Source organism: Rhipicephalus microplus, chromosome 10 (assembly GCF_043290135.1).
Source record: "Rhipicephalus microplus isolate Deutch F79 chromosome 10, USDA_Rmic, whole genome shotgun sequence".
Classification (NCBI taxonomy): domain Eukaryota; kingdom Metazoa; phylum Arthropoda; class Arachnida; order Ixodida; family Ixodidae; genus Rhipicephalus; species Rhipicephalus microplus.
In genome coordinates this window covers 97,815,453-97,887,541 of record NC_134709.1, presented here as the reverse complement: position 1 = coordinate 97,887,541, position 72,089 = coordinate 97,815,453, and the positions used below count along the sequence as shown (strand labels likewise).

The 72,089-nt window shown below is 47.7% G+C and overlaps 1 protein-coding gene across 1 annotated transcript; it reads left to right on the top strand.

The window, feature by feature from the left end:
• The first annotated feature begins 28,232 nt into the window (after nt 1–28,232).
• Nucleotides 28,233–61,060, top strand: LOC142774335 (MIF4G domain-containing protein-like). The gene is made up of 5 exons (XM_075874729.1): nt 28,233–28,332; nt 31,522–31,710; nt 57,480–57,598; nt 58,365–58,673; nt 60,776–61,060. Exons 1-5 carry the CDS (start codon nt 28,233–28,235, stop codon nt 61,058–61,060), a joined length of 1,002 nt encoding a protein of 333 aa, XP_075730844.1.
• Nucleotides 61,061–72,089: the final 11,029 nt, after the last annotated feature.

Below are 72,089 nucleotides of genomic sequence, written 5' to 3'. Positions count from 1 at the left end.
CCAAACCCAGGTCTTCAAGGCAGTTCTTCGCTTCCTTCAGGACTCTGCACTAGACAACCGGCTGTAGAAGCCGCCCGCCACGTCCTCGGCCATGGACGCCATTTCTTTTCTTCTCTCTTCATCACATCTTTAATGTGCTCTTTACCTCCCCCCCTATAGGCGCTGAGCCGTGCTCCAAATTAGGGCTGCAGAAGTTGCGGCTTTTCCTTTCCTGAACCTCTCTCTCTCTCATCGGCAGTATTTTTGCGTGTTCGGCAAGCTCCTAGGCCACGCAAAGTGGCATCGCCAAGTGACAATGAGTGAGCAGCATTGATGCCGACAATTTTAGTGCTGTCATCACGGATTCTAATTGTGGTACCGTCTGTTGGAAACACCTGGCTGCCTGGCAACGGCTTCGCTTGCTTTGCTTGGTTTGTGCAGCGCGTTCATGTTATTTCTGCGTTTTCGTTTTGCCGCTTCGATAGATTTGTCGGGAATTAGTGTGTGCGAATGCGATTAGTTGAAGCTATAGGCTCATCGCAAACAGGCAACACGCACGCAGCGTTCATGTGTTTTACCAGCCAGCGTTGCGCAAGCATGCGTCTCCACCTTCCTCGTCACTGCTCGGTCCAGCGTCGATTTTAGAATAAACGCTCTGAAGAGCATCGAACCGACATTGCTACGCCGCGGCAAGAATCGTTGCGATTCCATATTAGCCAGTGTTTTGATCATCGCTTGTGGACGCTGATGACGGCGTCGACGACGATAGCTGTGGCAGAGGCATGCCTATACACATGCTCACCGAACAGAACGAACTTCAAGTGAAAATTGAGTCACTATTTCTTGTGGCTGAGTGATCAGATGGGGCAGAAAAGTGCCAGGGGACCACTTGGCAGTGCTGACAGCGCAGAAAATTGGTGGGCATTGCACCCATTTTTAATCGGGTTCGATGCGAGTCATAACATATATTAATTCGTCCCTATGTTGCGTGATCAGTGCCGAACCGTCACCAGGGGATTGACCAATACGCGTTGACGCCACAAACGTGACATGCATAAAGTAGATATCACTGTTCCTTTAACAAATTAGCCACCACGCGCCTGTATAAGACACTCTGTGCACCTACATATACGTATATGCAAATGCAGTAAAAGCTTCATAGGTCGTACCTTAAGAATCCGGAAAGTATATAGCATCATTCGCACTGGTAATTTGGCTCTGGCCAGCCTACGCGTTGCTCAACGGCAGAAAACTCTCTTTAATTCGGTCACATTAGGCCACAGCCTGATTCGTTCGGATAATCCTCGGAGCTCGCTGAACACGAAACACCGCTATTGTTTTTCACGAAAGAGCAAAAACAGCATTCGCAGCCAACAGAAACAAGGCAAGGCGTCCTCGCTATTTTCATCAGTTAGTGACTGAATTCTTGCGGTGGTTGCCCCGTTATGGCGGCAGTACGCTAGAGGGAGGCCTGCCTAGAACATCTCGTTTTAATTAAACGTGGTAGTCTGGCGCCTGGGTCAACAGGTTCTGCTTTTACACTGGTCTTAAGCGGAATAATTGCAGCATTTACGTATTCATAAAGAAAATGTAGGTATATATATATATATATATATATGTCAGACATTTGTTTTATTGTTTTATTGGTACATTCGATAGCTCGGCATTCGATGAGTTCTGATACATTTACTGGTTTCGTGAAATACGAATTAACAAGATTGTACTGTATTGTTTACATTGTGCACAACAGTGACTAGTTATTCTCATCACCATCAGCCTGACTACGGCCAGTGCAAAGCACAGGCCTCTTACGTGTTCCGCCAACCAATCTGGGCTTGTGCATTTAGTTTCACGGTGTGCTTCAACTTCTTTCTTAATCTCATCTGCCGACATATCTTTCTGTCTCCCTCTCACACGTCTACTTTCTCTTATAATCCAGTCAGTTACCTTTAATGGCAAGCAGTTATCCTGCCTACGCACTACGTGTTCTGCCCATCACCAGTTATTCTTCTTGATTTTGACTATGATAGCGTTAACTCCGGATTGTTCGCTGACCCACTATGCTCTGTTATTGTCTCTTGAGGTTACACATACCATTTTCCTTTATACCGCTCGCTACATCATCCACAGTTTTTGTTGATTTCTAGCTCTTTGTAAGCTTCCAGGTTCCTGCTTTGAAGGTATGTGTTTGTAAGATGAAGCTGTTACATACACTCTTTACGTGGGATAGTTGTATACTTCCAATAATGATTTTAGAATGTGTGTCAAATATGCTTCACCCCATCCTTCATATTCTAGCTAATTGACTCTCGTGGTTCGGCTACGTGGTTACTAGCTATCTTTTCTAAGTAGATATATTGCTTTAGAACGTTAGTTATGGCTGTGTCCATTAAAACATCAGTGAAGCTCTCCGAATCCCCGCTTGTTACTGGTTGACATAGTGCTACTGGCAGTTCAATTTTGTGCTTAGGCCACGAGTTCCCACCTCTCCCCTGATTTCACACATCTCACCTTACATTATGCATGTATAGGGTGTTTTCCCCAAGAAATTTCGCGCACTGGTGTGGCTTTGTTGTAGAATAGTTGACTCGTGTCTGTTATATACATGTTCCATGAAGCCCTCCTAACACAGGAACTGTTTAAAAGTGAGTATCTGCTGTGCGCAATTTTTAGCCCACGCGTGAGAGCGAAGCCTGACAAGAGGGAGAACAGGTTTAAAGCTACGAGGAGCACTGGGAAACCTATAGAGCAGCTACTTGAACCAGGTAGAGAAAGCATAGCATTGTGGAGAAGGCCACGCAAGGTAGAAAGAACCAGAATGAAGGGGAAGCTGCGGCACGATTAGAACAGGTGGTGTATGGAGGAGAGATAGTAGTAGTGGGATTGGCTGGGCCGGGAAAAGATGTCGACCAATGCTAGCGCATTTTCAATCATCGGTGATGCAAGAGCAAGAGCAGGAACAGTGCGCCGAGCTTTTGCGACTTGAATCCATCACTTGGACTCTTTGACGAGCCTTCATACATTCTTAAAAAAAAAGCCAGGGCTTCTTAATAACTTTCAGGTAGTAAATTGTTGTCACAACATTCACTACCTAAGTAGTAACTGCAGGTAGTAGACCATAGACGCTTACTACCAGAAAAAACGAGACGTAGTGAATGTCTGTGATCTACCACCTGCAGTTACTACTTAGGTAGTAAATGTTGCGACAACAATTTACTACCTGAAAGTTAGTAAGTAGCACTGCCTTTTTTCTAAGAGTGTAGGTCAAGGCAATTGAAGCCGTATAGAGATGCGCATTGTTTTTCTTCAGTCGGACAACACATCTTAACAGACTGCTAAGCATATAATAATATATTAATGTTTTAAAACTGAAACCGCAGGTCGAGTGCCTCTGCAGAGCCCTAACTACAGCTGGCGAAGCTGCTGAACGAGGTGCCCCTGCCCGCATGGCGGCGCTGGTGGCCTGCTTGCGGGACGCTTTCTTGTCGCCAGATGTTCCGGAGGATTATCGCCTGACGCTGCTTGAACTTATAGAGCTGCGCGCTTCTGGATGGAAACTATCTCGGGAGCAGCAACTCTCATACGCTAGCCTCGGCGACGCCGTCGGAGACGAATGCGACAATGTTCAGAACTTGTCACCTCTCCCATGGCGCATCGCCGAATGAGACTTCCTTACATTTCCATCCAGGGATGAAAGCCTACCGTCAAAACGCTTTCAGCGGCACTCAAGAGCTTCATTTTTTCTCTTTTGTGTGAAATAAACGAATTCCCATTTGATAGATACACCTATGGGTTTCACGCGCTGTCTTTAACCTTTTCTTTTTGAACAAATACAGTGATTTTTTTAAGTATAGTGATGGAGTGCCTCAGCTTAAACGAGGTAACAGCATGGCCCAGAACGGAAAGCTGCGACAAGATAAATCTTGTTTCGAGCGGACGGCAAGTGGGTTCCCCCGCCTCACACCCTCAAATTTTTTTTTTCGAGTTTGCACGTGCATGCATACACGCACGAACATTCGATAAGAATATCAGAACCGCATCCACAAGATCATTTCGGTTACGCCCTTTCAAGTGCACCCTTTGCTGCTTCAGTCCGAATCGGCCACTATGGAACGCGCGTTTTGTCCCTTTGTAGATTTATATTCACGCAGGTCGGCTGTGCCACCAGCGTCGGCCGCCATTTTGTTTCGGCTTAGGCTGTCAATTACTCTGTACTGCGGAGTGCCTTACTCAATGCGACAGAAGGAAGGAAAACTGAAAGGAACAAACGACCGATAAGCATGGCGTTGTCTCTACAAATACCAGAAGAAAGTCGTTGTGGAATTTACCGAAGAAAATTCACTCTGTGTAATGAATAACTTCTTCCGAAAAAACTCAGATGAGAAGCGAATATCGAAATTCCTGAAGTAGAAACATTGAAACGATACCAATTAGGGCAATATATTTCATGATATATATACAGTGAATATTTACTTCTTTATTTATTTATTTATTTATTTATTTATTTATTCACATAATTACAAATACTACAGAGCGCTTTCGGGCTGCAGCAGGAGTGGGTAAATGAATTTCAATGGTAATTTCGGAAACTGAACACGCTGAAAACAATACAGCACAAATGACAAAAAAACCCCCTCCAGGCCTGAGCGGAACGCGCAGCACAGACACTGCGACAGCTGGAAGAGCAGCATTTCGGTGCCTTTTCAAACAATTTGGGTAAAGGCTACAAGGCCTACCTGTGGTGTAGCCACTACGCCATAATTTTGGTGCGGGAATTTGTTTGTTTGTTTGTAGCCTGGAATCTATGATACATACCCACTCTGGGGCCGAGAAAACATAATATCTAGTATGCCATCCTTCGTCAATATTCGGTGCAGCGTAATCCGCTTCACGCTTGCAGGAAAGTTTGTGCAATGGTTTGTTGCCATGGTCGACGACAAGGAAGGATTATGTCTAACGCTATTATGATATGGTAGTACCATTCGACGGCCCACTCAATATGAAATTCGCATGGTGTGGTTGCTGACTGCTCTGTTGCTGTTCTGAACGCCTTATTTACACACATTAATGGCAATTTCTTTCCTGGCATAAAGCCTGCCTAGGGTCAGCCTGCCACGGAGTTCCAAGCACCGGCGTAGCTGAGTGTAGAATGCTCGGTCGGCACGCAGCGGACTCGGGTTCGAATCCAATTGTGGTCTTACTCTTTTTCTTTAGTTTTTTCTCGCTTTGCGCGATTACAGACACCGTTGGCAGCAGAGAACTACGGTGCACGTAACCCGTGTTGTTATCCCATAACAGCTTTCACTGCAAAAAGAAAAAGAAACAAAATACGGCACTTGAATAAGGAACACAAGTACAGAGCAGAATTTCAAAAGTCAGCAGAAAGGCTACAGGATAAATGAACGATTGTGCCGAGTCCGCATTAACCATTTCTTCTGGTAACTTGCTCAGAGCGGTGAAATTACATGAGGAAATTATGAACTTGTATATGTACCTTGAGTTGGCTGAATAGTTTACCTATGTAATAATTAACACAATGAAACTGCATGTGAGGGTCCATTATGCAACGTTCACTGTGCATAAGCTAGCGTGGCTGCTATTGTTTGCACCAAGCGGAAACACGCTCAGAAGTGTGCGATGGCGCTTAGCGTCAGAAAAGAAAAGCTATGCCATGCTGGAAAAAATTCTTGATAGAAGAGATATTGACTTGAGCATAACGTCGAGTTGGCCGATAATTGTAGTAGAATCATCGTTGACAAGCACGTGCCGAGAACAAAAGAGACGAAGAAGAGCAACAAATGGGCGAGTGCTTTATAAGAACTGCTTTTTTTTAAACGTTCGCTAAGAACCAGAGGAACTGCAATAGCTACGACGCTGCTTCTGCGTGAAGCCGGAAATCGGGGAGCAAGCTAGCCTTCGTGTACCTGTGAATAATGCGCGAAGAACCCAAAATCACAAGAGAAACAGTGAACGACACTCAACAGTGCACAATGTGCCACTTTTGATAGCTTGCCTTAAATACACAATAGAAGTTGTGATACCCATTCATCAAGTAATGCGACAGATGTTTTTTTTTGAAGCCTGCCGAAGCACCTAATGAGGAGAAACAATGAGGCATCAATAAATTTGTCGAAATACATGTAAGGTGTGACGTTCAAGACATGTGGATGCACTTAAAATATTACTTTAGAGCGGAATAATGGCGTAATATTTTTCACGACATTCAACTAGAGCACTGTCGTCAATGGTTTTCATATTGTGCTTGTTTTAATAGGATGCATGATTCTTGCTGTCGTGGCTACGACTGGTTTTTGTGAGAATGTGAAAGTATGGCGAATGTGATATTGTGCTGGCCATCAACAAAATTCAACCAAAGCATTCCCTTGCTTGCGGGAGATTAGTTTGCTTTGTTACCAACGTCTGGTCTTCAATCCACACCTCGGAAGTCGCATTTCTGTGAGGCGAAATGCTAGGTTTAGTGCACACGTTAAGGAACACCAGATAACAGAAATTTTCGGAGTCCTGCACTGCAGCGTCTCTCATAGCTTTTTCAAGGTTTTGCCACATAAAACACCAAATATAATTATTAATGTGCGTTCGTTATACTTCGTTGTAACACCTATTCCAGCCTCGCTTTGTACATGAAGACCTTACTATAATTTTGTAAATGTGTGGCAGTTCGTGAAAATGGTAGCGTGAAGGACAATAAAATTTTGCTCACATGGGCCAGTTATCTCCTTTCTCCAATAAAAATAGAGTAGATGTGTTCATGCATCCTTCATTTTTTTAAGAAGAATAGCATGACCTTCTTCACGAAAATATGCAAAAATAAACTTGATTTTTTTAGTATGCGGGCCCTGCTGGTGATCACTGGAGCTAGTTGGTCGTAGCAGGTCCAGGCTTCTGAGAGGTTTTTGTCGTCACTTTTCACAGGATTTTTACGCGTAAGCTGTTGATAAGTGCGGCGACACGTCTCGAATGTGCAAGCCTATTTCTCATTTTGGGTGAATTACGCTCGTGTTAGTAATAGTGCTTTTCCCCTTGATAATCAAGCCGCGGTTTTCCCGCGAGTCTATATCCTAAACCCTCCGTTTTGTTACATATGTATGGACAGTATTGAAAAATGAGTTTTTGTAGCTAGGTCTCTTTCACTACGACGTTATCGAACATTCCTGTAATGTTCTTGAAGACCATGCGTATACAGGATTACAGAAAAACGTAAACTATGTCGTAAAATAATGGCTTTGAAAAATTGATCGTGATACGCGCCTGAGTTCTTTTTTTTTTTTTTGAAGTGAAATGCCAACCATATTGTACGAGTTCTCATTTAAAAGCTTAGCTTTGAATAGAGTTCACTGCACGCGTGAAGTGCAAGCATTGAATGACTCCCTACACAAACATTAAAAGAACATACTGCCCCATTCGCTTCGTTTTTCTTTATCCAGCTTAACCAGTCCGTTACACGTGTAACCATAGAGTTTCTTATATATACACGAGAGGGAAATCCGGCGCTAGTGTCTATGGGAGCTGCAATGCATGGCATGTCAGCGAGCATGGGAATTATGGTAGCATGGGTGGTACATGAGGTTGCCCACATAGCCTGCGAATACTTTACGCTCCTTTAGCCTTCAGGTGTCTCGAAGCTGCTTTGGCACGAAACGACAATCGGCAAATGTGCAGCAGTTGCGCTTCACGACCTTTATATTGTAGGCTTACCAATGCAAATCGGGTAACGAAGCTTAAAATTGTTCGCTTTTTCTTTCGAAAGAAAACCGAAAGACAGCAATAAACGAAGCCACAAGATGGATCCACCACCCGCAATTGCGACGACTACAGGCAAATCCGTGTACATACCCATCACTCCCAATGTCGCTGAACGATCGCAGCGCGAGGGTTCCCTAAAGTTAATCTTTAGCAAAATAATTATTTTGGCCACTGCATTTTGTATATTGATGCGGTATATCTCGTAAATTTCCTGGTTATCTGATTATGTTCCAGTACGATTTCGCGCTCAACGTGAACAGCCAAGTTTATTTTGGAACTAACGCGGCCAGCATAGTGGCTATTTGAGCTCCCGAGCTTTCGTGTTTCATTACAGTTTATGATTACGCTGATAGTAATTTGTCGTCTCGATCCACATGCCTCTCAAAGCTGCCGGAAACATACAGCCGTTCTTATCCCCTTTTCTGAAAGCTCCTCGGACAAAACAACTGAAGCGCTCACCGCAGGCGTTTTCAGAAGGGGCTTTTCGGCAGCATGAGCATTTTCATGATGCCAATAAGCACTCAGTACCTGGACATGGAATGTTCAATCAAAAGAAGTTCATAAGTATACTGCTGTGCAAAGATGTTAATGGTGAGACTGTGGCTTTGAAAACACTGGTGGAAGACTTAGTCAGTGCGGGTAAGGTATAGAAGGCCGAAGCAGCGCCTAATCAGCTGGCAATGTGAAAGAAGTTAGCTTTGATTTCGATTTTGTATCTATAACAATAAAACTACAACTAGAAGTCAATGCGTTGACACAGGTTATTGAAAAATGAGATGTACGAAGCCAAAATAGAGAGGTTTCTAGGTTTGTGGTGAGTAACGACTTGATCCGATTGAACATATCCAGGTGTGTGAACAGCATAGTAAACACTACGTAAGAGAGCAATAAAGGAACTCTCCGAGCTTTTCATAGATTGACCAAAAACGACTTGGAAGTGAAATCTACCTTCTTTTTTTTTGGCTTCAGTCAATTTATTGGTCTTTCCCACTCCCCTCGCATGGTTTTTTACACTTAACGTGGTTTCGCCTTAACGTGGTTCTTTGACTGGACCCATTCCGAAATATCAGCACGTCAGCTGGTTTTGCTCGGCCTCCATGATCAGCGGGCCAATCACAGAGGCAGCGCAAAGCGACGATGTCGTGTGGTGATGTCATCATAACGTTGCGAATTCTGGTGATCTGTGATATCATGACCACGTCCTAAAGGCACGCCATCCCGCGATTATTTTTGCATCAGTCTCGCTGGCGCAGCCGCCACGAGACGCTAAAGCCTACGATGGTCAATTTCTGTTTTTAGGCGAAAACCATGAATGCCTCATCACACGTGCAATTGGACCGTTGATGCGTCAGTGGCGTCGTGTGATTCGAAAATACATTACGTGATGAAACCATATAAGACATCAATTGTCGCCAACAATTGCGAGATTGTTATGAAGCCACGTGATTTGTAAATGATCATGTCATCAAATCACATCCTAGCTTCGTAAAAGGTGATCTGATCACGGAGGCAATGCCAAATAAGGTTCTGTTAAGGCGTTTGTTAGCCGGACACCAGCGAGCGTACACAATAGCGACAATCTCATCGTGAGCGGCGTCCTTGTTGGGTAGCCCCACTAGGAGGTACTCAAGAGTTCGACCCATTTCAGAGTTTGGAGGTTTCGCTACAGTTCCCACATCCACCGAACCTGGAGGCTTCGCGAAACCTCATCCGGTGCATCAAGCTTTCGAAGGGTGGTGTGGATGGTGGCCAGCATGGGCGTAAGCAGGGGGGCACTATATCTCCCTCAATCCGCACCAGGGCGTGCCCACACCCAAGCTACACTGGTGCTCTCCCCCTCCGTTAGCTGGGGTACAAGACGGATATGCACCGTTTCAGCCATGCCAAGATCCCGCTGACACTCATCGACCGGTTGTGCAGTATCAGTCCATAGACTCAGAGGAAGATGACCTTCGTCTTCGAGTTGCCTAATGTAAGTGATCCTGTGAGTTCTTGATGATATGCATAAGGTTCCTACCTTAATAGTTTGTGTATTGATTTCACGATACGCTTCAAGTGTAAAACCGCATGACCTCAATCACTCTCAATGGGAACACAAGCATCCTAACAATGGTTACCAATATTAGATGCAGCATGACAATAATTCAAGTCTTGAAGTAGCACCGAGCATTGAGACGACACATTCGGTGTCTTTGGCGTGTTAACTTATCATCAACTCCAAGAACAGAGCAGGTTTGTTCACCGCTCTTCTTTTCGTTAGGCATGTTCAGTGATAATTCTGGCTATTCGGGACGAACAACACGGTCTAGTTTATGAGCATCAAAATCAAAATGCTCAGAGGAAGCCGTTTCTTAACAACAGCAGACCTTACGCCAACCAAGATCACTCATGGCACGCGATGAAAACAGGAGAAAGCACCCGAGCGTTGTCAGCTACATCCTCGCGACGCTCCGCTCCACGAGGGGAAAGTGCGGCGCTTCGATTTCTGAAATAGTCCACTCTTTCTTTGTAGAGACTGTATTGATGCGACATTGGTCTCTATTCTTCGTACAACCGCGGTATTATGCCTTTAGTATCTGTCGTGCGGAACGACAGTGACATACCAGCATTACCTCCTGGTATTTTTTTTTTCTCGTCGGTGGCGCCCAACTTTATGCTGTCACCCCCCCCCCCCCCCATTCACTTCACTTCATTAGCTTCTGCCGCCATCCGCGACTTGGACGCATATTCGAAAAAGCGCTTCTCTAACGCGCGCAGCTTTCGTATGCCAGCTTGGCCATCTTCACACCTCAACGTCCCCGTCGGCCCCTCACAGTCTACACACATGGAGCCTATGCCGAAACAAAGTCAGCGAAAGTCTCCAGTCAAGGGCAGCACAACACGTGCACGCCAACTCCGTAGAGAGTGAGACAAAGAGAGGAGAACAAACTTTTGAAATCATTGGTTCGGGAAGCCGGCCGAATCAGGCGAGAGATCACGTGAGCGCGCTCATGCCGGCTCCTCCCCGAGCCCGGACACAACGGTTCGCGCCGAATCGACTGAACCCGGCGTTCGCTTTGTTCTAGAGCGGAGGAAGGCCCGAGTGACGCCGGCGTTTCTTGGCGGTTCGACTCCACTACAGTGCCCTACCCGACTGGCTCCTCCACCCAGCAACTCACGCACGTAGTAAGTCCGCCAACATGGCAAATTAGACAGATTCTTCTTTGCTTTTAGTTTTTTAAACTGCTCGCGAAGAAAACGAACAAGCTGCACGCTGGAAGCTTTGCTCCGTAACTGGGGCGGAAGCTTATGTTGTTGGGATATGCAAGAGAGCGGCAGCAGCTTCGCGAATGCAGACTCTGAAGCAGTACGAAGCAGAAACATCTGACGAAATAATGTCCACCAATACAGTACGCCCGAATCCACTGCAAGGGAAATTTCTCTCTACCTTTCGGAGGTAACTTGGGGAGACATGGTTAAACCGCTGACCTATTAGAAAGCGAATAAGAGCCGTTTCCCACCTCGCAAGCGCTGTTTTCACTGTGAATGCGAAGTTAGCCGAGAGGCATAACGCGCGTTTTCTACGGCACAACAGCGAAGTGAAATCTGCTGTCATGCACCTCTTTCGAGTAACTCATGCTTGCGAAGCGCGACACATATCGGTTTTTATTCAGAACCAACCATTGAAGCAACCGTAATTTACATTTTGGTTTTTCAAACTAAATGGTGAAGCGCACATTTACCGTAACAATTCGTTGCGAGATTTCGGCGAATAAAGCCAAAACGAGGCTGTTGTGTTTTGTTTTTTTCACCTTGCACTGCTTGCTACGGTTATAGCAGCATTTGAAAATTACGAGGACACCGGGGCACTCTTTATAACCTGGTGATTGCCAATAAGCTACTGATCACTTGCCGGACTTTTTGTTGTTGTATAAACATGTGTTTGAGCCGATGAAAATAAACTAAACCTGCGTGACCTCTTCTAAGTTCATAAAGCTGCGAGCGACCGCGGCTGCTCAAGCCTGGCGTTTCTGAATCTCGAAGTGCGAGCTGGTTATCCCGCACTCCCAGTGCTGTGGAATGGAATAATTTTATTATTATCGTTAGCTTTTAGGCGCGAAGCTCCTTAGGCTGTGGGTTTTTCTCTTCTCTGTAGTAATAGAAGTAGTAATATGTTGCCACATCTAGTTTATGAGTCGCTCAATAGATGGTGCTGTGTGTGTATGTCCTTGGGAATCATATAACCAGGTGGCGTTAGTGATGTTCACGGCATATTCACGGAGTGAATGATAAGGAGTTGGGCGAAGCGTCCGTCCGTCCGTCGGATCGATGAACTCATGGATGGACTCATGCATGGACGGATGGACTTTTCGCCGCACTTATCTTAGTTCACTCCGTGCATATGCTGTGATTTTTTTATTTGCGCATTTTCTTCGCTCGGTTGCTACACCCTCAGTTACTACTACTGTAATATCATGTTCAGATTAGGTACGGAGGCCTGAGTACATGTTTTTTTTTTCGAAGTCGAAGGCCACAACGCATTGTCTAAGTTCACCTTTAATTAGCCAGGGTCAAGGGTAAGCGTGATGAGCCAGGGCCAAGGGTAAGCGTGAAGGTGAGCGATCTGCCAATTCATAAAACAGAAATCGAGACATAACAGTGTACAAACAAATGCATAATCACAGCGTACACTGAAAGGAGAAAACAATTATTCTTGTGCGTTTGTTCCCACTGCTACTGCTTCGCGAAAGAGGCCAATACTTCATGCACAGCCTGATCATTATTTCACGAGCAGTTAAGTACTTGGCACATGAAAATAACCTTTGCGACGAGGAAGACGTTGCATACGTTTGTTTTTCTCGCGCCATCCTGCTAAGAGCGCTTGACAAGTGCGAGTACTGACGAGCACTGCAGCCAAGTGTTATTTATTCGATGCAAAGGCAGAGGGTGCCCGAATGGTGCACTGTTACAACTAGTACCAGTAGATCTAGATGGCTTCGTTCACCGTTGGTCAAACCTTAGTTCACCCCTTGTCGACCGCTCCAGATGCGTGGCAAAACTGCTTGGTTTTCTCGAACGCTATTTTTGTGCGCTATTTGTGTTTAAGCAATAGTAAAACATCACATCGTAGATCGCATACACAAAATAAGGATATACTGGGCCAGGTCTAAACTGTGTGCAAATTTGTTTTTTGTGAAAACTAGTCAATGGAATAGTCTTCTGTCTGAGAAAGTGTGCAGTGACAATGGAGATGTTTTTTTTTTTTTCATGTTTGTAACCTTCTGCTGTAACGACTCTGTGTAAAGCGGGGTTATGTATGAATAAAGAATGAAGCATCGTCATTCGTTCAAGAGCGCTGACCATGCGAGAATTGTAGGTAGCGGGAGAAGTGTTCCTATCGGAATTAGTAGGGTGTTTTTAGCGCCACCGAACTACTATCACTCTACCTTCGTAACGTATTTTTCGTACTTTCCCAGTTCTTGAAGCGTCTTCTGACATTACCTTAATGGGGACTTCATTCTTATCTCGATAGCACTATCACTATGACTTTCCTACGTTAGAAAATTAGAGGAAAGGAATTAAATTGCGTAGCCATTCCCAGAATAGAATGCGGGAAAGTTTTTCAATTCTAGGAATTCAAAATAATAGAATTGAGGCGAGTTGTGATTCTCCGGAACGGAATCAGATTAGAATGGAGGCGCCCATTTCGCTACACTGCCAGTGTCGAGATAGCTTGCGGGATTCAGCCCTTCGAGCGACGAAGCGACACAGTGACGTCATTATGACATCATCATGTCATTTGTGATCGCGTGATTTTATGCAATGACACGTCATTATGGAAAATCACTTTTCTGGGCCGGAAAATCACCGAAAAGGAACATTTCACGTTTGGTGAAGCATCGAAGACTTTCGCAGTAAGAAAAAAAAAAAGTTGGGCCATAGCGTCGAACGCGCAGCAGTAACAGTGAAACATGAAGTCATGGCATTTCTAGAGCCTTTTACAGCGAAAGTTGTTATGAGATCAGAACTCGGGTCACGCGCGGTGCTGTATTTGTCCGCCGCTGCCGGTGTCCGTAACCAGTATCGATTGAAAAAAACCTCGGTAAATGAAAACAATAACGACACAATAGGTTTCGAACCCGGGCCCGCTGTGTGCCAGCTCAGTATTCTCTCACTCAGGCAAGCCAGTGCTTGGAACACGTTTCAAATCTTACCTTAGGCAGGCTTGATGTCGGAAAAAAATTTGTTAATATGAGGAACAAAGTGTTTCAGAAAATCAAAGGAACAGCCTGGGGTCACACAATGTGAATTGCGTAACGAATAGGTCGTCCCATGCTGCAATCAATTAAAAAACTTGTTCTTGATCACCTATTAGCTGTGACGCATACAAATTTCTGGCATAATTCTTCATCATCGTTAGCCACTGCATGAAAAAAAAAATGGGGGACCGTTAAGCTTCACCTTTAATAGTTGAATGCGAGAGCGAAATCCGGCCCCTAGTGCGCCCCTTAACCGCTAAGTGCGTACTTATTAATATGTTTTGTTGCATACACACACGCACGCAACCCCGCCGCGGTGGTGTAGTGGCTAAGGTATTCGGCTGATGACCCGCAGGTCGTGGGATCGAATGCCGGCGGCGGCGGGATCATTTTCGATGGAGGCGACTAATGTGGAGACCCGTGTGCTCAGATTTGGGTGCACGATAAAAAACCAAAGGTGATCGAAATTTCCGGAGCCCTTCACTACGGCGTCTTCCATAATCATATGGTGGTTTTAGAAAGTCAAACACCACATATCAATCAATCAAAACACACACACACACACACACACACACACACACACACACACACACACACACGTACACTGTAGATTGTACAGCGCGCGCGCGCGCCAATGGCATATACATCTTTTTGATCTAAAGCGAGAGTCGCATGGCCTCCAAGATACACGCTGCGCGCCAGCCATCTCGGAGGCTATAAAGAGTCTGACAATGCCTCACAGATGGCAGCACGTATGTAGCGCTTGCAATTTGCTTGATCAACACCTCTCAAAAGGCATTATATGTTTTCCATAGATGAACATAGCTGTCTATTTTTAGAGCTGTTTGAAAGTTCCTTTGTGTTTTTAGCGGCGATGGCCTTTTTCGACGCCCAGCCTTTTTCGACGTAGTTTGAGTCTTCCCAAATGCGCCTACAAATCGCCGAATGGTCTCGTTTTTGTCGTGACACCTGTCGAACAAAATGCGTTAAAGGGGTCCTGAAACACATTTTTGAGTGACCATGGAATGAATTCACTCGAGGAGCTTATTGGCTCATGAATTGAACGAAGCAAAAATTTTAAGAATCCGTCCAGTGCGAGTGGAGTTATTAAGGTTTGTCGCATGATGCAATTGCATTCTCTCTTCTCTCGTCCTGATGAAAGCGCTGGAAGATAAGCAGGGGGAGTGTCAGGGGCAAAGAAAGTTCATCATCTGTGCCTCGTGACCTTGAGCACTTTTTCTTCTCTTTTTTCTTTGTAAAGGCAGCTTTTTCAGTGTGATCGCGCGCGCACAAATAGCGACCTCTCGCAGCGATCTCTGTAACGAGCTTTCTCGCTCACGGACAATTTTTTGCTCACAACCAACAGGGCCGACGTAGACGGCGGAATTTCTTCGACATGAGCTCTCTAACACTATCGCGTTAAAATTGAACTGAATTCTTAACTAGTGTGTAGCGGATACCACGCTTCTCCAAAGACTGACGAAGGGTAGCACAGTGAATGCTCGCCTACTACACAAAAATTGTGATTATTTATGGCGTAAAGAGTACCAAGCTGTGTGTTTGTAACAGTTAATCAAAGAGTGTTTAGAAAAGGCTCTGAAAGGACACTCTTCTAGCTTACGCTGTGACTGTGCAGCGCGTTGCACGCAAGCCTGACTTTTTTTTAAACATTTTTGGGGCAACCAGTACAAGCAGAGTTACATGGTACCCACTACGCCATAAATTATTATTATGGGGTGTCCCATATGCCGCTATACGCCATTCTTATTAGAAACGTGGAACACACTTTCAAGAACTTACGCGCACTTCCTAATGCTGTGGCATCTTTACACGATATGAAGCTTGCACAGGGTCAATATGGTACAATATTGCAAGTACGGGCGTAAATAGAGGAAGAGAGGGAAATGCAGGAAAAGGCATGGAAGGTAACTAGCCGCATGACTGGTTTGTTTCCCTGCACTGGGGAAGATATACAAAAAAAAGGGGGGGAGAAAAAGAAAGGAAAGCCAGGTTCGAATTATGCACGTCACATCCTGGACTTTTTTGTGTGTATTGTTCCTTATTTCGCGCGATAGCACTTACGAACACTGAGCGCTCTGGGTGAGTGTAAAGGGCAAGTTCGAATTGGAGCGGTGGTCGAGTTTGAATGGGTACTGCCATATTGATTCTTAACCACATGCAGCTACTAGTGGTTACTGATACAATAAATGTTTTTGGGGGAGGCGAAACTGCTGTAGGTTCATTCTCACATTTGGGTACACGTTAAGGAAGCCCATGTGGGCGACATTTCCGGAGCCCTCCAATACGGCGTCTCTCATAATCATATGGCGGTTTTAGGACGTTAAACCACACATATAAATCAATAATACTATAAGTGAAGAAATACGACGTAAACATTGTTACGGAAGAGAAGAGACGTTGTATCGACGAGGCAGTGGATGAAATATATTTCAAACCAGCAGCAGCAGCGGCGTGACTGGTAGACCAGACACCGTACAGAGACCGCTCTTCGTCCTCTTCGTTAGGAACACACGCGCATCGTCCCACAAAATGTCAACAAGCATGTAGCATAATCCCCGGCGGGAGAAGCGCCGTTTCAGCGCATCTAAATGTCAACGTCAGCGGAAGAGTGGTAAGGCTTCAAGCGTGCCACATGTATGGTATTGGTGGTCCTGTGGACAGTTGAAGGCGATGAGGCAGCAGGGTCAATTTAGTATGTCACAGAAGTAACCTCACGAGGGACTCGATATGGACCTGTGTAGCGGAAAAGAAGTTTTTTCGACAAGCCGACTTGATGGGTCGGGGACCACAGCAGCACCAATGAACCAGGTAAAAAGTGCACGTCGCGCTGCCGTTGATCGTACAAACGCCGCTGGTTCTCTTGAGAGGCCAGAAAGCGAGTGCGGGTGATTTCGCGTGCGTGGGTAGCCCGAGTGATAGCGTCAAGGGCATATTTGCTGGTCGGTGTCGCGGTAGACGGAATTACTGTATTTTGGGGTAATGTAGGTTCTCGGTCGAACTACAGAAAGAATGGGGAGTAAGCGGCAGTGTCATGGCGAGAATAATTGTGGGCAAATGTGACGTACGGCAACGCGAGAACCCAGTCGATGTGGTTGGCAGAAACATACTTAGCGAGCATGTCTGTAAGAGTTCGATTTAGACGTTCCTTGAGGCCATTGGTTTTCGGGTGGTAGGACGTAGTCAGCTTGTCTCGTTTGACAGGTATGCAAGATGTCGGCTATGACCTTCGACAAAAAAGAGCGGCCACGGTCTGTAAGCAGCTGCCGTGGGGCTCCCTGTTGCAAAATCACGTTGTTGAGGAGGAAGTCGGCGACATCTGTGGCGCAGCTTGTTGGAAGAGCTCGTGCGATGGCATAGCGCGTGGCGTAGTCGGTAACCACTTCTATCCAACTTGTTACCCGAGGAAGAAAAGGGGAAATGGCCAAGTAGGTACGAGCCAATGTGGAAGAACGGTTCTGACGGAATGTCAAGCGGTTGAAGGCATCCGGCGGGAATTGTCGATGGTGTTTTGCGGCGCTGGTATTTCTCACAAGCCGCAACGCACCTGCTGACTGAGCGTGCAAGCAAGCCCTGGCTGAAAGAAGCGTCGGCGTATTCGGTCGTAAGTGCGTGACACACAAAGGTGACCAGCAGTCGGAATGTCATGAAGTTCATGTAGAACTCCCGAGTGAAGGTGTATCGGAATGACAAGCAGCAGGGCCGGTTCATCCGGCTCAAAACTTTGGCAGTATAATACACCATCGTGGAGCATAGATTAGCGATGGGACTGATTGGAAGATGGTGATTCGAGGCGTTCAATTATAGCGCGCAAGGACGCATCGTGGCGCTGCTCGTCACCAATGCATGTCATTTGCGAAAGGGAAAAGAAGCAAGGCTCGGTGTCGGTGTCAGGCATAGTGCTCCACTCAGCAACCGAGTAGCGGGACAGGCAGTCGGCGTCCTGATGTAGGCGCCCGGACTTGTACGTCACCGTAAAGATATACTCTTGGAGTCGCAGAGTCCAGCGCCCGAGCCGGCAAGTAGGATCCTTCAGTGACGAAAGCCAACATAGCGCATGGTGGTACGTTATTGCAGAGAAATTCGTGCCATGTATATATGGGTGGAACATCGTGACTGCCCAAACAAGAGCAAGACATTCACGCTCTGCTATTGAATAGTTGCGCTCGGCAGCTGTGAGTAAGCGGCTAGCGTAGGCGATAACTCGGTTGTGTACCCGCTGGCGTTCGGCTAGGATGGCTCCAAACCCGTGACCACTCGCATCGGAGCGGACTTTTGTCGGAGCGAACGGGTCAAAGTGGGCCAATATAGGTGGAGTCGTGATGAGGATGATGAGGTGAGAAAAAGCGGCAGCTTGAGCAGAACCCCTCGTAAAAGTCACGTCTTTCTTCAGAAGGTTGGTGAGAGGTCGAGCGATCGTTGCAAAATCTTTCACAAACCTTCTAAAATACGAACAAACTCCCACAAACCTACGGATGTATTTGACAGACTGGGGTACAGGAAAGCTCGGGACGGCAAGAATTTTCTCCGGGTCAGGGTGCACGTCTGATGTGTCGGCAAGGTGGCCCAACGCCTTAATTTGCTGGGGCCGAAGTGACATTTCGACGTGTTTAGTTGAAGGCCAGCAGTGCGGAAGATGTCGAAAACCGCTGACGAACGCCGGAGGTGTGTCTCAAATGTAGGCGAATATACAAAGACGTCCTCCAGGTAGCATAGGCATGTTGACCACTTGAACCCTTGTAATAGCGAGTCCATCATGTATACGCTCAAACGTGGCTGGGGTGTTGTATAGCCCAATTGGCAGCACCTTGAGTTGGTATAGGCCGTCGGGAGTTACAAACGCAGTCTTTTCTTGGTCTTTCTTGTCCACCGAAATTTTCCAATAGCCAGAACGTAGGTCGATTGAAGAAAAGTATCGCGCGCCATGAAGACCATCGAGGGCATCATTAATTCGGGGCAAAAGATAAACGTCCTTTTTCGTGATTCGATTAAGATGGCGGTAATCAACGCAGAAGGTCCACGTGTCATCTTTCTTATTAACGAGCACAACAGCAGATGTCGAAGAGCTCGGGGAGGGTTCAATACTTCCTACGGATAGCATCTTGTTGACTTCTTGAATTAGCTTACGCTCTTGGGCAGACACCCGGTATGGTCGGCGGTGAATGGGAGGAGAATCACCCGTAATAATGCGGTGCTTCACGAGGGAAGTCTGACCGAGTGGAATGCTGTCGATGCCAAATATGTCGCGGTAGGGAGCCAGAAGGCGGAATATGGTGTCGGATTTCTCAGGTTTGAGTTTCGGGTTGATCATGGGGCGCAAGGCCGCATCGAGGGATGTGGTATCCTGCGGGTGCCATGGTAGCTCGGAGCGTGCGTCTGGCGCAAAAGCGGTGACATAGGCGTCTCTTAAGGGTCGAAGCGTGGTGACTGATATTCTGTGTGGTAGTACTTGCTGCGTGAAACTGAAATTGATAATGGGAGACATGTTCGGTTAGATGCCATGGTTACGACGGAGTGTGACACAGTGATGTCGCGCGCTAGGAGAACATCTTAAATAGGCGTGACGACATAATCACCATCAACAACGAGTGAGCTTGTTGGCAATTCGACGAACTTGAGGGTTTTTGGCGGTATCCGACTGAAGTCTGTAGTACAGAGGCTTTTCGGCAGCTCGGGGCGAGAATCGGGAAGAAGAGGAAGTTCTAAACAGAAAGTGGTGGCGGAACAGTCGATCAGGGCAGAATGCGTCGATAAGAAGTTCACCTCGAAGATGTGGTCATGAAGGCAATTTCGGAGCACGGTAAATAAAACACGAACATGGCGGCTGGCAAGGCTAATACGAGCGGTACACATTCCAATGACGGCGACAGTTCCACCATCGGTGACATGGACGGCTTGTGTTGCGGCAGGCATGACTACTTTTCTGAGGCGGCGACAGAGATGAGCACTCATTATAGACACCTTAGCCCCAGTGTCAACTAAAGCCATCGAAGAAAGACCATCCACATGCACGTCCAGCAAGTTCTTATTAGAAGGTAGCCTCAACGGAGGATTTGAATCAGTTGCACTTGATCTGCAACATTATGAAGAATAACTATGTTATTGATGTGTATTCAGCAGCATATGCTAGACAAGGGCAAATGTCACAGCCTTACCAATTGTTAGGCAATTATATGTGGAATAATGTTTTTCTGCGCAACCGTGTGTCAAAGCAACGGGGTGATTACACCCCGTAGCTTAGACAATGTTGAGCCGTGGTGGTGAGGCAGAGCATCGAAAAACTAGGTGGCCTGCAAAACTGTTGTAGTGGAGCATACGCACTAACGTGTATGCGCCTTCCAAAGAGAAGGAAAAACCCCGTGCTCTGATTGCACGAGAACCTGGGCCGCCTTTTGCCAGACTTGTCGTACGGCCACTTTTCGTTGCGACATCGTTGCGACTTCTCCGGTTCAATAAACGTCATCACATTTGGTGGAGGCTGCTGAGATCCCCAAGCAGACCTGGAGCTCCGCTCTCGCAAGTTGCCCGAGAGACCACTGCAAAACATGACTGACGCAGTCGCCAACCAGCCCGTCCCAGCCCAGCCAGCACCATCGGCTGCCCCGTCTACCTGCCCCGGCGCTACTCGCCAACGGGACCCACCAATCTTCAGCGGCAGTGGCGAGCAAGACGTCGAGGACTGGCTCTCCTTGTACGAACGCGTAAGCGCCAGTAACAAGTGGGACAACGACTCTAAGCTCGCCTACGTTATATTTTACTTGGCAGACGTAGCTAAACTTTGGTTTACGAACCGCGAAACCGCCATCGCCAACTGGTCTTCCTTTAAGACACTCGTCACTGAAGCGTTCGGCCGACCAGAAGTCCGCAAGCTCCGCGCTGACCAGCGCCTGCGCCACCGAGCCCAGCAGCCTGGCGAGACGTTTACTAGTTACATAGAGGACGTGCTCGACCTCTGCAAGCGTGTGAATCCATCTATGCCCGAAGAAGAAAAAATTCGGCAGATTCTCAAGGGCATCGAGGATGGCGCATTCCAGATGTTGCTAGCGAAAAGCCCGAACACGGTGGCAATCCTCGTAAGCCTCTGCCAGAGCTTTGATGAATTGCGCCGTCAGCGTTCCATCGCCAGACAGAGTGTCCTACCGCCGGAATCGATCTCGGCAGTCACACTCACAAATGCCAACGTTTGCAAAGAAAGTCTATCCAACCAGATCAAAGACTTCATCAGGGAGGAAGTCGCCCGACAGCTCTCCTTGCTGCCGCATAGCGACGCGCCCACCGCAAGTCTGCCTTCGACACTGCAGCAGGCCATACGCACTGAAATTTGTGATGTCCTCCCTACAGTGCAGGCCCCTTACCCGTGCACTTCAGTAGCGCCTAATCTCTCAGCTGTCGGCTACGCACCACCTCCACCACCTTCACCTCTCAGCTACGCAGCTGTGGTCGCGCGGCCCCCATCGCATCCAGTCGCCTTATCAGCTCCACCTCCTCCGGCATCGCCTCCAGTTTACAGGCCCTCACCTCGCTTTTTCCATCGATCTAATGAGTGGCGCACTCAAGACAATCGTCCTATCTGCTTCGCCTGTGGCATCGCTGGCCACATTGCACGCTTCTGCCGCCGTCGCCCCACACCTGCAAACGCATACTTCGGAACTCCTACCTACGCGCCGCAGCAGGCCACCGCATCTGCATATGAACAGAGGCACTCAGACTCGGATCGCCGCCCATCCACTGCTCGTTTCCCATCCCCTCGTCGCCGGTCGCCATCGCCTATGCGTCGCCGACCACCTCCTGAGGAGGGAAACTAATCAGTGCAGTTCCGGAGGCAAGAACTGCAACTTGTGCGCAATTCCCAAGGCCTCCGTTTTCGCCGAAAAATGTTGTTGATGTCGATGTTGAGGGAGTCGCCACATTAGCATTAATTGATACCGGGGCCGCCGTTTCTGTGATGGACGTCAAATTTTGTCGGAAACTGAAGAAAGTGACCACATCTCTCTGTGGCATGGTGCTGTCCACGGCTAGCGCGCAACGCATTCATCCCTCGGCTCTGTGTACGGCGCGCGTCGTCATCCAAGATGTTTTGTACGTCGTACAGTTTTTTGTTCTGCCATCTTGCTCTCATGACCTTATCCTCGGTTGGGATTTCTTATCAGGTCATGAAGCTATCATCGATTGTTCCCGTGCCGAAGTGTCCCTTGTGCCAACATATGAATTTCCACCACCCGACCGGTCTCCTCGGCTCTGCAAACTCATCGCTGACGACGACATCACCTTGCCCCCGGAAGCTTCGGTCCCTGTAAGCCTTTCATGTGTGGCGCAACCTGACGCCACGGTGGTCTTTACGCCATCTCCTGTTTTTACTGAACGCAAGGGCATCGTTCTCCCATTTGCCGTTCTTACAATTGCATCTGGTTTAACCGTAATGCTGGTCACCAACCACTGCAACTACCCCATCAGCTTACTTCGTGGTGAAACGTTGGGATATGTGCAACCTGTCGACCATATCGATGATATTATTCCTCCCGACGAAACGCCATGTCACATTGCCGCAATAACTCATGCGTCTGAGCCATCAAGTTTGTCAGCCTTCGACAATGCTATTGACGCAGACCTTCCCCTCTCGCATCGCCGCCAACTTGTTGCTCTCCTTAACAAGTTTCGCTCTTCTTTCGACTTTCAAGAACCTGCTTTGGGCCGCACCACGACTATCACTCATACTATTGACACCGGCTCACATTTGCCTGTGCGACAGCGTCCTTACCGCGTTTCCGCCGAAGAGCGTCGCGTCATTACGGAGCAAGTAGACGACATGCTTAAACGTGGAGTGATACAGCCTTCTCAAAGCGCTTGGTCATCACCTGTCGTTCTGGTCAAGAAAAAAGATGGCACCGTTCGATTTTGCGTGGACTATCGCCGCTTGAACAAGATTACGAAGAAAGATGTCTACCCGCTACCACGAATAGACGATGCTCTTGACTGTTTACAAGGCGCCGAGTACTTTACATCCTTGGATCTGCGTTCTGGGTATTGGCAGGTGCCAATGGCTGAATGTGATCGCCCTAAAACAGCCTTTGTAACGCCAGATGGTCTATATGAGTTCAAAGTGATGCCATTTGGGCTCTGCAACGCACCTGCCACATTTGAGCGCATGATCGATACCATCTTGCGTGCCCATAAGTGGAAAACTTGCTTGTGTTACCTGGACGACATCGTAGTCTTTTCGTCTGATTTCCCGACACATCTTGTTCGCCTACACGAGATTCTGACGTGTCTAACTTCTGCGGGCCTACAACTTAACTCCAAAAAGTGCCACTTCGCAGCACGCAAACTAACCATCTTGGGACATGTCATCACAAGAGACGGTGTTCTTCCGGATCCCGATAAGCTTCGGGCTGTCGCTGACTTCCCGTTGCCCACATCACTGAAAGCTCTAAGAAGTTTCGTCGGTCTCTGCTCGTACTTTCGTCGCTTTGTGCCCAACTTCGCTTCCATCATCGCACCTCTAACAAGTCTGCTCTCCAACAGCAAAGGTGTATCTGCATGGTCACCTGCATGTGACGACGCATTTCGCCAGCTACGCCGCCTGCTGACCTCACCACCCATTCTTCGTCACTACGACCCCGCTGCTGCCACAGAAATTCACACCGATGCAAGTGGCATCGGTCTTGGTGCAGTTTTGGCACAACGGAAAGGCACCCAACCCGAATACGTAGTCGCCTATGCAAGTCGCGCTCTCAAGAAGGCTGAGTTGAATTACTCCGTGACAGAGAAGGAGTGTTTGGCCATAATCTGGGCCTTGACGAAGTTTCGCCCGTACCTTTACGGCCGCCCTTTCGACGTGGTCACAGACCACCACGCTCTATGTTGGCTGTCCACATTGAAAGACCCGTCCGGACGCCTGGGACGTTGGGCACTTCGATTGCAAGAATACGACATCCGTGTAGTATATCGTTCCGGTCGCAAGCATGCAGATGCCGATGCACTTTCGCGATCGCCTTTGACCCCAGATGTGGCTTCTCTGTCACCACTTTTTACCACCTTGTCACCAATAGACACCACTGACATGCTTTCGGAGCAGCGTAAAGATCCATACCTTGCATTGTTACTCGACTACCTTACCGATCCGTCTGCTGTCCCTTCCACGAGAGCGCTACGCCGACAAGCAGCCCACTTTTCCGTGCGAGACAGCATTCTGTACCGCCGCAACTACATGCCTGGTGGTCGGAAGTGGCTCCTTGCTGTCCCAACTCATATGCGCTCTGACATCTGCATGAATTTCCATGCAGACCCTCAAAGTGCTCACGCAGCTGTCCTGAAAACCTACGAAAGGCTGCGCCAACGATATTACTGGTGAGGAATGTATCGCTTTGTGCAGAAATACGTTCAGTCTTGCACCACTTGCCAACAGAACAAGACACCTCCGCGGCACCTTACTGGCATCTTACAGCCGCTCCCATGCCCGGCTCGCCCATTCGACCGCGTTGGTATCGGTCTCTATGGCCCCCTCCCATATAGTCGCTCTGGAAACCGGTGGATTATTGTCGGCGTCGATCATCTGACACGCTACGCTGAGACTGCAGCTCTACCAGCAGCGACCGCCCACGAAGTTGCACTCTTCATTCTCCGCAGCTTCATTCTCCGCCATGGGGCTCCACGGGAATTACTCAGTGATAGGGGTCGAGTGTTCCTGTCGGAGGTCATCCAAGCTATTCTCGCTGAATGCAACATCATCCACCGGAAATCTACCGCATACCATCCACAGACGAATGGTCTCACTGAACGGTTCAACCGCACACTTGGCGACATGCTGAGGATGTACACCTCCTCCGACCACACTAACTGGGACGCTGTCTTGCCTTTTGTTACCTTCGCTTACAACACTGCGACGCAAGCGACTACCGGTTTTTCCCCGTTCTTTCTGTTGTACGGCCGCGAACCATCCCACCCACTCGACACCATACTCCCGTACCGCCCTGATGTATCGGAGTGCTCCCCGCTTTCGGAAGTCACCAGATACGCTGAAGACTGCCGTCAGTTGGCTCGGTCTATGACAAGTGAGGCTCAAGGTCTACAAAAAACCCGGCATGATGACGCTCATCACATAGCGCCTACGTTTCGTACTGGCTCCCTCGTGTGGCTTTGGGTGCCCCCACACGTTCTTGGCCTGTCTTCCAAACTTCTGGCCCGGTACCATGGTCCATACCGTGTCATTGACGCAACCTCACCAGTGAATTACATCGTCGAGCCCCTAACACAATCGCCAGATTTGCGCCGTCGAGGACGCGAGACCGTACACGTCGACCGTCTCAAGCCCTACTACGACCCCCTCATTGTGCCTACTCCGTGAGTCGCCAGGATGGCTACTCTTCAACCCGGGGGGTATTGTAGTGGAGCATACGCACTAACGTGTATGCGCCTTCCAAAGAGAAGGAAAAACCCCGTGCTCTGATTGCACGAGAACCTGGACCGCCTTTTGCCAGACTTGTCGTACGGCCATTTTTCGTTGCGACATCGTTGCGACTTCTCCGGTTCAATAAACGTCATCACACTGTGTACAAAACATCCTAAAGCGTTAACAAACTCGTAGCATATGAATCTTCCAGCTGTCTCAGAATATACCGCTGAGAATGTATAATGGAACGCATCGCTCCCCACTAAGTTACCAAAGGTGGCGACAGTTAGCCTGGCGCGATCCACCTGAAACGTCAATCATCGTGCGAAACTGAGGTGGAATGTTACCAGACTGCGTAATGCAATGCCGTGAAAGCAAAACCGCGGCAAATCGTAATGTATACCTTCAGCTTTACATCCATTCATTCTATAGTGCTTATAACACAGGTACCGAGGATGGAAACAGTGCGCGCTCTCTCGGACCGTGTGTCTTTAACATTATCTATTCATTGAATGTAACAAGCTTAACTTTATGCTGCTACCATAAGCCTGGCCAGTGTAACATAGCGCCACAAGATGGTGGTTCCGCGCTCGTACGATCAGTGAAAGAAACTTGCTGCTGGCCACATATGTCAGTCAGCAATTGAGCCGAGCCTCGTCTGTGTGCTGCCTCGGGAGAAAATAAAAGTCGGTGGCGAGATTGATATACAATCTGCAAGGTGGGCCTGGCAGCAAACACCCATGCCTGAATTCAACGAGAATGTCGTTCGTGTGCAGACTAGAAGCGTTCGACGCAGGCACAAGAGAGTGGCTGGTATATCACGAGTGTGTTTTGCATTTATTCGCTGTGGACGATGTGGCAGAGGTTAAAAAGAAGGTGGTATTCCTGACAAGCTGTGGAGCAGCAACGTACTTTCCTGCTACGCGACCTGTTGTCGCCTACAAAATTGAGTGATGCGGCAAATGCAGCTATCTTGACGCTCCTCGGTGCCACTTCAAACCAAAATTTCTGAAGTGGTCGCAAGTTTTTTTTTTGTTTTCCTGCAAAAAGACATGAAGGTGAGGCCGTTGTGATACTACGTAGCAGCACTTATCAAGATAGTAGGCGATTGAAACTTTGGCGCAGTGTGTGAGCGAATGATGCGGCACCAGATTGTCTATGGAATAAACGATGGCGGAACGCAGACTCGCCTCTCGGAAAGTTTGGCCTTCTCAGGCGAAAAGTTTCTCCTAGTTGAACCAATTGAAGTGGATCATTGAACCTGGATTTGAAGTGGAACCACTTTCAAGTGGAACCATTTGGTAAGTGGTTCCACTTGAAATCCAGCTTCATTAATCCACTTGCAAGTAGAACTAGTTGCCAAGTGGTTACAATCTAGGTTCAATAATCCACTTCAAGTGCTTTCACTTGCCAAGTGGTTTCACTTCACTAGTGACGCCTGCCTAATGTATCCTATTGTCATGTGGTCTGAGAAACCACCGGTGCACTTCAACGAATATTAGAAACAAAATCTTATTTTTGCTATAACTTATTCATAAGTGAATGGCACTTAAAAAGAAACTTGATGTGAAGTCAAAATAAAACATTTTTTGAAGCATTTAATCTTCTTTTCTCTTCGTCCTCCTGATATGTTGAAATTTTTTAGACAAAATATTGGACAAATTGTCCAGCGTTTCCTTAACTGGGACTCCGCCCCTTGACCCCCAAATGTGTCAGCTTGTCTGCAAAGAAGGCAGAAATTAAAACAGTGACGTCATACATAATTATGTACAGCACAATTCAACCACAATCTTACCAATAATCAAACAAACATTGTGTGGACTCAGCTGCTTCCGCACGACTGATTTGGCGCACTTGTACTCCTTAAGGGTCGATTTGCCTTTATAACTTTGCTCCGCCAATCCTTTGTGACCCCCTATAGCTTGGGCCCTGACCTTCACCACAAGTGAAGGTTTTTCACGGCCCAGGATCTTTTCCACCTGCTTGCTGCCAGTCATAAGGCCGTGTTTCACATGATACCGTAAATGAAAACAGCCTTTAAAAAAGAAATAAAGGGAACGCAGTCGTGCACTTACCTTGGCATAACCAATGTCAGTAAGAGGATTGTGGGCTTTTGAGTCTGCAGATGATGAGAAATAAAGGATGAAGTTGGTGTTTACACCAAAATAATAGCAACATAAAGCATTTGGGCGTCTACCTTCGGGGAGTGCGTCTCCATCAGGCTTGGATGTCCTGCCCATTTGTGTTGGTCGTGACGTTGGTGTGGGATATGAAATAATAGGTGAAGGTGTTTGCATCAAAATATTAGCAACACAATTACATTCGAAACGTTTGGGCTTGTGATGAGTGTAGCGCAAAAGTGCGGTGTTGTCGGTGTGGTGTTCTCGGTGCGGTGCTGTTGTGGTGGCGCGAGCGATGCAAAATCATTGTGCAACGCGACGGTGGCTCCACACAACGGACACGTGCACAACGAAAATAAGGATGACGTTGGCGGGGCATGGCACGTGGTGAGCGGACGAGGGAAATCGGACAAGAGAAAAACCAATGGTAGCTGACACGAAGACGAAGAAGTAGAAGAGGACGGCGGTCTGAAACGCGGAATGGGAGATCTGAGGAAGCGATCGAACAACACGGAACTGGTGCCACGGTCCATACTGTCCACCTTCGGGGACGAGCACGAAGGGCCCGACAGCAAAAGTCTCCGCTACCAGTCGTTCACGAGTACTGCTGCCGCCTGCTTCACCTGTCCATCCCAGAAGCTTGGTGCCTTCCTGCGTGCGACGTACGTGGACGAGGGGATGTCCGGCCGCCGTGCCAAAACATTGACTCGGCGACGTCGCAGCATGCCTGCCTTCTCGTCCGCCCTACCAGTGGCCGTGCCACCGCTTAACCGTGTGCGCAACGAATACGCCGCCCGAGCCACTGCAAGCATCCCAACAACTGGTGAATGTTTCTTTTCCCTTTGAAACGTTCAACAGGATTTCCTTTAGTCTCGCGATTCGGGTCAAAGTAGCTTTGTCGTGAACTTGGCCTAATCAACTCTTATAGTTGCTTGTATATTTTCCATCTTTCTTTTTTTTTCCTGTGTGCTATAAAGTTGGACTTCTTGGTATTATTTGAAAATGGCTCCGCTCTTTCCCAGTCTGAGGCTTTGTCTCAAACGAGAACATTGAGTACACAAAAGCCTGATTAACAGGGCTTTATCGGGAGCGAATGTGTCTGCAACAGGCTTGGATGCCTAGTTCATGTGTGCTTGTGGTGGCGTTGGTGTGGGGCCTGAGAAATAGAAAGCGAAGTTGATGTGTACATCAAAATAATAGCAACACATTGGCAATCAAAGCGTTTGGGCACCTGTGCGGAGTGCGTCTGCGGCAGGCTTGGATGTCCTGTGTAGGTTTTCCATGGATGTAGTGTCCATGTGTGCTGGTGGTGGTGGTGTGGGGTCTGTGTGTTATTGTTTCACTTCATAATCCCAATCATTAAAGTCTTTGTCATCCTCCCACAGATCTGCACCCACAGGAGAGAAATGTACAAACAATTTACAGAGGCTATTATAAAAATACAACTATAATTCACAATATCTAGTCAAAAAGCTGAAGGGTTCTGCTTTTGACCAGCAAAAACGTTATGAAAAACTATAGTTCAAGCAGTGCTGCAGACTTTACCCATAGGGGACTGTTGTGCTTGATTAGGAAGCGGGGCACTTTTTCGTACCTTTTGAAGCTGAGGGGCACTTCTCTCCTGCAGCATTTCGGCAAATGCAGGTATAGAAAAGAACAATTATCAAACAAATGCCAGTAACACTATATACAAATGTAAAGAGCACATAAAGTAAGATGTTGTGCTATTGGCGTGAAATAAAGCATGACCAGCCACAAACATTCGAAATCGTTTAGTGTACGATGTCCAGACCATTGACACTCTTTTAGAGTTTCTACCAAAGGAGCAGTTGACAACGAAGATATAGCAATATAAGAAATGACAGCATACTTATTGAAAGGTTCAAGTCTATTTGATCAAATCTTTCATTGATTGTAGTAACTGTTTAACTGTTAGTCGTAGTTCATTGCGCACTTTTAGCACACTCTCATAAGGCTCCTGCCAAGCCTCTCTCCTCATTTTGCTTGTGTTTGATTTCTTAGTTTGCGGTGTCATCTCTGAAATTCACACGTCTTTTGGGGGATGTCTGTGCACAAAAAATAGAGCTGGGAGTTGAAAAAGGCCGCCCAAAACCGTGAAGTGCACAGGGTAATGCCTACTTGAGAAGCTCGGGCGGCTTTATTTTTTTTTTTTCTGAGGCACTAGAGGCCTGCTGGTCAGAATTTCCTCATAGGCAGCACTTTTCGATGCCGACTGATGGTGCATCATTTTTTTTTGTTTGCCTGGAAAGAGAAATAAAAACCAATAAGCAATTTTGGACAGAAACGTGACAAAAGTTTGGCGCAATTACGGTAGTACCTCTTTTGCAGTCTGCTTGGTGTTTACTGTTGACAGCTGCAGGTCAATAAACTCTTCAATTTGGTCAATATCTGACTGGTGTATCCGAGGACGTGGAAAGCAGTTGCTGCCACTTTAATCATATATCTCTTGTTCCAAGTCTACTAGGCACACATATAAAGTCGAAATTCACAAATATTGGTCTGGAAAAGCTGGTATATATGTACATGCTGCGTGTGTGTTTAGAAGTTTTGTGCCAGTGAGAACTGCAACAGAATTCAACATAAGCTATAAAAACGCAAACTTGCATTTGACCCGTCGCCGTACCTGACATCGTTATCAACCAGACCCACAAAACATCATCACGCCAAGTCCTTGACACCTAATTTCTGCAAGATAGACGCTTTTAAGTACTCATTTATTCCTCGCACGGTCTCAGATTGGAACGAAACAACTCAGGCATCCTCCTATAACCTATTTCTCCTTTGCTCTAGATAGCGTTGCCTTGCTAATCCAGGTTTCCAATTTTTTATTACAGTGTTTTTACTTTTTTTCCATTTCTTTTTCTTTTCTTTTTTTGTTCTTATTTTATTGAGCTGTTCTTATTGTATACAAATGTATTCATTACTTTCTTGGCTTGAATAGTGAAAATTCTTGTGTTTATTGTTTTCCATCCAAAATTAGTTTGTTTTTACTTTAGTTGCACAACATATGAAGTATGTATTTGTGATTGCCTTTTTTTCTTTTTTCCGGTACATGCGTTATTACGAAATAATTTTCTATGTCGCTCATGGTGCTCACTATGAATGTATCAAAAACTCACCCCAAGCAATTTTTATGCCACTTATTGTATAAACTATGTCCTCTTGAAACTGCCCACCTGCTTGGACCTAAGGGTCTGCATTATGTAAGGAATAAAAATGAAAAATAAAACGCGACGCGCGCGTCTCGCGCCCTGCATCCATCAGCGGATTGGGGGCTGGATACAAGGAGACGCGCGCACGCGTCTTTTTTCTGCATGCCCCTATTGGCGAATGTCAAAGGCTTTGCGACGATGCAGTGTGAACAATGCAGCTCCCTCTGGTCAGTGAGTGGTGGCCAGTGAATGGCCGTGCAGAGTGAGCAGTCGGTTTTTACTAGCAGACGCTCCCTGCATCGGCATTGCGAGGTGAGGGAGGTGGGAGGCGACAGTTGGCACGATACGCTAGCATGCGCACAGTGGGGGTGTAGATGACACCGTCGACGCTAGAAAACCATCACTTACTCTTTGTACGTATGCAACCAACGAGCGAAGCTCTTTAGAAATGATGTGCAGACGGTTAGAACCAGTACAGTTTCGGAGCTCTGCTCGCGAGCCGGCACACGCGGCTGAGGCGTGTAAGCAGGGGCGCCCCACATGCCGCAGCAAGCTGAGACACGCGAGGAGTGGACGCTTACGACGCGTTGCCCGTTTCTCCGCGCTCGCGTTCTCAGTACTGCGTGCGTGATTTGCGAGCACGCGAGGCATGATGCAAGATGTAACTGCAGCGTCGCTAGCCCTTGCAAGGGCCATCGCGTCCGATTCACGCCTGGTTCTTGAAACGCTGCGGTGGGGAGTGGTGATGCGGACTGAAACCTCAATCGCGACGGAGGGCTGCGGGCAAAGGAGCTTGGCTCCTAGAAAAGCACGTTGCTCTTGTACACTCCTTCATGCAGCGTGGATTGACGAGGACCTGGACCAGGGAGACACGTCCGACGCCGCCGCAGTGGAAGGAGCGAGCGACCAGCAGAAGCTTCAAGCAATGGACGCCACTCTCGCGGGTCAAGTAAACTTAAAGATGCAAGAACGACGTGACGATGCACCCACAAAGGGGCGCGTCAGCATCGTCCTCAGAGCTCTATCAGGTACGACCTTCTCTGTCTTCCGAATCAACGCTTGAGTGGTAGGCCACTCAAAAACAAAATTCTTTAAGGGCAGGCAGCGTTAAAATAACTTTTTCCTAAAAATCAGCATGTCTTTTTTTAAATTTACCCAGTTATTTACAGTGCAAAATATTGAATATATATTTATTGGGAGGTAATCTTTGTCAAAAACTTCAATAAATGTGCTAGCCACGCCAGCTGTGATAAGTGACTAATGGATGGCTTTATTCAGTAAAGCTTTGACATTTGTGTAACTAATGGCTGGAGCTATGCAGTGAACTAGAATAAATATTATGCAGTGACTAACAAAGAAGTATTGCTAAAAACAAAAAAAAGGAAAAAGAGCCAATTAAGACAACCTGTTGGAGAATTCAGCTGTGAACTGAAAATATTCGATGGATTTCTTTTATTCTAGTTAACTGCACAAATATATATTTTGTAAATCATTGTGCAAAATTTCAGTTCAAAGTATATGCTGAGAAGTACGTTATGAAAGTTTGCGTCGTAAGATTTGGAGCAAATTGTTATTTTCAGAAAAACGTAAACAAAGATTTCCGAGCTTGTAAAAAGGGTAACAATCTTCGCATGCAGGCCTAAAATGCACCAGATTCATAGCTGGGCCCTTCTGCGGAAGCATCATTGTCTCCTTTTATTCGGGTGGCTGCTCGACTTTTCTTCCTGGTCAGTTTTGTCCCATCCGCTGACGCGTTTAGCATTCTGCATGCGCAGGTGATCCCTGGCGATGCAAGCTTTCGTCGTGTGATACCCTGGTTCTGTGCCAGCTTGCCTGAGAATATCTAGGGTGCTTACACTGCCATTATTAAAGTGTGCCACAGCATCATGCAAGGCAAACATTACTGTAGGCAAGCTTACGTAGACCTCTTTGCGTGCTCGCTGCCATATTAGACCATTGAAACACTCATTAGCATTTTGAGTCTTTCCATGAACGCACTTCATTAGAAGTTCATCAGAGCACAGATCACTGTAGACAGTTTTAACTTTGTTGAGCACATCATTTGGCAGTCCTCCTTTGTGAGCATATATCCATTGGCCGAGTGCGTTGACCCTTTGGTATCCGCACCAGCTTTTTGGTTCAAGTGGACACAGGCCATGTCTCGGCTGCTTGTCCGTAGAGCTGCAATGAAAAAGGCTGGCAAGGGTAGCCTTTTTCATTGCAGAAAGGTTCCGCACATTAGCCCTTATGGCGATGTCACAGTAGTTTTGCAGGCGGTCAATGAGGGCATCAGTGAGCTTACCCTTATCACCGAGTCCACGCACTGTCTTCTTCAGTTGTCTGAGGCGGCAGCCAACGCGCTTCTGGACATGCTCAATACATTCCAGTTTCTGCACACTGTCCTTTCCATACATTTTTTTGACAGCGGCATAGCTCTTGGAATCACAATCGCCGTAGTACTGCAGGTACTTCGAATCTCTTTTGCCTTTCGACCTTTCAAATATTCGGTATAGACTAACCGTCTCCATACTTCCAGCACTTTCTTCGCGGCTTGTTTGACAGGAAGTGTGGCTTGCCTTACAATCCTAGTACGAGGCACTATCTTGCCTCAACTTGCTTTTGGTTTTACAAGACTTACACGAACTAGAAAGGGCCTCAACACCAATAACCTTTCCCGTGTCAACAGAAATCGCAGACACACAACCGTTCAAAGATCAATGGCCACGCTTCTGCCACGTGCAATCACCTAAAACACCACACTCGGCACTCCCCACAACACGACGAACTTCCACAGCGGCATCAGTCATCGACTTCGACGCCAGTTCTCCTGCCACTGCAGAAAGCCGAGATGACAATTTGTCTAAGGCGGAGTGACGTGGAGGAGCAGGCATGTTCATCACTTTGGAAAAAGTTTTCGCACCAGCGTGCCTTTTTCCTAACCGGCGCATCGCGTAAACCAGACGTAAATTGTTCGCATTGGCATGACCCACCTTCTCGACGTACGAAATGGGCGCTTGAACCCACAGCCAGTACACACGACCGCACAAGCCAAGCATATTCCTTGTGAAAGCGTTCCTCGAGTTTCAGTGTTGTGTCCAAGCATTCGGAATATGCCAGCGATGAAACACTGAGGAAAGAATACATATGTCCAATATCCGGTTCCCTTGGAACGCATAATTCTCTAGTGGAGCCTGGTACACCTTGTTTACTTCCCCAAGCTTCTTCGCGGTCGCCGACATACCGGCGTCTGTGTCACTAGGCAGCCTCGTCGTCCTGTAGCGATTTCCAGCAAACTTCTACACTTCCCTTCTGTGTTCTTCGATTCCCCATGCTGGTCGTAATATGGTCCAGGTGGCCTAAAGACACAGCTCTAGTAGCGTTGACACGTGGAACGAATGCAGAAAGAAGCCGTACGTAGCCTGACCAAGGCAAACAACAAAAATTCCGAAATTCCGACGAGCATCGTGCGTCCCCCTTGTGACTGTTAGAGATTACCGAGGACATTTAAACACAAAGTTGTATTTGATGACATCATCTTATATAACAGTCACAATAAAATGCATAAAGTATATTCAATAGCATTTATATATACGAAACAACACTTGCTTTTCCACAGTTGGACATGTGGTTTCGGTTTTGCTATAGGAGCATAGGGTATAGAAAGTTTGCTGTAACTCGCAAACTATTGACGCTAGGAGGATAATTTTTGTTGCAACATATATGTGAATGTTTGGGCGGGCAAGAAAAACAAAACCCTAAAGATTTATTTCGCGAAAAAAGAATGACTTTTGACGGTGGTCTACCATCTTAACAAAACTGTCAAGAACTTTACACTAACCTGAACGTATCTATCTATCTATCTATCTATCTATCTATCTATCTATCTATCTATCTATCTATCTATCTATCTATCTATCTATCTATCTATCTATCTATCTATCTATCTATCTAGTCTGTCTGTCTGTCTGTTTGTCTGTCCGTCTGTCCGTCTGTCTGTCTGTCTGTCTGTCTGTCTGTCCGTCTGTCTGAAAATATAAGCAGATTCCGCGTAGCATGGTAACTGATGCTATGCGAAGCATGCAGGGGTTAAGATGGCTGTGGTGCAGTATTTTTATTCAGCGAGACGTTACGAAATAACACTAAAAATAAAAAAATGACGCCCCGTAGCAATATGTACAAATGTTGTACACGCGGAGACACGCTGAACACTCGCATGTTTCGTATTACCAGTTGTTTTGCAGTTGCGTAACGATGAAAACAGCCACATGTTTAACCCTCGCTAGCGTATATCTACAGTGGCGGTGAAAATCTTGTGGACCACGGGAGCATGTGTCAAACAGTGCCTCTGCGCCTTACGACGGCTGCCTGCGAAGCTCAAAAGCGTGCACTGCGCACGACCGCCCTTTTTTACCTGCCAGCCCGCTGATTGATTGATTGATTGATTGATTCATTGATATGTGGGGTTTAACGTCCCAAACCCACCATATGATTATGAGAGACGCCGTAGGGGAGGACTCCGGAAATTTTGACCACCTGGGGTTCTTTAACGTGCACCCAAATCTGAGCACACGGGCCTACAACATTTCCGCCTCCATCGGAAATGCAGCCACTGCAGCCGGGATATGCCAGCCCGCTAGTTCGCTCTTTTCAACAGCGTGCGCACAGGAACGCAAGAAGAAGTGCAAGGTGTCACTCCAGCAGTCAGCGCACGAACCTTATCACAATGGTCGATTTTCGAAAAACTGACGCCATATGGACATATTCAAGATAGCGGAGTGTTTTGGACTAAGGAACTAAGGAGCATAACGCGACGCGCACCGAGCACTGCCAATAGAAATTACGTGTTTTCGTCAAGATGTGAACGCTTGGTGTTTCCGTTGCGACAGCAGGAGTGACATCTTGCGCTTCTTCTGACGTTCCAGTGCGCGCGCTGTCGAAAAGAGTGAACGAGTGGGCAGGCAGGTAAAAAAGGGCGCGCGCGCGTAATGCACGCTCCCGAATTTTGGCGGCAGCTGTCAGAAGACGCCTCGGTGCTATTCTACATAAGGTCACAAGATGAAACAAGTTTTCTAGGTAGCGTCACTCACTGTTCTCGATGCCATCCTTCTCACTCTTTAGCGTACCCTTCCCTTCGTCTGCCATCCGCGTTCGTAATTGGTCAATTCCTTGCACGTGATCTTGCAACTGACTGATGCTGTTATTTATTATTATGCAAAAAGTTCAAAACGAGTACGCATGTGCTTATATGGCTGCAGCCGCACTTTCGCCGTGACCAAAAAAGAAATCGTAGCTAGGACGTAAACTGAAGAGGAGAAGCGTTTCAGTGCGCATCAAGTCGACCAAGATTGTTTTTGGTGCTCTTTCAATGCAACATCCGCGTTTTCAACAATGCTTGGTTGCCGTAAAACAACAACAAAAAAAGGTTTTGCTCTCTTCAACTCAGCTTGTGCTATTCGAGATGAAGCACGCCATGAAGTGTAGCTATGAAACATTTCACGCGAAAGCTTTCGTGCAACTCCGTCGATGTACGTCGACGCGGATCTGCGAAGCGAGTTTATTTGACGCTTTTCATTGAAACGCCAGGAGCGCGTTTAATGCGTGTCAGCAGTGCATGCGAGTTGTCACAAACACTTGTGCGTTTGCACGTGTAGAGAGCAGCTGGAGCGTGTAATCAGGGCACATTCAGGAACGTTTCATGCTTCACCAGTTGACTAGAACCTGGCATAAAGGAGCCGAAACGGGCTGCTTCAAGACACTTCACGAGAACTACTCTCACTTTTCAGGCAGATCCCCGCACCGCACCAGAATCACCTGGCACCATGATTGTCAAAATGGGCACATCAAAAAAAAAGGCAGATCCCGCGTAAACTAAGAATCGACGATATGTGAAGCACGAATGAGAAATGTTGGTATGTCACTTTAAAATCAGCACACCCTTACGAGGTGGAGGTAAATGGTGCCGTATGACTTCCGTGTCACGATTGCGTTAGGCTGTGGCGTTTACCCTCGTCATCTATGCACGTCACGTTATACGATATTTAGTATATGTGGAGTAAGCGAAACGGCCGCGAGCACGCTATGAGCGTGGTATGCTTTCATGTTCTTACATGACATGCATGTCGGGATTATCATGTTTGCACCAGTCATATATTTCTTCATCCATTGAGGTTACGTAACACCAACTTTGGTATATGTGGAGCTAGCAAAGTGGCCGCGAGCGTATCTTGAAGGGCCCAATTTACTCGAACGTAGCGTTGACACGCGCGAACGCTGGGCACAGCGACGCTACTTCAGCAAAACCCGAGCACTCTGTAGTGTGATGCCAGGCGTAACAAGCGTCCGTCGGTGCGGCGTGACGGCAACCGGCGTGAAATGCGACATGCTGCATTTCGCGCCGATGGTTTACCCAGGCAACAATACGTCTCCCTCTTTTCGTTATGATGGGACGCCGGACATGCTGAAATGCGCATGCGTAGGAGCAACACTGCGCGGCGTGTGCCTGTGAGTATATGGCAGGACCGGTGCCCGGTGTGGCAACGCCGGCGTGACGCGAAGAAATGAACGCCGGCGAGCACGAGCACCACGTCACGTCGAAATGTATTGGCGCCTTCACTGTGGCATGTAGCCATGTTCTCAGATAACAGGCATCTCATGATTATCATGTTTGCACTAGTCACATACCTTCGTCATCCATTGCCGTCACGTACTACCAAATTTGGCATATGTGAAGCTAGCGAAATGGCCGTGAGTGCATCATCAGTGTGGCATGTAGTCAAGTTGTTACATGACACGCATGTCGTGATTGTCATGTTTGGATGTGTCATTTACATATGCCGCCTGCTCGCGTCGCGTAATACCGAGTTTGGTACATGTTAAGCTGTAGTGACACGGCCGCGAGCGCATCATGTGCGTGGCATGTAGTCATGTTGTTAAATGACATGCATATCATGATTATCATGGTTGCACCAGTCACATACGTTCGTCATCCATTCACGTGCTGTAACCCCAAATTTGGTATATGTGACGCTAGCGGAACGGCCTCGAGCGCTTCATGAGCGTGGCATGTAGTCATGTTGTTACATGACACGGATGTCACGATTTTCATGTCAGGGTCTGTCACTTGTGTTCGCCTTGCAATCGTGCTATACCATACCAGTTTTGCAACATGCCAAGCGAACGAAACCAGCGCAAGAGCTGCAGGAACACGAAATGTAAATCATGACATTCATGTCATTATTTTCTTGTTACGACTAGTCCAACATGTTCTTCATGCAGTCATGCAATGCCATACGACGTTTGGTATCGATTGCATTTTCCAAACGGACAGGAGAGCTAAAGTCGTAAGATAGATAGATAGATAGATAGATAGATAGATAGATAGATAGATAGATAGATAGATAGATAGATAGATAGATAGATAGATAGATAGATAGATAGATAGATAGATAGATAGATAGATAGATAGATAGATAGATAGATAGATAGATAGATAGATACGCTCAAGTCGCCGAAGTTTGCTAAGAAACGCTTCGCATTCAAAAAAGAAAAGCCGTCATTGCTGTGTTGCTAGTCGAGCGTTCGTACTAGTCTGGCCGTGGTTTTTCTTGCGTATGCACAAGCCGGCTGTCATCACTCGTCACAACGTCACACCGAGGTCACTGTACAGTGTCTGGAAAAATACTACCTCGTGTGCTGAGTACACGCCTTTTGTACGAGGGAGGGTGGTCCGACAAGTGATGACTGCGTTCAGTTGCCGCAAGCGGCGCTGTGAGTCCAGTGGGGCGCATGATGGTGCGAAGAAGTTTTCTCGTCCATTTGCTGCCGGAGCCTCGCTACGAGTTAGATAAGTGTTTGAAAGCTGTTATCTGTCGTATTGTTAAGTTCGATTTTGCCAGATGTGAGCAGCAACATACTTATATGTTAAAGGCTAAGGGACAATGCAAAGAAAGGACATGTTTTGTGCCTCTGTGTCGAAGCAGTTATCCGTCGAACGAGGAAAGAGTAACATTGTTTACCGCACCGACGGACCCAGACGGCTCGAAGAATAGGAAAGCAGGATCAAGAGGGCAGACAGGAGGCTGACTCCGAAGGCTTCCGTTTGCGAACCACATTTTGAGAGTGACTGCATCGAACGATCTTTTCAGATTACGGTGAATGGTGTAGTGAATGAAATCACCCGAGAGAAGCCGTGCCTGAAGCCCGATGCTGTCAATGTGTACGTGTGTGTGTGTGTGTAAGTGTGTGTGTGCGTGTGTGTGTGCACGTGTGTGTGTGCGTATGTGTCTGTGTGCGTGTGTATGTACGTGTGTGTGCGTGTGTGTGTGTGCGTATGTGTGTGCGTGCGTGTGTATGTGCGTGTGTGTGTGCGTGTGTGTGTACGTATGTGTGTGCGTGCGTGTGTTTGTGTGTGTGCGTGTGTTTGTGTGTGTGCGTGTGTGTGTGTGTGTTTGTGTGTGTGTGTGCGTGTGTGTGCACGTGTGTGTGTGCGTATGTGTGTATCTGCGTGTGTGTGTGCGTGTGTGTGTGCGTGTGTGTGTGCGTGTGTGTGTGCGTGTGTGTGTGCGTGTGTGTGTTTGTGTGCGTGCGTGTGTGAGTATGCGTGTTTGTGTGCACGTGTGTGTGCGTATGTGTGTGTGTGCGTGTGTATGTGCATGTGTGTGCGTGTTTGCATGTGTGTGTGTTTTGTGGCTGGCAGCCAACAATGAGGTGTCTGTAACGACATTATCTTCATTTGATATTGCTAAATACGAGTACTGTGAAAGCAGTCGCGGAGGTATTGTACAATAAAACGTTTTGTGAAGAACTTTCCGAAAATACGGAAAAATTGAAAGTTGGCCTCGCGCGACTCGGCCTACTGAAAGCTTCGCAGCACTTGGGAGCGCGCGGATTGAACGCAGATGCACCCACTTAGGGAGCCTTCATGTGCGCACGTCTCCGTGTTTCAGGGTGGTGACAATTCCGATCATGATTGCTTACAACTGGCTAAAACGGCCCCCATACTTGACGGGCCACCATGTTGGTTCTGAGTGGTCGCTCATTTAGATTGATGGCAGCCTGGGTTTCAATGAGTTGAGGGTAGTTTTTTATATATTAAGTTCTGAAGGCTGAAGGGTTTTTTTTTTCTGAAGTTAGCCGTGGTTTGGTATAACAGGAAAGATATGTTCGCGACTCGAGTTTGTGTAATGCCCCTGACACACGGGCACCCTGACGTCCTTTAGACAAGGGGACATCTTTCGGAAAGGCGTTCGGGCGCAGTGACACACGACAAAGGAGTAACTCCTTTCCGGCAAAGATCCTTTTCGCAAAAGCAGATCCCGCATCTACTTTTCTGGCAGGAAGGAAGTACTCTCGCATACAGTGTGCATAATTTATCAATAGAAGAAAACGTGTCGCAACACTGCGGTGCCCTGTCAGTATTGTTTTGAGCTGAGAAAATGTTTTCATTTTCAGCAGCAGTGCGATTTGTTGAAAAGTGAAGGCCTACAATCGGTCCATACTCTCAAACGCCTGCATTACGTCACTAGCGTGATCATGTTAGGGTTGGCAGCGGCAGTTGCTGTGTCGGCGACGTAGTATCTTGTAACAATGGAGTCGGCTCAGTCGGTGAAGAAAAAACCGCGCGTCCAGTGGACTGAAAAGGAGACCTGGGCGCTGATAAAGCTATGGGAGGACCATTTGAACGCCTTGCGAGGGCAAAAGCACAACGGTGGAGTGTACCAGGCGATTGCCGAGAGCCTCACCGACGCCGGTATTCTCCGTACACGGGCGCAAGTTCACAGCAAAATTGACAACTTGACACAGACATTCAGGTGTCGGAAAGGCTTTATCTCTGTCTCTGCGCTGAGACATCGCAGGACCACGATGAAACGCGGCACGCCGTCACTGACCCAGCTGGACGCAGCCATGTAAAAAGCACGACAAAAAACAAAAACAGCAAAACACCGATTGTTCATAGTTGCCAGACGAACTTAAGTTGCTCCTAAAACGCAAAAAAAAGCGAAAGAAAATTACACGTATGCGGATTATAAGCCACCAGACAAAAAAAAACACGGTTTTATGCTCCGGCGTCGTTGAATGTGATGTACATGCGCAGATTCTTTTTAATATTTGCAATCTTGCCGCTTCCACAAACAGCGCCATTTTTTCTGCAGCGTTCTTCTGTGGCACCGCCTAAAGCAGTAGTCCGGTGCCGTGTGTCATCAGCACCACTCCTTTCCGCAAATGGTCCCCTTAGGCGACAAAAGGGGTTTACTTCAAAGTACTTTACTTTTGCCCGTGTGTCACGGGTATAAAATACTGTCAAAACAGGTAGTTTCTCGCACTTGGTAGACCCACTGCAGTGGTGGAGTGAGGACATTTAGGGAGCCTATGTTTGTGAGGGGGAGAACCTCGATGTCACTATGAACGGACTTCCATGTCTGCGCGGCTTTTCTGAAGTAAATTCACCTTAACACTGCAGATACCTCAAAGGCCTCTTAGTGGAAGCCTCGAATTTGTGCTGTTTCGATGGTGAGTGGCTTCCGCTGGGCCAAGGACAGCGCGATAGAGCATCAGCATCTTGATGCTTCTTCCCAGATCTGTAGGCGACATCGAAATCATACTCCTGAGAGCGAAGCGCCCAGCGACCGAGGTGACCCAATAAGTTTTTCAGCGATGAAAGCCAGCATAGGGCGTTATGGTCGGTCACGACGGTAAAATGACGGCCGTGAAGATATGGTCGGAATCTTTGCACTGCCCAAACAACAGAAAAGCACTCCTGCTCGGTGATAGTGTAGTTCTTTTCTGGAGCGGTAACAGCACGACTTGCGTAAGCAACGACGCGTTCGCGTGAGTTTTTGTCACGCTGCAAGAGTACCGCACCGAGACCATGACTACTTGCGTCGGTGTGAAGGATGGTGGGTGCGGTGGAATCGAAGTGGCACAGTACCGGATCCGACGTGAGGGCTTGCTTCAATGCCGTGAAAGAGTTTTCGCAGTCTTCGGACCAAATGAAGAGGACGTTCTTTGCAAGGAGTTGATGGAGCGGAGACGCAAGTTCCGCGAAACCACGTATGAAGCGCCGGAAGTAAGAAGATAACCCAAGAAAGCTGCGCAGGTCCTTTTGACGTAGTGGACGAGGAAAATCGAGAACAGCGGCAAGCTTCTCGGGGTCGGGCCGAATTCCTTCTTTGCTGACAAGGTGGCCGAGAACCTTGATTGTCTTGCAAGCAAAGGTAAATTGCTTGGTGTTAAGCTGTAGACCGGCTTTTGCAAGGCGTGTGAGGACTTCGTCAAGACGTTGTAGATGCTGCGAGAACGTGGATTAAAACACTACTATGTCATCGAGATAGCACAGACATGTTTTCCATTTCAAACCATGCAATACGCCGTCTATCATGCGTTCGAAGGTGGCGGGCGCATTAGAGAGTCCAAAAGGCATCACATTGAACTCGTACAACCCATCTGGCGTTGAAAAGGCGGCCTTCTCTTTATCAGACTCCGACATTGGTATCTGCCAGTAGCCTGACCCTAAGGTCGAGGCTAGAAAAACACTCTGCGCCTTGTAATGAATCCAGTGCATCGTCGATCCGAGGGAGGGTATAAACATCCTTGCGCGTTATTTTGTTTACCACACGGTAATCGACGAAGAAACGCACTGTCCCATCTCTCTTTTGAACGAGAACAACTAGGGATGACCAGGGACTCGAGGAAGGACGTATGATGTTGTGTCGTAGCATGTATGAGACGTTTTTCTCGATGATCTTGCGTTCTGCCTGAGACACGCGATATGCACGCCGATGTACAATACGAGAGCCGTCAGTCTGGATGCTGTGAGTAGCGGTGGTAGTCATGCTGAGGGCGGGCGAGTTCACGTCAAATAGAGAACGGTGTCTATATAACAGGGCGAGCAAATCTTCAGTTTGATCAGGTGTCAAGTCATTGCTTATTGTTGTGGACACAGGTGTGGCAGAGGCATTGAATGACAGTGATTGTGACTTCTTAACATCGTTGTGGTTGTTGTTCGGAAGAGTAACAATCGCAACAGGCTCACTGTCGACCGCGCAAGATACTGTTGAGCCACAGGGGAGCAGTACGCACTCGGGCGTTTGATTTATGGCGGTTAGGTACGTAGACCCATCGAAGAAGCGAATAAGCCCTGGTGTGATCACAATGCCCCCACGTAGGGCATGACTATAAGGGAGAAGTGGTACGTCGCCATCCACAATGTCGGTGCAATTAACACTTATAATTTCTTCGATGTATGGCCGAAGTACATAATCTGACTTTGTGACAAGGCGGATGCGTCCATCGTGTTCAAGCGGAGAAGAGTCAGTGGCATTTAGATGCTGGAGGCACTGATGACATGATATGAAAGCGGACGCAGAAGTCAAGAAATCCCACCCAAGAATGATAGCGTCGGTGAACTCACGAAATACCGCGAAAACAATGTGATGACGAATGCCTTCTCTGCAGACACGAACGGTACACTGTGCAAGTGGAGGAATGAGAGCGTTGGTCGCCGCACGTAGAGGTGGGCCGCCATAAGGTGTGGTGACTTTTCGAAGGCGGGAACAAAAATCAGCATGAACAATCGAAACGGCAGCGCCAGTGTCTACAAGAGCCTCAACACGTACACCTTCTACAAACACTACTATCAAATTCGATGGTCGCTCTGGAGGAATTCTTAGCTGTCCAAAGAATGCAGTTTCTCCTCCTAAAACTGCATTGGGGAGTTTCCCGCATGGGCGTTCGTGGAATGGGAGGCGGGCCGTAGAGGCGACACTGAACGGCGACCTGGCGAACGTGACCTGCGGCGAGGCGTACGAGAATTCCCAGGCATGTCCGTATGGTATGTAGGTGATGGTGAACGGTAATAGGACGATCGGGAGGGTGGTCGTAGGTAGTTCATGGTCGGACGGAAGCTTCGATGTTCATCAGGAGCGTAGCCGCGTTGCTCGTCTTGTTGGCGCCTTCGACAAAACCGAGCGATATGTCCTCGATAGCCGCAGTAGTAACAGATTGGTCGAGGTGGGCGCTGAGGTGCATAGTAAGGTGGTGCACATGCTGGCGGTGATAACGAAGCCACAGGCGTATGGTCTGCTGTTGTAGGCACAGAAACGGTCGGTGCGGCAGAGAGGGCGGCAACCTCGGCGTACGTGCGCGTCTGGCGCACGCAGGGACTGTTGGAACAGGTCGCACGCGATGCGGAGGCGATCTCTTGTTTAATCAGGTCTCGCAAGCTATCTTTTTCAGAATGGAAAGTAATTTCCGCAGCGCAGGAAGAGCAGCTCCCGTGCAGCTCTTCACGAACGATGTCGCGGATAGGCGCATGCAAGTCGAGGGGTGCAGGCAAACGAACGTCGGTGGCATCGTAGCAAAGGCGAAGAGACTGAAGCTCGTCAAGTCGCTGACAGATGGTTATCACGTCCTGGGTGGTGGCAGGATTTTGCGTGGTGAGGGCGTTAAAAGCGACGGTGTTAATGCCTTTAATAATGTTGTGTATTTGGTCGTTCTGAGACATGCCGCTGTTTACACGCTTGCACAGTGCAAGGACATCCTCAATATAAGAGGTGTAAGGTTCACCCGGCAGCTGCGTGCGTTAAGCGAGTTTCTTCTTTGCTGCCTCAGTGCGAACTGCAGGGGCACCAAATATCTGACGAATTTGCTGCTCGAAAGTGTCCCAGTCGGTAAGATCCCGGTGGTGGTTCCATAACCAAGTTGCAAGCACAATCCACCACTTGTGAGGAACCGGTTTATGCAGCCAGGCTCGAGCTAAATCACGCTGGTGATGATGTTTTCAGATGAAGAAGATGTACAGGTGATGATGATATCAAAGAGAATAAATAGTCATTCGCTCGTCGCGCTCACAATATGATGGAACCCTTAACGAGAGGGAAGACAGAACAAGCAACCGGGTCGTTCACGATGTTCTGTGTAAACCGAATAACTCAGCTAGCCTGTTTCTCATACCCTAAACATAGCGTTTTTCCGTAATATAATTTCTTGCAGCAAGTTCAGTTCCTGCGAACGAATCTGTACAATGACTGCTTAAAAACTTACAATCTGTAAGCATTGCACAAAAATAGTAGGGCATTCAGTCATATTACACCAACCCTCCCCCTCTGCCCATAAGCCTGTATATTAGGCTAGAAGAAAAGCAAAGGGGAGCAACGATGGACCAACCAAGTTTTTCCAGGTCAGATTTTATTGCAAAGAGCATGCAAACGGCATCTGGCCTTAATGTCTTCAAACCATTTTGCCTGTTTTGCTGGAAGCTTGTGTCCTCGTAGTGGGCCTACAGTAAAGCAATAAGACTAAAAATCATACACGGCTCCGACCAAATATACGGAGTCCATATACATTTTCTCTACAAGCACTAAATAAAAGCTGAGTTTACGATATCAAATCATCTGTGTGTCTGGTTATGAAACAAGAGGACGGCACAAATAACGATGCCGTAAATAGGACATATTTGGGTTACGGGCTGACAACTGACTTGCTTAGTGCACATATTCTGCTCCGTTAAGAACCGACAGACCGACGGAAGGATGGACGGACACGAACAGTAAATCTGTCGCCTTTTATGTCATTAAAGAGAAATCCTGTTTGCGAAAATTGAGCGAGTTTTGGCGTGGTTGCGCGTGTCATTGAAGCGAAGAATGAATACCCCATAGCAAGCCGCACAAAAAGTTAGTTGTGTTGCAACTCTGCCAGACAAGAGTCTACAGGGAACGCGTTTATTGGCTCGTCTGTCTGCCTCTCCAAATGTCCTTCCTCAGCGACCAAGGTAACATTGCAGGAATGCGAACATCTGCCAGCAAAAGAAGACCCAAACGGGAGCGTCTGTAGGTGGTTTACGGGCCTGGCGTTTTCCGCGACAAATGCAGCGACGGCTTCGGAAACCGACAAAGCGCAGATAGTGAATGCATGCAGGACCACACATTCGACTTGTCATATTATGCGACGAGGAACTGCGCTTCGAATACGAGAATAAACAAGCATACTCAACCATTTTCCGCTCACATAGGCTGGCGTGCCGAACGAAGCCTAATTCATTATTATACTGTGCACGTTGTCGTGCTTACCTTGCTCAAACTGCTTTTCGTTGCATGCCTAAGTCAGCCATTTCATGAAATGTGTGGTGATATACTCAACCCACTCTCATTACGTATTTATTTATACGCAAACGTATTTATTTATTTATTTACAGGAAAGTTTCTGCGGAGAAGCTCCGAGTAGTGGGAGATGCTTGGCTTGCGGTGAGGGGGAGGGGGGGGGGCGCTCAGTGCAGGGCTCCGCTTGCAGCAGCCGCTCTGCGGGCCCGGTTGATCAGACTCGACCGACCTTCCAGGTTCTCGCTTGTCAGAAGCTCCTCCCATCGCACCGCTGTTGGATTTTGTACTGGTGTTAAGGCTGTAATAGCCTGACACTCCCACGTGACGGGGTACAGAGTGGGTTTAGCTGAACACCATGGGAAGAGAGGAGAGTATGCCGAGGGGTGCATTTTACTCAGGATGTGCAAATTTGGAAACGTGCCGGTTTGAACTTGCCTCCAGCTGACCGATTCCTCTTTATTTATTGTTCGGTGCGGTAGTGAATAAGCTTTCCTAAGTCCCCTGTAATGGTTCAGGATGGCCGAATTGTCGCAAGGGGCTGGAACGAGTTCCTCAGAGGTGGAGTTGGAAGGTGCTCGGCTCGCATACCCTCGAGCTACCCTATCCGCTGCCTGATTCCCCTCCAGTCCCATGTGGCTCGGAGTCCATATAATCCGATGCTAAATTCTGAGTGGATGTGTAATGGAGTGCTCGCTAGTGTCTGTAGCGCTCAGGATGGCGTTGAGAGCGGGTTGGCTGATGCACCCCTGTAGGTAGTTGCGGCAAGCTGCTTGAGAGTCCGTGAGAACTGTCAGCGACCTTCGTTGTCTGTAGCCGAGGGCGAGAGCGAGTACGATGGCGGTTTCTTCAGCCTCGGTGATGTTGTGGCACCGCACGGAAGCGCTGGTATGTTCTGTGATTGTGTGGTCCACGACTGTGGCTACAGCCTTATTGTTTGCATGGTCGTAGTTGGCGGCGTCAAAATAAGACGTAGTGTTCTTGTGTGCATAAGTTCGCTCGAGGGCTTCCACTCTGGCTTCCCGCCGGCCCTGATGTAGTCGGGGATCCATATTGCGGGGGATGGGAGCGACCTTATAAGTGGCACGAAGTCGGTTCGGAATGGGCTTGCGATGAGCTGCGTCGTGAAACTGGCTGATGTACCCAAGGCGGTGGAGCAGGTCACGGCCTGTAGGTATTTGCGTGAGCCGCTGCTGTTGTGTGGCTAGTTGCGCTTAACAAAGTTCTTCAAAGGTGTTGTGTAGGCCCAATACGAGGAGCTTGCTAGAAGAACTGCCCGGTGGTAGCTTGAGTGCCGCTTTGTAGGCCTTGCGGAGCATTGCGTCTTCTTGGTCCTGTTCGCTTTTGGTGAGGCGTTGGTAGGGCAAACTGTATGTCACCCTACTGACCACGAGGCTACGTATGAGTTTCAGGGTGACCTCCTCGCGTATGCCATGGCGACGAGTGGCTACCCGAGATATGATTCGGGCCACTTGCAGGGTAGTGGTGCGGAGAAAGGAAAGTGTGTGATTCACATGGCGGTTCGACTGCACCCACATGCCTAATATTCGAATGGTGGATTTCTCTGGGATTTGTTTGCCAGCAAGGACGACCTGGAGGCGGGAGCCTTAGTTGTTCTGCGCTAATGGTGGGAGCTTGCGTCGATAAATTCGTAGAAGCTCAGATTTTTCTGTTGCACAGGCCAGGCCTCGTGACTGCGCGTATTGCTCGACCCGTGTGGCTGGCTGCTGCAGGTTATATTCTTTTTCTCCAAGGGACCCCCTCGTGGCATAGACGGTGATATCGTCCACATACATTGCGTGATGGATGCCATCGATGCGGTGGAGTTCATGTGCCCGGCCAACCATAGCTACATTAAAGAGTAGCGGGAAAATCACTGAGACTGGCGGGGTGCCCTTGTTCGGAACCCTAATAACATGTGGTCGGATGGAGCCGAGACCAACTGTGGCAGTGCGGTCCGACAAGAAGGCCTGAACATAACTGTAGACGCGCTGCCCACAATGAAGAGCCTCGAGGCCCTCAAGTATGGCCTGGTGGCTAACGTTATCAAATGCGCCCTTAATGTCTATACTCAAGATAATGTTTTTTTTCCTTGCTGGGGGGGGGCGTTATCGATGACTTCTTTTAATCGTAGCCATACATCCTGCGTTGAAAGATGTGCCTGGAACCCGTACATTGAGTGCGGGAAAAGGTCATTGTCTTCGAGGTAATCTTGCACGCGATTAGTGATGACGCGCTCGAAGAGTTTACCAAGGCAGGAAGTGAGGGATATTGGTCGGAGGTTTTCGATCTGAAGTTTTTGCCCGGCTTCGGTATCACTATGACCTCTGTGTGCTTCCATTCGGGAGGAAGCGTGCCACGCTGCCAATGATCATTGAAAAACGCCGTGATTTCTTGTACGGCGCGGTCGTTGAGGTTCCTGTTAAGGGAGTACGTGATTCCGTCTGCCCCAGCAGCTGTGTTGCAGTTGCTGCTGCGAATGGCTGCGTAAACTTCGTCCACCGTTATTGGTTGGTAGAGAGTGTCACTGGCACGTCCAAGTATGCAGCCTGAGATGCGGGTGGGTAGAAATCGCCAAAGCAATTTCGCCGGACTTGGTCCAACAGCTCATCGTCTGTACCCTCAAAGGCGTGGAACAGGCGCATGACTGACTTATTCGTCTCATTTTTTGTTGGAGTGGGGTCCATCAAAACGCGAAAAATGTGCCACGGCGGGCCGTGCCCAATGAGCCTCGAAGAGAGTCACTAAACTGGGCCCAATTGAGTCGCGCCAGTTCTGTAGCGTACTGCTCTGTCTGAGTGGTGAGTGCGGCGACCCTTAGCTTGAGGCGTCAGTAAAGTTTTTGCGTCCTCTATCTGTGGATGAGGCTCCTTCTGGCTTCCCACAGATGTAGCAGATGGCCGTCCACTTCTGGCAGTGGAGGTGTTCTGCTAATGGTGGTGGTCCAACCCTCTCGAATTTCTTTAAAATGAGTGGACCAGTTGGTGAGGCTTGTGAGGCTGTCGAGTTAATGTTCACTCTCACGACGAAAGGCGTCCCAGTTTGTGATGAGTGCTTCTCCAATAGATCGACGCACTCCGCTCTCTGTAACTTTGATTGATATGTGGGGTTTAACGTCCCAAAACCACTATATGATTATGAGAGACGCCGTAGTGGAGGGCTCCGGAAATTTAGACCACCTGGGGTTCTTTAACGTGCACCCAAATCTGAGCACACGGGCCTACAACATTTCCGCCTCCATCGGAAATGCAGCCGCCGCAGCCGGGATTCGAACCCGCGCCCTGCGGGTCAGCAGCCGAGTACCTTAGCCACTAGACCACCGCGGCGGCGCTCTCTGTAACTTTTGAGCGCAGAATGAAGTGGTCGCTGCCCAAAGATTCCTGCAGGTTGTCCCAGTTATAGTTTGCACGGCCACGGGCGAAGGTGAGATCGAGGCAAGTGTCCCTGCACACGCTGTTGCCAATCCGGGTAGGGAACGCGGGATCCGTAAGCAGTTCAAGCTGATTTTTTTTTTCAAATACAACGGGTACTCACCTCATAAACACGGTGAGAAGTAGTCGCCTTCAAGCAGTCTCACTTCACTTGTGTAATCCAGCGTTTCTGTTGGTTAGAGCAAGCCGGGAAGCGGTAAAGTCTCCAGATGGTTTCGCATTGTGGCATGCAGCACCCTGGCATTTACACTTCAAAGTTCTTGGAGGTGCGCTTAGCGCGAAGATGGTGTCGTAGCGGAAGCTACGTCTACGGGGTAATCAAACGCAGCTCATACCGCAGCTCGCACACCTGCGCCAACATGCAGCTGGTGCAGTGCGGCGGAGCAGGAACGCCTGGCCGCATGAACCAACATGGCGCCTGTTGCCATGGAAACCGGAACTGGCAACATTGTGTTTTAGCGGGCGGCGGCCAGTGTTGGGTCAAAGGCTGACACCCCCATAAAACACGGAGATGCGCGCACATGAAGGCTCCCTACACCCACTCGCGCCGCAGCGCACCAAGCGGGCGCCATCGGCAGTCATCAGCGACGGAGTCTTTCCTCGCCCGTGCTCAGTACACTAGGTAGTATTTTTTCAGACACTGTAGTCACTGACAGGATCTAGCAAAAGCGCGTTCACTGGGTCACAGCACGAACAAAACAGAGTAGGAGAAATGGACTCTTTACAACTGCACGAACTACGATGTACGACGCGAGACGCCTCGGCCAGTGGTGTAAAATATCGAGCTGCACAACGTTGCCAATTGAGTAACGCACGTCCCGCTTGCTTTTTCAATGCGAAGCATTTCTTAGCGAACTTCGGTGACCTTGAGTGTATCTATCTATCTATCTATCTATCTATCTATCTATCTATCTATCTATCTATCTATCTATCTATCTATCTATCCGCCTGCGACTTTTAGCTCTCCTGGCCTTTAGATGATGGAATCAATACCAAACTTGGTATGGCCTAACATGATTGTATGAAGAACAAATTTGATTAGTCATAACATGTAAATCATAATATGTATGTCTTGAGTTCATTATTTACATTCACGGTCCTGCAGCTCTTGCGGTGGTTTTGTTCACATGGCATGCTGCAAAACTGGTATGGTATAACATGATTGCATAGCAAACAAAAGCGATGGACGCTGACATGACAATCATGACATGCGTGTCATGTAACAACAAGGCTACATGCCATGCTCATGATGTGCTCGTGGCCGTTTCGCTAGGGTCACGTATACCAAATTTAGGATTAGGGTACATGAATGGATGACGAAGGTATCCGACTGGTGCAAACATGATAATCATGAGATGGGTGTCATGCAACAACCTGACTATATTCTATGCTCACGATGCACTCTTGGCCATTTCGCTAGCTTCACATCTACAGAACTCGGTGCTATGTGACTCCGATGGATGACGAATGTGTGTGACTGGTGCAAACAAGATAATCGTAAGATGCGTGTATTGTGAGAACATGGCTGCATGCTACGCTCATGATGCACTCGCGGCCGTTTCGCTAGCTTCACCTGTACCAAACTCGGTATTAGGCAAGGCGATTGAATGACACAGGTTGAATGACACACCCAAACATGATAATCACGACATGCGTGTCATGTAAGAACATGACTACATGCCACGCTCATGATGAGCTCGCGGCCGTTTCGCTAACTTCACTTATACCAAATTTGGCATTACAGGGCGTGAATAAATGACGAAGGTATGATACTGGTGCAAACTTAATAAACATGCGATGCGTGACATGTAACAACATGACTACGTGCTACGCTCATGATGCGCTCTTGGCCGTTTCGCTAGCTTATATGTACCAAACTCGGTATTACGCGACGCGAACGGAAGAACATAGGTGAATGACACATACAAACATGATAATCGTGACATGCGTGTCGTGTAACAACATGACTACATGCCACACTATTGATGCGCTCGTGGCTGTTTCGATAGTTTTACATATGCCAAATTTGGTATTACGTGACATCAGTGGATGACGAAAATATATGACTGGTGCAAACATGATAACCATGAGATACGTGTCATGTGAGAACGTGACTATATGCCACAGTCAAGGCGCCAATACATTTCGACGTGGCGCGGTGCGCGTGCTTGCCGGCGTTCATTTCGTCACGTCACGCCTGCGTTGCCACGCCAGGCGCCGGTCCTGCCTTATACTCGCGAGTGCGCACCGCGCTGCATTGGTTTGCCGCAAGCGTGTTTCAACGCGTCCGGCGTCCCTCCTTCACGAAAATGGGGAGACGCCGTACTGTCTGGGCAATCGGTGCGAATTTCGCGCTGGTTGCCGTCGGGGACAGACGCTGGTCGCGCCGGTCGCGCCTGGCGTCGGGCTATAGAGTGCTCGTGTTTTGCTAACGTAGCAACGTTGTGCCCAGCGTGCGCGCAAGTGAACGCTACATTAGAGTATTTTGGGCCCTTCATGCGCTCGCGGTCGTTTAGCTAGCTACACATATACCAACTTTTGTGTTACGTGACCTCAATGGGTGACGAAATATATGACTGGTGCAAACATTATAATTCTGACATGCGTGTCATGCGTGTCATGACAACTTATCATGCTAATAGCGTGCTCGCGGCCTTTTCGCTGGCTCCACATATATCAAATTTGCTATCACGTGGCGTGAATGGGTGACGAAGCTAAACGACACATCTCAACATGATAATCATTACATGGAAGTCATGTACAGCGTCATTTACCTCCACCTCGTAACGTTGTACTGATTCTGCAGTGGCATATGAACCTCTATTATTTGTGCTTCGCATATCATCGATTCCAACTGTACGTTGCATCTGCCATTTTTTGTGTTGTATCGGTTATGTTCAAAAAGGTAACCGTATATTCTACGACTCCATTGGTTCCCTTTGTTTCACTTACATGTATTCACCGTAGCAACTGAACACAGGCATTCGCTTTTTGATTGAAATTTTGAACCTTGTAGGGAGTGCTACAGGAACATAGGCGAGGGGCATAGAGAAAGGTGTTGCTACTTTAGAAACTTGTTTCATCTAAGGACCTTAATTTGACACCCGTTCCCGTGGTCCGCAACAAAGGCGTAGCCAGAGGGTGGCACAGCGGGAATTTACGCCCCAGGAAATTATTTCTCACCATGGCATAGAGAGCGGAAAATTGCCTTATTAAGGGAATGCCCCTACCGAAAAAAAATATTCTGGCTATGTGCCTCGTCCGCAACAATTCGACCACCATTGTGAACCATTTTCAGTGAAAGGCGCTGAATCATACACTGGATGTTAACTCGACGTGACGCCGGTATAATAGGAGTAAATGTGTAATGTCTATAAAATTAGACAGCCAGCTCTGCAACCATAATCGACGTTTCACGAATATTATGCTTCGAGGGCAACTCCGGATCTGATTTATTGGTTGTGTAAAGAGGAAGAAGAATATGTGCCGCAGTGGGTCACACGTTTAGCGAAAGGAGCCAAGCGCAAGCGTTTGCCCCGGGTGCTTTGATTCCTGGGTCCGTTGCTACTCCACCACGACCTCCACTTCGGCCGACTCCCCAGCCTGTACGAGTACCAACGACGCCACTTCCAGCAACACAACAGCGCTATAATGGAAACTCTTGGCGCACAGTTGACAATCGTCCAATCTGTTATGCATGCGGATATCCAGGTCACGTGGCGCGCTGCTGTCGCCGACGCTTCGCAACGGGCCCGGCTGCAGCTCCGAAGTACTCTGACGACTCTTTCACGGCCCCGTACAACGCGCAACGAGAAGTGCCCCGTCAATGCGACCGACAATCAGTGAAACGCGACCAGTCCCCATCCGACCTAGACCACCACCATGCTGCCGACAACCGACCATTCGGTCCCCGTCGCTCATCCTCACCACGCCACTACCGTTCTCCGTCCCCGCTGCGTCGCCGACCGAACCCCCGTAGAGACGGAAAACTGACTGCCGCAGCTCCGGAGGCACGAGCTGCGAAATCGTCGCATTGTAGAAGTCCTCGCCCTTCCCCACAAACGTTCTGGAACTGTTTGTTGAAGGTCTACGAACTCTTGCGCTTGTTAACACGGGTGCCGCCGAATCTGCGATGAGTCAAAAACTCTGCCGTTCGATGCGAAAACTAACGACGTATTGCTGAATACCGCGAGCGCGCAACCTATTCTACCAGTCGGAGCATGTACGGCGAGAGTAATCATTCAGGACGTCCTGTACCACATCGACTTTCTCGTGTTGGCCACTTGTTCTCACGGCGTGATACTTGGATGGGATTTTCTGTCACGCCACCATGCCGTAATTGACTGCGCCCACGCGAAGGTGGAATTTTCTGTGTTTTCTGATGCGCCATCTACCGACAATGAGCTCACTCACCTTGGCAAGCTTCTTGTTGCTTCCGACATAGATGTTCCCCCTCTTAGTGCCGTCGTTGTCCCCGTCAATCGCACTGAATTGTCCGGCTCTACAATTGTGTTCTCCCCATCTGACGTTTCCAGTCGCCGCTATGGTACGTCTCTACGCCGTTCTGCCACCTCACCAAGATACTTCCGGAATTGTCGTTTGCAATCCTAGTTCATGCCCTCTCACCTTAAGAGCTCACGAAACACTGGGCTATGTTCTTCCTGTTGATGACAACGCTATTGTGCCTATTAAGTCCCATGACCCTGGCCAGCAACTTCAACTGAATGCTGTTACTCCTCCTTTTACGCGGTATGACTACTCCTCGGATATCTTCGATCGTTACATCTACAGCAAGCTTCCTCCGGATCAAGATGTTAGCTTCCCCCAGCTAACAATCCTCCTTCATAAATTCCGAGATTCATTTCACCTTCCTCAAAAGGCACTGAGTCAAACTAACACCGTCGCTCACACAATCTACACTAGAACGCACCCTCCTGTGCGGCAACGCCCCCACCGCGTATCACCCAAGGAACGAAGTGTAATTGTAGAGCACGTGGACGATATGCTTCAGCGTGGTGTCATCAAGCCCTCTTCTATCCCCTGGTCTTCACCTGTTGTTCTAGTGAAGAAAAAAGACGGTTCGATTAGATTTTGGGTCGACTACCGGCGACTGAACAAAATTACACGGAAAGATGTGTACCCTCTTCCCCGCATCGACGACGCAATCGATTGCCTACAAGGTGCCGAATTATTTTCTTCGCTGTACTTACGTTCAGGTTACTGGCAGGTTCCGATGGCAGAGTGTGACCGCCCCAAAACAGCGTTCGTTATGCCGGATGGCCTATACGAATTCACGGTTATGCCATTCGGTCTGTGCAATTCACCTGCAACGTTTGAACGAATGATGGACAGCATTTTACGCGGCCTTAAATGACAGATATGCTTATGTTACCTTGATGACGTTATCGTATTTTCTCTTGATTTCCCTACCCACGTCGACCGTCTGCGCACGATTTTTCAGTGCCTTACTAATGCAAACCTGCAGCTTAACCTAAAGAAGTGCCGCTTCTGGGCTCGCCAACTTACTATACTTGGTCACGTTGTGTCAAAACATGGAATTTGCCCCGATCCACTTCGAGCCGTAGCCAACTTTCCGAAGCCGACTTCACTCAAAGAACTTAGGAGTTTCATTGGCTTGTGCTCGTATTTTCGCCGTTTCGTCCACAACTTTGCATCAATAATATCCCCACTTACGCAACTACTGAATGGTCCAGCTAATCTTTATAACTGGACGCCGCCATGTGACGAAGCCTTCCTTACACTGCGCCGCCTGCTTACGTCGCCACCCATTATACGCCATTACGACTCAAGTGCCCCCACTGAAGTGCACACAGATGCCAGTGGCGTTGGTCTGGGAGCAGTACTCGCGCAACGAAAGCCCGGTATTCCAGAGTACGTTGTCGCATATGAGAGCCGCGCACTCACGAAAGCGGAAATGAACTACTCCGTAACTGAAAAAGAATGCCTCGCAATCGTTTGGGCGTTAAGCAGGTTTCGTCCTTACTTGTACGGACATAGTTTCGACGTTGTGACAGACCACCACGCACTTTGTTGGTTGCCGTCGCTAAAAGATTCTTCAGGTCTCCTTGGACGTTGAGCTCTTCGCCTACAAGAATTCGACATTCGTGTCGTCTACAGCTCAGGACGAAAACACTCTCATGCGGACGCCCTCTCACGATCACCAGTGAGATCCAGCGCAGACCTGAATTCGGACGCCAACTTTTCCATCGCTCCCATTTCCGTCTCAAGCATGTCGTCTGAACAGCGGAAAGACCCATGGATAAAATCTCTCGTTAACATTCTTTCCGACTCCTCAACGTCTGCGTACCCACGTGCTCTTCGCCGCCAAGGAAGGAAAATAGAGGGAAAAGAAAGGCAAGGAGGTTAACCAGCCTATAGGCGGCCGGTTTGCTACCCTGCGCATGGGGGAGGGATGGGGGAGATGAAAGAGAGCAGAGAGGCAAGATAGAAACAGCACATTTGGCAGCACATGCGCGCACACTCAGTCATAGTCCAGTCTTGTCTTTCGCGGTGAGCCACACATTTCGAGATACGGGATGCGCAACTATACTGCAGAAACAACCACGCGGATGATCGTAAATGGCTCTTGGTTATACCACGCCACATGCGATCTGACGTCTGTGGGTATTTTCACGCCGACCCACAACATGCTCACGCTGGTGTATTAAAAACATATCACCGGATCCGCCCCCGTTACTACTTGCGTGGTATGTACACCTTTGTACAAAAATACATTCGGTCCTGTTCCTTATGCCAACGACGAAAGACAGCGACCCATTCACCCAGATTATTACAGCCTCTACTGAGTCCGGCGCGCCCTTTTGACCTCGTTGGAATCGATTTATATGGTCCGCTTTCGTACACTGGCTCTGGAAATTGATAGATAATTGTCGCAGATCATACCATCATATCATACCATCTGACGAGGTACGCTGAAACAGCTCCACTACCTAGGGCTGGTGCACGTGACGTAGCCAATTTCATGTTGCTACGCTTCGTACTGCGTCATGGGGCACCACGTGAACTACTGAGTGATCGAGGGCGTGCCTTTTAATCAGAAGTTGTACAACAACTCCTTCGGGCATGCCGCACGGTGCACTGCACCTCTACGACCTACCACCCGCAGACCAACGGTCTTACTGAGTGCTTCAACCGAACGCTAGGAGACATGCTCACCATGTATGTCAAATCCGACCAATCGAACCGGAATGTAATTCTTCCATTTGTGACTTATGCGTACAACACCGCGACGCAGTCAGCCACAGGCTTCTCGCCTTTCTTTCTTTTATATGGGCGTGAGCCATGCTCCACCCTCGACACCATTTTGCCATATCGTCCCGACGTCTCAGAGTTCAATTCTCTCTCTGAAATTGTGCACCACGCTGAAGAATGTCGTCAGTTGGCCCGATGATTCACCTCGGACAAGCAAGCACTCGAAAAAGACCACCACGACCGCTACCAGCAAGTCGAGACTTTTGCCGAGGGCTCGCTCGTCTGGCCCTGACTGCCCTTCCACTCCCCAGGTCTGTCCTCTAAGTTTGGCCCCAAGTTTCACGGTCCTTATCGCGTGGTCGAACGTCGATCTCATGTCACATACGTGATCGAGCCGGTCACGCCATCTACAGACAGGTGACGCCTTGGTCGTGAGATTGTCCACGTAAGTCGTCTCAAGCCCTATCACGAACCACTCCTACTCTTGTCACCTTGACTTGCCAGGATGGCTCGTCTTCGTCGCCGGGGTATTGTAGAGAGGAAGAAGATTATGTGCCGCAGTGGGTCACACCTTTAGCGAAAGGAGCCAAACGCGAGCGTTTGCCCCGAGTGCTGTGATTCCTGGGTCCGTTGCTGCCGCCCGCTTTCCGCATCCATAGACCTGCTGTGCAAGTACTACTTGCGTCAATAATCCTTGTTTCAGTTGCAATAAGCAACTTTTGCTGTTGCACTGTTCAGAATGATTTTGGTCGAGCTTGGCGGAGTTGTATGTGGAATCGCTATCGAGGAACTAGATCGCGATTTGATTTTTTTGATTTGCCCTGATTTCGATCAAATTAAGTTGTTCGTGTGACACCAGTATTGCATCACCTTGTAACATATTCGGCATTGTGTAACAGGGCTGTACACTAGACCATTATTGAATATATTTCATAATTAACCATTTCTCAGTGTAGTATGAAATCACCAGACCAGTGCACTTTAAACACGAAATTTCGACGTCTCTATCGCAACGTAAACCATACACCTTGTTTTCTTCAGAGCCTGACTTGTTGGCGCCAGAGGTAGTGGATGTACTTGTGCGTGTATTCTTATGGCAAACCATCCACGACGACGACAGTGCTGAGCTGGCGGCGAAGTTCTGCACCCGCGTCATCAGGGTGAGCAATTAGCGTATGAGAACGACCCTTGCTTTTTGAAGGGAATGCTTCACTGGACCGTCAGATTCGGAAAGTTACCGGCATCCTGCGACGGTGTCCCTCGTCGGCGATCACGTCAGCGGCGTAACTATGGTCAAGTTCCGCAATGAATTATCGTGCGATGAGGTCACGATATGTCATCACGGCGTCACAGATGATCAAAAACATGTGACGTCCTCACGACGTCGATTTCACAGCGTTCACTGTGACTCTGATGCGTGTTTCGCGGAGGCCTAGCAAGCTTTATTCTGATCACCTTTATCAATATGATTCGAAACGAATGAGTGCGTTGCGACACGAAATAGACAAGTGGCACACAGGGCAGGTATTCAACTCTCGGTTGCGCTTCACTGAGCAAATATCAGAAAAAAAATCGTAACAGCAAGCAGAAGGCGCGGTAACATTCGTTAGTCGTACACGTCTTGATGAAATCTATGAATATTTAACTTTACTGATGGAAATGAGAAAAGACGATTAATTGCGAGATTCGACTGGTCCGTGCTAGATCATCCAGCTATATATAGAGGCTGGGATATTTTGCCTCCGTGTATAGCGTCCCTGGCTTGCGGGATATACCGTTTTCGATGGTCGACTTCTGAGCTGAGCTGAATTCTTATAAGCTGGTTTATTACGCTTTCGCGTAAAGAACAACTTTTATTCACCACCCACTGATTTCAAAACCACTTGTTTACTTCTCCGCGCCTTTATTGTTTGGATATTACCACAGGCTGAGTTCGACGGGGGGTTCGTCGATCAACTCTTGTGGACCTGCCGCAAGTGGCTTAAGCAACACGACGTCCCGGTGCAGAGCTCCACTTTTTGGGCGCCACTGGAGCCGAACACTCAGAAAAATGCCGGTCAGAAACTGATCGCCTTCGTGAACTTCATGGCCGCGCTTCTGTCGGACGTGCCTGAAAATCCAGGAGCTGCATCGATGGGCTCGCTTCACTGCGGACACATCTTCTCTATGGCGGCGCTTCTGTGTGACTCCTGCAGGCTTGTCGTGAACTCGCCTCAGCTGGACTACGAAGCTAAGGTATGCACTCATCATCGTCACCACAACCACTATGGCTTGCTCTAGGGCACGCGCGCCGTAAACTTTTTTGGTGAGCCTAGACAAGTGTGGTTGCGAAGCGCCTACGAAGCTGTGATTATCCAGCATCTTACGCTTTAACGAATCGCCCAGTAGTCCTTTGTAAAAGGTACTGTGTGCTCCTATGTATTTACAAATGCAGTAAAAAGCTCGTCAATGTGGGAAACGGGGTACTTTTGACGTGTCCTTTTGTTCCGGCCAGCATACTCACTGTTTGATTACATGAAACTCGGTAATGCGGGCACATTTAGACGATCCTAGCAGGGTGCGGAGTGCAAAACACCGCAAATGTGCGAGTCAAAAGAACTAAAACGGCGTTCGCAGGCAACAGAAACAAGGTTGTACAGGGTGGATTGCTTTTTTGATCATGCAGTTAGAGAGCACAGTTTCATTGACATAACAGAAACAAGGTTGTACAGGGTGGATTGCTTTTTTGATCATGCAGTTAGAGAGCACAGTTTCATTGACATCTGAGTTTGTGAGACAGCAGCTTCGTTTTAACTTGATGCACTACGCGCGCCATGTCGCAAAACTCATGCACGTGGAAGAGGTTTGTGATGAAGAGCGTGCAGGTTTGGTCGGCAGGCTGGCATAAAACTCATTTTCTGTATTGTGATGGGTGAGCCGTCAATTGCTGGCCATTTTTACCCGTAAGGGGACCATTGTCAGATGCGCTTAATGGTGGCAATGGTGGCATGCAGTACGCAATAAGGGAGTCGTAAAGAGAACGTTTTGGGCTAAAAAGAAACAGTGAATGTGGCACCTTGGTCGCATGCATCGTGAATAAAATGCCAGAATGAAGAAAATTTGCTGCTTTCACGCCGATCGTATATGAAATAACTGCAGCATTTACGTATCCATGCACAAAATGAAAGTATATAAAACAGACGTTATCCTTATGGTTTGCTTATCGCTTTCGATGTTTTTGACATTGAGTGAATTCTGATATTTTTGGCTGGTCCCGCATTATTCGAATTGAAGAAATCTTACATATATTGTTTGTGTTGTGGCTGAGGATCATCATTTAAGGCTTAGCCCATAGTGACGTGTCCGTAGCACTCAAGCACCCGCTCTGTACTGATTGCCGTAGCGCGACTGGCGGTGCAATTGTAGGCTTCTTCCGCGCATTGCTGCATCGGTTAGCATCACTTGTTACCCGTATGTGGTCTTTTTTCCAAGATATTTCATGCACTAGCGTGGATATGTGGTACAACGGTGAGCTCGGGCTTGTGCTTCATGTTCCGGGCAGGCTTTTTAACCGCAAGGCTGTTTAAAGGCGGCGGTAAAACCCTGGGAATCGGTCATCCGCACTATTTAGCCCAGGTGCAAGAGTGAAGCGGGACGAGAGAGAGAGAGCGCGCGGACAAATCCATTAGGGTAACAGGGGAGTCTACTGTAACTAGTGAAGTCACACGAGTTGAGCCGGTCCTCGGCGATCGCATTTCGATGGAGGCGAAATGGGCGAGGCCCGTGTGCTGTGCGATGTCAGCGCATTTCAAAGAACACAGATGGTCCAGATTCCCGGAGCCCTTCATTGTGGCGTCTGTCATATTCATATCGTGGTTTTTGGGACTTAAGATTCCCCATATTATTCGTGTTACTAACGAATTTAGCCACTAGAGGGTGTTGGTTGAGCACGCTACAGAGAAAGCGTAGCTATGTGGAGCTACTGAACCTGGTGGGGTAGGAGGGCGAAGGCGAAGCTATAACGGTAGTGAAACACGTGGTGTAGAGAGGAGGAGGAATTAGCAGAGTGGATGACGTTGCCAGCGAAATAATTCCGTCAATGGTAGAGCGCGTTCAAGCACAGGCTGCACTGGGAAAATAGCAGGTATTGGGCGCCGAGTGATGGCGACCTGATGCCGTCACTCCTGCTGTTTAATCGGCCTTCGTGAGGTTTTCATGTTTATAGCTGTGGGTAATTGTTTATTAAGTCGGACTACCCATTTTTACTGACTACAAAATAATACGTGACAAAGAAAGTGTGAAGAAACTGTGAGATTCGCTCATACAAATATGCTAAATTTTCAAAACTTTCACTGCAGGTCGAGTGCCTCCGCAGAGCACTAACTACAGCCGGCGAAGCTGCTGAACGAGGTGCCCCTGCCCGCATGGCGGCGCTGGTGGACTGCTTGCGGGACGCTTTCCTGTCGTCGGATGTTCCCGAGGAAGCTCGCTTGACCCTACTCGAACTTCTAGAGCTGCGTGCTTCAGGCTGGAAACTATCCCTGGAGCAGCAGCTTTACTATACCAGCTTCAACGACGCTGCCGGAGACGAATATGCCAATAAGCAAAACTCGTCACTTCTGTCATGCCGCGCCCCCGAATGAGACTTTATTACAGTTTGTACTCGGAGACGGAAGCCAACCGTCCAAACGTTTCCCACGGCGCTCAAGGGAAGCGTCTTTTTCCCCCTTTTAAATAAACTAAGGACTTTTTTAGAAGCTTATCTATGGCTTTTTCGTTTGACAATACGTGACTAGCTGTCGTGGCACAGGGGACAAAAGGCGACGTTACGAGTACAGTATCACCGTGGTTACGAGTCACCTGGTTAGGTCTGTAGCCTCACACTGTAAGTTCATCACGCGGCGCAACTGCTTTGAAAGAATGAAATACAAGAGCAGAATATCATTGCGGAGCACTAGGAGAAGCTTATACAATATAGGCAATACAACAATGCTTCAAAATGTGTTTTTGATAACAAATACGTATCATTTTAAAGAAAAAAAAACACAGAGCAGTGGTAGTGCAGACTCCGGTTTTCCATACAAAAGCTTTACTACAGGCTTTCGTACATGAACAGTAACATGGGGGGGGGGGGGGGGTACATATGCATACGCTCATACATGTAAGAGTAAAGGGAAAAACTATGTTCACTCAAGGCGCAATAGCGAAATGTGCTCTAAGTAGTACATATTTGACTTTTTCTGAACGATGAAATGGAAGAAGTTTGCATTATCAAGGTTAAGACTTGAGGATAAGTGTATAAAAAATGGGGAAGTTGCCATTTTGAAAGTTGCTGACCATAGGTGGTTCTGCCTTTTGGGTTCAAAAACGTAGAATCTCTCAAGTTGTAGTTGCGAATGTTCTTAGTGGGGGTAGCGAAAAATTTGTAATGGGCCATTTCTGTATTGAATACTTATGAGCTCAGAGAAACGCTGGCTATATACCTCATGAATACAAAAAATGTGCTCTGTTAAAACAATAGGAAGATACGGGTTTGTGCTATTTCCAGTTACGAATGAAACGAAGAGATTTTTCTGCATGAGATGTACAGGTGATCGAGATTTAGATACTTGGACATTAAGATTATAAATAAAAACAAGGTATGATTGACGTGCTGATTATTTGAGTTACAAGGTCCGATATACGTTTAGCATACCTACTGAATTGCCTAGGTAATCAAGAAATTCTACGTTTATAGTCTAGTTACCTGCATATTTGTATTCTTAACTAAATCCGTGCTCTCTTAAGCGAGATGTCGAACCGACTAGCCCAACAGCTCACCACATTGTCAATCCTAAGTTTCCACGAATTTCACTCAATGAAGCTTATATTGATAAATTCGTTTATGCAGCTGCGTCCTGAATAAATTAGAGGGGATAAAAGAAGTGCCTCATTTTTTGACAAGTAGAGTCATGGAGAGCTTCAGCTAGAACGAAGTAACAGCACGCGGCATACTGGATACTGGTGGCGTGGTCCAGAACAGGAAGCTATGACAAAATCAAGCATGTTATCAAGAGTAGAACATCAGCGTACCCAGCAGAAGGGTGAGACTTTCTTTGCACATCCACTTGCACCTCTTTTATTATTTTTAGTTTATTTTTTTGAATGTGCAGGTACAAGCGCTCTACTCAGATAATTGACGATAGCGTGGAGTAAGGACACGTACAAAAGAAGACACATCCAGGACAACACATCATCATGATGTAACAAACCCGCAAAAACTTGTGACGCCACATAGGTAATCACATGACCTCGTCATTTGGTTAGCGTGGGCTGATGCCGCAGACACTGCGAAACCCCATGTGGTGCATAGAGCTAGCATAGATCGTGCAGGCAGAACGCAATGACATATACTGTAACAAACCTTCTCAGCACATAACAACATTCGACTGAAGAGCAAAAAATAAAAAAAACATGACCCATCTCCCTTTTAGAAATCGGTATAACACGAATGTGAAACGTGTGTTCACCGAGGTAGTTGAAAATTTATTGTGCATTCTTTGTGCAAAAGCAACAAATTGCAAAGTCATGTGAAGAACGGCAAGCAGCGGCAATAAGAACGAAAACTTGCAGCGGAGAGCTGCAAGTTTTGAGCTGCATACACAGGACGAGCGCGGAGCAGCAGCTGTCACAGTTTGACGCTCTCATCGCACTGTTCAAACAGACTGAAAAACACACGAAACGAGCGCGAAACTGTACACAGGACAAGTGTGAACAACTGTCATTGTTCTTACTTCGTCCTGCGTAGAGTTTCCTAAATATACACTAGAGAGAACTCTGGCGATAATGTCCATGGGAGCTGTAACGCATAGCGCTTCGGCGAGCATAGGAATATTGAGTGTAACACGGATTTGCTCAGTCTTCGTACTTTAAGTTCACTGTGGATTCACGTGGCTTGAAGCTGCTTTGTCACGAAACAACAATTGACAAATGTTCGGCAATTCCGCTTCTACACCTTAACTATTTAGGCTTACCACTTCAAATCGGGTCACGAGGTGACAAACGGTTTGTTCTTTCCTTCCAATTAAAACCAAAACGCAGCGATGAACGAAGTCACAAGTAGCGTTACTTGATCCTGTTGGCCAGCAGTGTGTTCGCTGCCCGCAAACATGAAGACTAGGCAAATTCATGTCATACCCATAACTTCCGAGGTCACTGAACGATCGCAGCGCCAGTGTACCCTCTAGTTAAGTTTAGAAAACTCTATGTCGTCATGGGTCAGCAGCGCGCCGGAGCGTTCCTTTCGTAAACGCGGCCGTGGGAGCGAGCGAAGTGGCCTTCGTCCTCCCCGAATTACGAGTCTGATATGCACGCGCAGTAGAGACCACGCTTGCGCTTCGTTAAAGCGATGACCTTGAGAGCGCGCCCAACGCTACCTGAAGCCGCGTTCTGGCTAGTGATAAGAAAACGCGCTTAAGTTCCGGAACTCTGAGGACTGCCAAACGCTGTGTGGTGTATATAAATGGTTTGCCGTTAGCAGCCTCACCGACATACGCACCGTGACATAGAAGATGGAGACGTACGCTGCAAATCGAGAGGTTGCTTGTTTGATGCTGGGCGACTGAGTCTTCCCTGCTCGTTTTTTTGAAATGCGAAGCGTTTCTTGGCGCACTTCGGTGACTTTTAACGTATCTATCTATCTATCTATCTATCTATCTATCTATCTATCTATCTATCTATCTATCTATCTATCTATCTATCTATCTATCTATCTATCTATCTATCTATCTATCTATACACCTACGACTTTTTGCTCTCCTGGCCCTATCGATAATTGTATCGATACCAAACTTGGTATGGCATAACATAGCTGTACGAATAACAAGTTCGACTAGTCATAACATGAAAAGTCGTAGGCAGCTAGATAGATAGATAGATAGATAGATAGATAGTCATGAAATGATGATAACTATATGTACAAATTTTTGCACGCACAAACATATGTTGAAGAGTTTCAGATGTTGATATAACCTGTTGTTCGCATTTGCGGAACGATGTCAACTGGAACGCGTGTATTAGCAGCACCAGAAGCTGATAAGAAGCGCTGATGCTCGCGAAGATGCTGGCCCTGTACGCGTGTTTTACCACCGTATGCTGGAGAACGCGCGCGAGGGAGGGGAGACGCCCATGTCGTATGCTACTGCGCTCATTGGCTACCAGCGCTACAAACGTCATTTCCGCGCAATGCCTCACGCCTCGTCTGTCCTCAGCGCGCCATCACCGCGTTCGCGGAATGAGAAGCGGGTGATCGCGTTTCGGCGTTGTGTCAATATGCCAGTGATCAGACTGCTCTGGGGTTGTTTCCGAACTACTGAAGCCGTAAGTAAACAGTGTCGGGGCTGACTGCGTGGACAGGCGGCATCAGCAAACTCGTGGCATTACGACGAGTATTAGACGGACAAGGTTTACGCGTTGGAGCGAGACGCACAGGCGTAGCCGCGGGGTTCCAGTGTGGGAGCTCGTCTTTCGCCAAGCCCCAGTTTGACTCACACCTAAGTTCTAATCCCCCACAGTAGTATATTTAATCCCCATTCCAACAGTTGCATCTAACGCCCGTACGCTTTCGTTCATGTTTTGAGCAGTTTCGAGTGCTTGCTTAAACTTGCGAGTTTTAAACAGATCGGTATGGACTTGTCTAAATCCAACATCTTGTATTGTAGATACCAACCGGTTCACTTCAGTTAGCTAATGCAGGTGAACTTTCCTCATTTTGTTTCTGAAAACACTGCTTACACTTGAGGACATCTTACGTGTTCAAGTCAACATATGTCAAGTTTATTAAAATAGTTATGGAAGAGCTATAATGCAAAAAAATATCACATTAGCAGGTCCCAGAGTTTAGAAAAACTGCATGGGGCATATTGTGAATATGCGCGTTGCCAGTCTGAAGTCCTGCACATGAGGTCAGCAAGACTGACTCACAGCGAGGGCTTAATGTGGAAGCGTAGAAATAATAAAGTGAGTTGGTTGCAATGAAAAATTAAAAAAAGTGCTGATACTAGAGAAAGCCGATGACTTTCACAGGATTTTTACTTTCTGTGTCAATTAGTACTTGCTTACTTATAATAAAACACCTAACCCTCTCTGAAGCACGCAACCATATAGGTGACACTGTAAAGTTAGAAATTACGAATGCTATTGTGTGCATTAAATTTTCTACTCCCTCCTGCGATGCCCTCAGGCCTTGGAAGTAATACAAATAAGACATTTGGCATAAGCATACTCTTGCAGAAATTCGTTGAAAAGTGAAATCTCTCTTAACCGTCATTTAGTTTTCTTTTGCACCATCTGCCTGGGATGTATCTTTTTTCCTATTTGTCATTGTAGCAAGCTGCTCAGTACCATCAAAGTGATGCAGTTGGGAGCTACGCACATGTTCTCAAATCTGGTTTTTGTTTTGCACTGAAACTACCCCATATGTCCCTGATTTTGCTTTCAATATTACCCACGGTCACCTGCAAGTTATACATTTGCAGTATTTTGGAGAATGACTGCTGCACAAAGTCGGCAAAACTGCGACAGGCATCAGGAATCGGCACTGTAATATCACGTAACTAGGCAGTTTATTTTAAAACTGGACATACTCAGTGATTGAACAACTGTTTCACGTTTTTGCGCCGCTCTCGCTGCAGATAACAAACCGACTGGAGCGTATTATGAGCACTTGATAGTTTACACTGGCAATTACTAACAATATGCATCGATTGTGTAGGCAAGACCACCGGTAGCCTTGAAATTGCACAAAAAATGAACAGTGACGTACGGCCGTACCTGCAAAAGCGTAATAAGCCGGTCAGAATAAAACTCGGCATGCGTTTAACAGCCGTGACGAACATGCTGCGAGATCTACAAGAAAAAGCGAGCTCTGATGCTAGGGGCGATGCGGCAAACAAGTACGTTTTGTGTGCAGTCTGTCTACACAAGTTGGCCAAGACTGTCCACTTACGGTTTCAGTAGTTCGGAAACAACCCAAAAGGCTTCTGATTCACAAAATACACCACACAGCTGCTCTCAGTACACCCCCGACGCAGTTTGACCGAGACTGTTTACTCAAGATTTTACTGGTTCGGAAAGAAACCAAAAGCAATCTGATTCAGAAAACACACCACACACACAGATGCTCTCAGTACCGGCGCTACCGGCGAGTCCGCGGTGGTCTTGGCTGCTGGCGCGGCAACCGCAAGAAACAGCAAAAAGTCTATCTGAACGCGGAAATGACGTAAGTGGTAGCCGCTTCCAATGAGCGCCGTAGCAGACAAGATGGGCGTCTCCCCTTCTCTCTCGCGCATTCTCCAGCATACGGTTGTCAAACACGTGCCCTGGACACTGCTACGTAAATCGACTTCAGCGCATGGAACCTAACCACCACTTACTTTAACCCGACGTGACGGCTGTATCAAAGGAGTACATACGTGATGTTTATAAAATTGCGTAGGCAGCTCTACAACGACCTTAGTAGGTTCACGAAGATTAGCGTATATTTGAAAAGTAGTTCCGAGACAGGGCGTACCTTTGTGGTAGAATGCTTGACTGCCACGCAAAATGGTTGGGCTGGATTATTGCTGGCACCCTGAAATTTATTGTTTGCATACGTCGGGGGGTCAACGCTGCCTAGGTCAGGTTTTTCTTAACAATGAAATTTATTCTATGCCTTCGTTTGGTCGACGCCACTCATGTCAGGTATTGCTTAAAGCTTGCGCGTTAAAATTGCACATGTGCGTTCTCCTTATTCCTGGGTACATGCTAAGTGTCAATCACCTGTGGCACATACCCACTAACAGCGGCACAAACCCGCCCGTTGATATGTGCCACAGCTGGCAGAAAGTGTTTGACAACGCGTACGTGACGAGATTGTGACATTATTCATGTCTTGACCAGGGCGTCATATTTGTCAATCTATCCTACCCTCCCTTGCTAACTTTCTTTCACGCCAGATAAGGGGGTGACCATGATAGCACCCAAACGTAAGCGGCTACATAGATACGCTCAAAGTTGCCGAAGTTCGCTAAGAAATGCTTCGCATTCAAAATCATGACATGTGTGTCACGAATGCCACGACTTACATTTCATGGCCCTGCAGCTCTTGCGGTCGTTTCGTTCCCATGGCATGTTTCAAAGCTGGTAAGGTATGACAAGATTGCATGGCGAACGCGAGCGGCCGACCCTAACATGAATATCATGACATGCGTGTCATGCAACTACATGATTACATGCCACGCTCATGAGCGCTCACGGCATTTCGCTAGCGTAACATATACCGAATTTGGTATTAAAGAACGTGAATGTATGACGAAGCTACGCGACTGGTGCAAACATGATAATCATGAGATACGTGTCATGTAACATGACTACATGTCAAGCTCATCATGCACTGGTGGCCGTTTCGCTAGCTTCACTTATACCAAGTTTGGTATTATGGGACGTGAATGGACGACGAAGCAATGTGACTGGTGCAAACATGATAATCATGAGATGCGGGTCATGTAGCAACATGACTACATGCTACGCTCATGGTGCGCTCGTGGCCGTTTCGCTAGCTTCACACGTATCAAACTCGGTATCATGTGACGCGAGCGGACGACATAGGTAAATTACACATCCAAACTTGATAATCACGACATGCGTGTCATTTAACAACATGACTACATCTCACACTCATGATGCGCTCGAAGCCGTTTCATTAGCTTCACATGTGCCAAATTTGGTATTACGTGACGCCAATGGATGACGATGGTGTGTGACTGGTGCAAACATAATAATCATGAGATTCACCTCATGTGAGAACAAGACTACATGCCATTGTCAAGGCGCCAATACATTTCGACTTTACGTGATGCACGTGCTTGTCGGCGTTCATTTTATCACGTCACGCCGGCGTAGCCACGCTGGGCGCCGGTTCCATAGTTTCTCTGTGCCGGTTCTGCCATATACTCGCAGGCGCACGCCGCCCTGCGTTGCTTTGACGAATGCGCGTTTCAGCGCGTCCGACGTACCTCCGTAAGAGGGAGACGAAGTGTTGTCTGGGTAACGCATGCATCGACATAGAGTAATGTTACTCTATGGTCAAGCGCGAAATGCAGCCTGTCGCATTTCGAGCCGGCTGCCATCGGGCCGCACCGACGGACGCTGGTCGCGCCGGGCGTCAGACTACAGAGTACTCGCGTTTTGCTAACGTAGCGTCGCTGCATCAAGACAACATTGGAGCTCTACATATACCGAATGTTTTGTTAGGTGATGTCAATGGAAGATGAAATCTATTGCTGGTGAAAACATAATAATCATGACACTCGTGACAACCTACCACGCTCATAGCGTGCTCGCGGCCGTTTCACTAGCTTGACATATACTAAAATTGGTATCACGTGACGTGAATAGGTGACGAAGGTAAAGGACCCATCTGAACATGATAATCATAACACGGAAGTCATGTACGGCATTATTTATTTCCACCTCGTAACGTTGTGCTGATTTTAAAGTTACATATCAACGCTTCTCATTCATGCTTCGCATATCATCGATTCCCACTGAGCGTGGGATCTGTCATTTTTTTTATTTGCAATCTGTTGGTACATATTGCGACGGGGCGAGATCTAGGTTAATAGTATTGCGTCCACAGAGAATCGGCAGCTGAACAAGATGGCTGAGTTGCCTCTCGCACAAGCGCCTAACGCACAGGCGTCTTCGTTCTTGTCGCATAGTGGTACGCTCGCTTCTGTCGATGGTGCACCGTAAGAATATTTTGCAACGTCATATTCGTGATGAAGTACGTCAGCGGAGCCGTGGTGGACCCCAGCGTAAAGCGCTTTCGTGTTAAAAAAGGACGCCTTTGCCTTCAGCTCATCGTTGGCGAATGGAAAGGACCGTGGGATTTCTTTGCACGTATCTTTTTTTCTATAAAATCGATGGTCATACAAAAAAGAGGAACTGACAGGTAGGCAGACGAATCTTTTTTTGTTTCGAATGTTCATTGAAGTTTCTACGTATATCAAACAAACGGCACCGAGAGAGATAACAAGGTAAAAAGTTCACCAACATATCCCTTTATGTCTCTCGCATTTGCAAATTCGCGTGGTGAAAGCGCAAACAATGTTTTTGATTAGGTTAATAACTATGATAAATGTATTTGGTTTACCAAGCAAGCTTTCATATGTGAACGGCAGCGTCAGCCTTCACATTTGTGAGGTTTGAACGCATAGATTTTAGACGGAATTGAAATGTCTCACTTAAGCGGCCCTTGAAATGTCTCACTTAAGAAAATAACCAAATACTTCAATATCCAAATTAGTCGTAAAGCAAGAAAATTGTGCCTTGTTTTTAGGCAATGAATTATCATTAGCTTTCATGAATAATCATTCACAAGCCGTGAACCAAGGCTTTACCATTCGTAGCCGCTGCCTGTAAAGCAGCCTTGTCACCTACAGCACTAAGCACACGGTGCCAATTTAGTATACAATAAGTCGACTACTTTTGGTCTCCAGGAGAGGCATTTCACTATTTTGTTCATATTGGTAGAGAGGATGCCAGTGCCTTGTAAATTAGCCAACAAACAATGAGGAAACATACACAGTTGATAGTGTATTTGTAGTGTGATGTTTTGAAAAAGAGGTGACTAGTTGTCAATCTTGTGCTTTTCCAATTGCCTCTTATTTTTCCGAGTGAGTTACAGAATGAACGGCTAGAAAAACTTCATCGTAAACGCCTCAGAGTCGCTTTGGGAGTGTCAAATTTTGCAGCGAGCAAAAAGGTGCTTCATGAAGCTTGTCTTCGGCCGTTACGTCTTCTCGCCTCTAAACGACGGCTGACACAGCTTTGCCGGCTTGGCGAATCGAGCACAGAACGAGCACGACTCAGTTGCCTTCGGCGACGCACGGAATTGCGAGCTTTCGTGGCCTTCAACACTCTTCGTCATAGTAGCATCGATTTTCCCAAACAAAAACTACTTCACAAGACCCATCTTGGTCACATGAGGATGTCGCCTGTCGGGTGACGATTCCACGGATGCAGAGCAAGCGTTCCACACCCACAGCAGAAGTACGTTCTTTTGTTTTGGAGTATATTAAAGAAAAGTACGCCGATTATTTGAAAGTTTTCACCAATGGATCGGTAGATATAGTAAGTAGAGCAAGCGCTGCAGCGTTTGTGATTCCGTTTCCAAAGGCGTCCTGGGCAGTGTGACTCGAGTGCGTTGTTTCATCGACAATCGACAGCGTGTGAAATCCTGGCAATTCAGGCAGCCCTGAATAAATCGAAGTTTTGTAGACAGCAACAAGTCGTGATGTTTTCGGATAGTGAGCCCGCTTTGCAGCGGCTAAAACATGGTTTGGTTTCGGGTTGATGCACTCATAGATCACTGTGAATCCTTCAAGACCCGCATGGCATTAATATAAACATTAGGTTTCAATGGATACGATCACATGTGGATATAGCGGGTAATGAGGCGGCTGACAGATTTGCCCGAAGTGCTCTTGAGCTCACACCAACAAAGGACTCTGTCTCCCAAAGATAATCAGCGTATCTTGCGAGAAGCTGTCGATAAGCATTTTCACTCGTTATGGCTGACGCATCACCAGCGATATGTGACAAAAAGGCTATCAAGGGAAGAAAGAGGCTTGCTTGCTTCATCGCATCCGAAAGGGATCAGCGCGTACACCAGCATGACTCCACAAGATCAGACTCTCCGCGACGCCCTTGTGCCCTAAGTGCAAGGAATACGGTGATATAGAAAACTATTTGCTTAAGTGTGGTGAACTGAAGAAGGAACGGAGGTTTATTTGAGGAACTGGAACGGTTAGGCTCGCCTTGTGACAGCGGGACTGATAGTGTATTTCCGCGTGGTCACTCCATCGCCAGGAAACAGGTGTCGCGACTACTCTTGAAATTTTTGAATGCTACAAATCTCGCATGTGACTGGTGATAAGTGACAATTAGGTTTGAGGTATAGTGCAGCGAGCTGGAGTACCGGCACATTACTGCATGTTGAAGAGCACATAGGTCACTCCCTTATGTAGGCTTACGTCGCGCTATGCACGATTTTTATTTTAAGAGCCTGCTCGTGCTTAGTTAAAAATAAAGGACATTGGCTAAATTTAGCAAAGAGGAAACCGCGCGGGGCGATTTCCTGCAAAGTATGCAAGGCTAGATCCGTTGGTTACCTACAATATCCTAACCTAACCTAACCTAGCAGAAAGAAAAGCGGTGTTTTGAACTTCACAGAGGTAATCAACCTATCATAAGGAAATAAACTGTTGTACTAGATATTCACCTAGATGAGAATTGCACAACGAACAATCGGTTACAACTTGTTACAAATACCACCTATCGAATTCTTGATGCTTTAAGCTGTCTCTAACCGAACTCCTGAAGTAAACGAACGTGAAGTTCGGCAGTTTGTTCCAGCTTTTCACGTCTCGCGCATCCTGTATGGACTGCCGTATTATCCAATCAACTCTACGCAGATAATTAGGCTCGAGCGGCTGCTTAACGAGGTCAGACGCATGGTTACTGGTTTTCCAATGTACACAGCCTGGATGCGGTCAAGAGCTGTAGTAAGCTCAAAAACCTGATTGAGCTCGTCGACATGCACATCCGCGCACAAGAGAGGAGGCTTCGTGGAACAAATTCCGGGCGATACAC

Coding starts and splice junctions, on each gene's coding strand:
- LOC142774335 (XM_075874729.1), top strand. CDS start 28,233: ATGCCTGCCTTCTCGTCCGCCCTACCAGTGGCCGTGCCACCGCTTAAC. Junction 28,333..31,521: donor TGCAAGCATCCCAACAACTG/GTGAATGTTTCT, acceptor TCCTTCATGCAG/CGTGGATTGACGAGGACCTG. Junction 58,674..60,775: donor AGCTGGACTACGAAGCTAAG/GTATGCACTCAT, acceptor CTTTCACTGCAG/GTCGAGTGCCTCCGCAGAGC.